This window comes from Sciurus vulgaris, assembly GCF_902686455.1.
Source record: "Sciurus vulgaris genome assembly, chromosome: 2".
Lineage (NCBI taxonomy): Eukaryota > Metazoa > Chordata > Mammalia > Rodentia > Sciuridae > Sciurus > Sciurus vulgaris.
This window is the reverse complement of record NC_136462.1, coordinates 48,542,988-48,615,076: the sequence shown is the minus strand read 5'-3', so window position 1 is coordinate 48,615,076 and position 72,089 is coordinate 48,542,988. Positions and strand designations below refer to the sequence as shown.

Sequence of the window (72,089 nt, the reverse complement as noted above, 5' to 3'; positions counted from 1 at the left end):
ATGTATGAGTGTACCTTTCTCCCCAATCCTCGCCAACAACTATTGTTGCTTGTGTTCTTGATAATCACTATTCTAATTGGGGTGAGATGGAATCTTAGGGTAGTTTTGATTTGCATAATCTTTATTATTTTTATGTGATGCTGAGTATCGAACCCACTGCCTCACACGTGCCAGGCAAGCGCTCTACCACTGAGCCACAACCCCAGGCCCGGACAGTCATGTTTATATTAATAGATACTTTTCTGTTCAAAATTCTCTTAAAAATTTGCATAGTTATGGACATCCAACCTGAACGCATTTTCATTGTAAATTGGAGGAAACAGAAACCCTTTCCTGAACCTCTCCTACCTTCTCACCCTCAAGTCATGCATCTCCTAGAGAAATCTAGAAAATTTCTCAGCATACTACAGAATAGACCCAGGCCATTTTCTTCTGCCTGACATTTTTTTTTTTTTTTTTTCTGCAACATTTCCCTCAATTTACTTTTCTTCAGGCCAGTATGACTTGAGCATGTAATATTAACGATCTTAGGGAGATATGGCTGGAAGAAGATTCTCCTGTGAATTCTCAAAAGGTCACAGTTTTCAAGCAATGCCATGAAAGTAGAAGGAAGAACATTAGGGTAAAGGAAGGGAATCGGGGCGGCCACAGTGGAGGTACTACGAGTAAAAATGATCAAATTCGGTTTTTATGTATAGTTGAATACACCACAACGAAACTCAGCTTTTGTTTAATTAATATGCACCAATAAAAAAAGTAACAGTTTACTTAAAGCACAGCTTATCTTCTAACAGTAAACCTTTTATATTTTTGCAATTACACTTCTTATCATACCAGTTCATTAAAGGTTTGGTTTCTCCCTTCAGATTCCTGTGACTAATCTCCCAACTTGGAAATAATAGATGATAAAAAGAGTACCAGTAGACCATGTGCTAATTAGAACCCCAGAGCGTTCAATCTTCTAGAATGCTGAAAAGTTCCCTTTATTTATGTTGTTGGGTCTCTAAGGTGGGGCACATTTGGTTAAAATAAATTATGAGCAAGTTCTGGAGAATGGCTAAGTGACAACCAAATAAACAATAACCTACACATGGCATAGGCCCCCAGAGACCCTGATTAAAGCGTATGGATGAGTTTGCATAGAAGAAAACAGTGGCAAACATAAAATCAAGATAAATTTGTATCATTGCCATAAAAAGTGTCACCAACGTTTTAAAAATCCTCGTCCCTGATTTATTTGGGTTATGTATTTAAAAAATAAAAAGCAATGTCTGAGAAGAGGAAGAGGGATGTTGGTGGCGTTTACTATCTCCTGCAGTTTTCACCTGTAAGTCTACACTAACCTGCCAAAACAAACAATGTTAGCAAAACTGTGCTTTCAGCAGCTATTTGCTAAATCCTACAGCTCTTCCATCCGGAAAAGCTAGTCAATCTCAAGATAGATAATGAGCAAAATAGCCTGAAGTTTTGGGGTTTCAGGGAGGGGAAAGATTGATCAAACCCACTTACCACACTGCTAAGTTTTGAAAGACTGTGGGAAAAGGGACTTTGCTTGTTAACAGTCTCCACTCCCTCCTTTCCAGCTAAATGGAATGCTTTGCTATGCAAATAACAAATCTGATCTCAAAGGAAGTAAAGGACTCAAGACAGTAAAAGGAACTCACCTTTTGGAGGTAAACTCTTTTAAGGTACCATTGAACAAATGACTTCTCCATGCTCTAAAAGTCCTTAGTGCCCTAAAACCCCCAAATCGCCTGAGATTAGTTTGCTTCTTCCAGGGTCAGAATGAGTCCCATTGGAAAACATCTTTTGTCTGCCCTCGTTAAGGTACACAAAAGAAGCTTGTGGAAATCACTCAGCAACTCCACATTTGTGTCTGACCCCAACCAACTGGAGTCTGAAGGTTGAAAGTGTCAAGGTCAGTCTGAGCCTAGTAACTGAACTGTTTGAACAGGTTTCAATTTGGTAATTATTGTGTTCAGATACTTCTGCTTCTCTTTCCCACCACCCTCAATTCCCAAGAAAACCAGGAGGAGAAATCAGAGCAAGAAAATAAGGGACACAAAATGAGGTCCAGGGCCTGCAGTGTTTGAGGCAGAGATCCTTTAGCATGTTTCTTTCTCTCTGGGTCAGTTGACTTTCTCCAGGGAAGGAACATATTGCCAAGATGACAAAATCATGTGGATACAAGCCGTCTGATATGCTCAGTTAACAAAAATGTCTGAGCATGGGATATTCAGGATACTGTAGGCACACAAAGAAGCATTCTGTTTAGTACAGGGGCCACTGCCCATAGCTAAACCATGAGAAGTCATTAGAATCTGAATAAGATTTGGACGTAATGCACACAGCCCTGATATGATAAGCAGGATGCTTAAAATTGCCTCAGGTTAGAAATTTAAATTTTATGTCCAATCTACTTTCTTACAAAAAAGTGGACATGATCCACCTTAACGTAAGCATAAACCAATACCTTTAGGATTCACAATATGTTAAGGTTATAATATTGATCTAAAATTAAGAAAAATAAAATATAAAATAAAAGCTATGAAGGAAACAGAAGGCCTAAATGTTTTAGGATGATGAGGCTATAAGTGAATTTAATTTCTCATAGAGTTTATTCTTTATAATATCATTTTGCTAAAGACTAGAAACAAAAGAAGGAAAGAGAGTTATGGGAACAAACTGGAAAGAAGAATTGCAAATGGACATTAGATACTCCGATCTGGGTTTTCTGGAAATGAAGTTAACACTTCAGGCTACATAACATGCTGATCAATTAAAGGAAATTTATAAGGTAGTTCTCAAAAGACAGTCATTCTTCTACTTTTGAATTATGTCTGGATTCAAAGAACTCTGATTATAGCTTTAACCATATCTGTTGTTATCCTTTAAAAAGAATATTTCATTATTTTTGCATAATAATCAATAGAAGATTAAAGTAAGTACACTTGGAAAGTCAGCCAGTCTGTCTATCTGTATTTCCAGACTTATCTGTGGGTTCTTCCCCCAGGTCCTACCTCAAAAACAAAGTGCTTTGAAAATTCAAAAACAAAGATTAAAAGATTAAATCAGCATGAAGCTTGAGTTGAACACAGTTGAGTATTTTCTTAACTATATCATGACTTAACTATATCTTAACTTTATCAACTATATGAGAGATTGAGTTGGCTGCTGGTATCATAGGGAGACAGAAATTACAAGAGTAAACAAGTTAAATTGTTTAAAATCAGTGTGCTTTGAATTTTAGAGAATTATCTGACCAGGGCTTCAATTAATAAAACTGGAAAAACTGTTAAATCTATAATAAAACTATGCAAAACTAGAGTCTACTTGCAGCTTGGCTATGGAGTTCAAGGATTTGGGGCAAAGGAGTTTTGTTGTAATTTTAAAATATTTTTGCTAGAAATTGAGTTACAAAAAATTGAGAGACTGAGATCTCTTCTTCAGAAAATGTAGCAAAACTGACCAAAAGCTGGACTTCAGAAATTCTCATTAGTAATACAACTCAGCAAATTATTGTTCCATCTTGCCTTCCTCTTCTTACAGAAAACATTTTTCACATTTTTAAAGTAAACATTTCTGAATCCTATAGAATTATATTTTCTGAATTATTTGATCTGAATAGCATACTGTACATTTATATTTTCATCCAGGATTTTTAAAGAATATTTTAGAGAGAAAAAGCAAAGACAATTGGAGCTTACTTCATCTAGTACCTTAAGTGACTTATGAATGGTAATTTCAAATAGCTTTCTCGGTTAAAAAAAAAAAAGAAAAAACTCTTTTTCAAGAATTGACTAAACACTGTACACCTTGAACTTTTGACTTCTTTTTTCAAAATTTGTGTGCCCTTGTGTCATGTTCTTTGTTTTAACATTAAAGCATTCCAAATATTCTCCTAACACCAGCGACTTTTCTCCACTGGAGAGTACTTCTGAGCTCTTTGAATGTATAGGGAAATGTGACCCTTGGAATCACAACTGGGTCACCCTTCTAACCATTTTGAATTTATTTTCACTTACAGTTTTCTGAATTGTGCTAGTTTGTATCACATGGTAAGCCTGCATAACTCTGGGTCAATTCTAACTTGGCAATCCACCAGTTATCCTAAATTCCTCTGGAGAATACTAATAGCCTTCTGATTCTCAGGTAATGTAAGGTCACCAGTGTTGCTTTAGTTGTTATTGTTTGGTTGGTTGATTTTTTTTGCCTTTTGTTTGTATTTTTAAAAGAAAATGTATGGGGCTGGTGGTGTAGCTCAGTGTCAGAGTACTTGCCTAGCATGCAGAGGTCCTGGGTTCAATACCCAGCACCATAATAATAATCATTTTTAAGTAAATAAAAAAAATAATGTGTGAATCATTTTGTAAAATTGCTCTTTGTGGAAGCAGAAGTATCACTGAACAGTTTGGAGACCGAGGCCTCGGTTAAGCTTTATTCTCCTTGCCTGTGCTCACTTTGGAGGCGGAAGGCATCTGGCACCAGTGGAGTGCCTGGACCAGAGGCTAGAAGAGGTCAGCAGAAGTGCTGTCGTTATGTGTTATGGGCCTGGCATTTTTTTTTTTTTTTTTTTTTTTTTTCTGCAAGAAAAGAAACTCCTCTCACACACCCTCAGCCTCTCCTGTTCCTGCAACGTTTGGGGAGAGGGGGTCAGGTAGCAGTTCGGCCAAGGCCTAAGGCGCTGCATGAACCCAGAGGAGGCTGACCAGTTCGGCCTTCAGAGCCTGTCTGCAGGTCAGACCCTCAACCAGTAGTTCTGTTCCCCACTCGCTTATGCCATTCGGTTCAATCACTCCAACAAGCGGGCCCACTTTGCACTCGGTGACAAGAGAGGCTGGCTCCCGAATTCCCGCTCTCTGTCCCAACAGAAGTCCCCTGAAGACCTCGACCCCTCCTACGCCTCTCCACCCCGAGAGCCTCCCTCTAGACTCTATGATTCTGCGCGGCCGTTTGACCCCATTTCACGTTAAATATGCCGAGCAACCGCCCTGAGGACCAGCGTACGCTAATCAGATCCGTCTGTCTTCGCAGAGCTTCACCTGGGCCCCCGGGTCCCGGTGGGCGGCTGAGCTGTACTGGTCGGCAGGTCCAGTGGGGGACTGAAACTGCAGTGGGCCTGGGGAGGGGGCCGCGGAGGACGGCGCGGGACCGCCGCACCGCCGCCAGGTGCACGGTCCCCGCTGGTCCCCGGAGGGGAGGACGCCCCCTGGTGCCCCCGCCGCCGCCCGACCCGCGAGCGCCCGGAGCCAGAGGGAGGCGGGGCCTCGGAGCCGGATCTTGACGTCGTTCCAGGGCCGGGCGTGATTTTTGGGGTCTGCCAGCGCCCGGGCCGCGCGGAGCATTCTCAGTGTGGCGCTGTCGGGCGGCAAGGGGGTGGTGGAATGAAGCACGGTCAAGACAGAAAACAAAGTCAGCAGGTCACCTGGCAGGTTCTGAGCAAATTATGCAACGAAAGCAAGGGAATGTTTGATGCGTTTCCCCCTCTCTTTTTTTTTTTTTTTTTTTTCGGTCTTAAGCTCCTAGGAAGCCGGTCCCAGTTTAAGGGTTGGGCAGGAATCGACCAAGCAGCGCCTCTGATGTGGTAACGTCTTTGCTGAACTCCTCAAGGACGATTCTTCCTCCCATCTTTCTTTGCGTAATGGGAACCTTACTCTGGGTGTTGGTGGGGGCCATCGTAAAGGGGGAAGATGGGAGACGGCAGATCCCAAAGCAACGCCAAGGATCACCCTACAACTTCCATAAGGTACTGGGCCCAACATAAGGTCTAAGTAGAAACTAATAAAACCTAACTCAAATAACCTCCACACACGTCCAGTTCCTTATCTCCCCAGGCCTCAGAACTGTGCTTTCCAACGGATTTTAAAGAGTTAAAACTGGCCACAGCTCGTTGTTCTCCAGGCTAACATTTGTGGCATTGGGACTATTTTGTTAACTAGGTATATGCAATTCACAGAATTTCACGGTAAATTCCCAGACCAAATATTTGGCTGAACAAATAAACAACATTATCCATTCCTGAAAATAAGCCAGTAGGAGTGAGAGGCCAACGGGGAGGTGGGGAGGGTTGCGGGTAGTGGTTGCTAGAAAGTGACCTGAGCTGGACAATCACCAGGCTCAGGACTCACTCCAGCATCATTGGTTCAAGTGTTGGAGATCTAGGGCTCCTTTTCAATGACAGGACATTTCAGAAAAATTGCTGGAAATCGGGCAAAAGAAAACGAGGCCGCCTGAGGGAACCTGTAATGGGCTTCCCCTAAATGATTTATTCAAGCTCCATACTATTAATCAAAGGGGCAGCGACCTGGGGGGCTGAAGGAGGGGGGTGGATCCCTCTTTGCGGGGAGTTTTGGAGGAACTGTGGAGTCTTGCTGCCTTTGCCTGGGGCTCTGATCTCCTCTCTCCACCTGCGCTCTCCGGGGAGCTGGGGCTTTGGCAACCGCCCCACTTCTATTTTTATTGGTTTCCACTAAGCTGCTCCTTTTGGAGGATTGTAGGACTTCAGTAATTAAAAACAAAAATGAATCCTGCTTCACCCACCCCACCCCCAAGACCATATGCAAGGCTGTGTGTACAAGAATGCAGGGGATGCACACACATCACACACAAAAATACAGATGCCAGGCACTTGTCTCACACATTCTCTTTGGGTGCACATACACCACCAGCAACAGCTGCACTACCACTGCCCCACCTACCTACACCTTTTCTTATGGAGAAGTGCACTCCTACCAGTCCCTCCCCAAAGGGCCAGACAGACGGAGACTCTGACCACTTCTGCCCCCAACCCATCCAAGCCTATGCAGAGAATAAGAAATAAGCCTATGCTCACAGAAGAAATGAGTCTGAGCAGGTTTCATTCCATTGTTGGTGGTAAGAAAAAACAAACACTTCTCATCTGGTTCTCTTAAGCCCTCTACTCATGTCCTTCCAGAAAGCCATTTTTCTGCCCTTGACTGAAGGAGCCCCCTACACAACCCCCCCACACCCCCACTCCACCCCCAGCACATTAGCATCATCCTTTTTTACTGTGGCCAAAAATCAAGGTTTCCTTGAAGAAACCCTGGATCGAACATCAAATCTATCAAGCATATCACATTCTGCCCAGTTCCAGAGAAGGGTGTGTGGGGGAGACAGCACAGAGAAAAGGAGGGCTGGCATTTGACTCAAGAGGTTCCATGTAATGGCAGAACACTTTCATAGGGCCTACTTAATAATTCAGACCCTTCAGTATCTGACCCCATTACCAACTCCCTCCTGTATCAGCCCACTCTTGGGATTTTGAACTCGATGAAAGCCTTCATGTGGCTTCAGGAAAAAAAAGTCAAGAAACGCTGGAGAATCCTACCATAGGATGTATTAAAACAGTGGTCACCAAACTTGTTGAAGGCAGAGGGCATTCTTTCATTGGGTAAGACCCTCCCTCCAAAACAAGAGCAAAAGCAAAGACAAAACCAAAAAGACAAAAAACAGAACTATCCCCCCCCCCTTTTTTTTGGCGGGGGGCGGGGGAGGCAAACATGTTAATATGTAAGTGTGATTGTGTGATTTAGTTTTGGTTTGAAAATACAACACTGGTGCTTGTCGTAACTGGAGACATCTGGAGTATCATAAAAGCAAAGGTGGGAATTGATTTCCTGGTTGAGTCTTCTCCATCACACTCAGATGTGACACACCTCCAACAGGTGACCAAAAACAGAAGATGTGCAAGAAGCCCAAAACTGAGTCTTTAATCTGACCTACTCCTTTCATCCCACTGTTTCTGTAAGGCATGTGTCATCCAGATGGGAGAGGATGCTGCGTCCTTGTTAACATTAAATAGAAATGGAAAACAATCCATCCCGGCAATTACCATCGCTCTCTGCCATCAGTTTACTTCCTGTTCTTATAACTTTAACCACCTCCAGTTATCACCTTCTGAATCCATCATGCTCCCAATGTCGCCTCAACAAAAACCAACCTCATTCAGAAGGTATGGGGCAGATAAAAAGAGAAAAAGGCCATAGTTTACTTTTAAAATAATGACTCATTTTATTTTTCTTTTAATACGTAGTTATAAATATATTTTGTCAAAATATATGATCAATATGGTCAAAACATTTGCACATAAAGTCATAAATAAGGTCAAGGTGAATGTTTAGGTTTTTTTTTTTTTCTTTTCTTTTTTAAGATAAAAGTCCAGCTATAAGGAAGCAGTCTGTGTGGTGTGTGAGTGAGTGGATGGGAACGTGTGTGTTTGTGTGAATGTGTGTATCTGTCTGTCTCTCCTCAAGGACTACCTGATCTCAGCGGCACCCACATCCCTCTACCACCATCTCCTGATAATTTTTCAGTACCACCTTGTCATACTCATCCAGGTACAACATGGAGATGGCACTCAGTTCAGTGGGTACACAACAGGCCTTGGGGATACTGGAATTGACAGAGTTGACCAGGGTCTGCACAATGGCGTGGTTGGTTGAGTTGAGGTGGTCCGCCAGTGGAAAGGGGCAGTCCCCATGGCAGTAGAAGGCCTGGTAGCCTGGTGGGGCCACAATCCAATCATTCCAGCCCACATCACTGAAGTCCACATAAAGTGAGTGGCGCCGGCAGTTCTTATTCTTCTTCCTAGACCGCTGTGGGTGATGTTTAGGGCTACGCTTGGCCCTCCGGCGTCGGGTCAAGGCATGGCCCCGGCCATCATGGCCAAAAGTGACCAGGAGGGGCCGGAGCTGGGCCCAATCCCCACTCCCTTGAGGTAACGATCGGCTAATCCTGACATGCTGGCCCTGGTGGGTCCGTGTATGATGGAGGTGAGTCACCTCAATGGCCAGCCCATAGTTGGGCTGCTTCTCCCGGGTCCAGCGAAGGACTGCAGGGCTCACATCAAACGTTTCCCACTGTGTCACATTGTGGTGGACCAGTCTCGTGTCCAGTAGTCGTGTGATGAGATGCCCAGGCACCACTTCTGCCGGGGACTTCATAACCTCATAAATGTTTATTCGGTGGAAGCCCTGCTCCCAGTCAGGGCCCTGGTCCACCTGCTCCCGAAAGAGCCTAAGCTCTGCAGAAGAGACCACCTCGTTCTCTGGGATGCTGCTGAGGTTAAAGAGGAAACGAAAAGCAGAGTTTTCACTGGTCCCTGGGATGTTCTCCAGATGTTCTAGGCATAGTTGGGAAAGAAAGGGAAAAGAAAAAGCTTGTGAACTTTTTTGAGAGATGGAAAAGTCAAGAAATAGCTGTGTTGGGTGATGAGTGGTGAATTCTGCTTATATTGTGGAAGACTATTAAAGGGAAATAAGTGTACTTTTCAATTTGAAGGAGCAGAAAAGTGGGGCAGCTAGCAAATCATCAGAACATAGCCAGCATTTGTCAAACACCAAAGACAGAAAGTGTCTCCCAACCTCCTTTATATGTCTAATAATTTCCATGTGTCAATTTCTTACTTCACCACCCTCAGACTCCCCTTTGAAGACCCTCTCTTGGCTTTTTGTACAGTTTTCTTTACCAGTGGCTGTAAAGAAAGAGGGGCCAACAGCAGAGGCAGGGAGGAAACATGCACATGGTCACCCTCTCCCTCTTCCACTTTCGAGTATGTTACTAAACATTTCCCCAGCGATCTTGGAAACACAGAGCATGCCTTGTTGATCATGTTACAGAGGGGAAAATAAATTCCAACACAGTAATGATGCTGGTGGATTAATAACTCAGATTTACTTTGGAAAAGAAACATCCGCTAGGAAACATTCAGATCAGATTACAAGGCCCCTATTGAATAAACCTGACAAACACACAGCTGTAATATTAAATTCAGTAGGTGCTTTGAAAAAAACGGGCAGAAAACTCGGCAGAAAGGCTTTGATATAGCAAAAACACACCGCTGGGGCTAGCCCTCGTCTGCGCGGTGTCATTCTCTTTCTCCCGACCCCTCCCCCTGTCTCCAGAAAATAAGTTCAGCGGCAGCAGCTCTGGAAATTCTTGGAGGTAAGGGGCTCTGTTCCTCAGCCTCCTGGATTGGGGCTTTGATGTAACCTGAACTCTTCTTCCCCAGGGCTTCCAAGGCCCCTCCAGCCTGCCCTACTAGCCCTCCCCCACCCCCCACCCGGACTGGGGGCAGGGACTGACCTTCGTGGTGGAAACTCCTCACGGTGTTGGCACGACTGGCTGGGCGCTCCGGGTACTCCAGATCCAAGCCATGGATCTGCTCTTCCTCCTCCTCCTCCCCAGACTGGAGCCGGTAAAGATCCCGCATGTAATCCGGGATGACTGCGCTCTTGCTTGGCTGCGGGCGGCGGCGCAGCCCGAACATCTGCAGAAGTGTCGCCTCGAAGTCCCGCAGGAGCTCATGGCTCTGCCCTGAGCGGCGTCCTCCCGCGTGGCCCTGAATCTCGGCGACTTTTTTCTTCCCCGTCTCAGGTATCAAACTAGCATGGCTCGCGCCTCCTAGCAGGACTTGGCATAATAAAACGACCATCAGCATTCGGTTACCAGGAATCATGGTGTCTCTGGGGAGGGGGAGGGGGTGGAAGGTTAAAGAATAAATAAACACCGATAAATAGAGAGAAATAGAGATGTCTCCGCATATGCATATAGGACCAGTAAAGGAGGGTCAGGATGTAAATCAGGTCAGAAAGATCAAGTTTGTGTTTTCCCTCCCCCCCCCACACCCCCCCACCACCAGCTGCAGCCATGCAAGGCCTGAAAGTAAGAATTGCCCTGTAATTACTTGGTCTAACTTGTTTACAGTCAAATAACCCCAAATCAGATAGCCTCCATCCTGTTAATCTTTTTTTGTCCCAACTGCTATCTGAGCCATGATCTCAGCGTGGCTTATTCAAGAATAAACAGTTAACATTGAGGGGATAAAAAAGGGTGGGGGAGGGAAAATTAAAATGCCATCGCTCTCCACTTCAGCCTACAGCATCTCCCCCTCTTCCTTCACCCCCGCCTTCCTCCTCCCTCTGAGCCCAACTTCCACAACTTCCAGCTGTTTGGGAGCCAGAGGAAGGGATAGCAGAGAAGCCGGGACAAGGCGAAGATCGGGCGGCAGGGTTCAGTGGCCCAGAAGAGTTTGGGGGCTGTCCGGAAGGCTTGATGGTTTATTTTATTGTGACCGATGAGCTTAAAATGCTCAGCAGAAAACATCTGATCGTGTCCGCTCACTCACTCCCAGGGAAGGGGTGGGGGATGATTCCGGAGCGAACTCAGTGAGTTTTGACAAGAGGCTAGGAACGCGTCATCGGGCTTTGAGCGCTCCGAAGGCAAGTGGGGCAGGAGAAGGGAGTGGTTAGCCCGCAAGGTACAACCCAGGGCTGCGGACCTTTCATCTATTTAGTCCTCTGGCGTCCCCCTTTATTGCAACGCACCGGATCTGAGAGGGCAAGTGGGAGTAAGCAGCACTTTAAAAGGAACCGGTACGCTTCGAGCGACCGGGCTGTGGGGCCAAGAAGAGAGCGACAGCACTGCCAGAGAGCAGAGTGTGGACGCTGGAAGGAAGGTCCGACGTGAGGGACCGACGGCGATCAGGGATGGGGAGGGCAGAGTGAGTTCCCGAGAGGAGGGAAGGAAGAGGTGTCTACTCACTGACAGAAAACAAGGCATATAATAACAGTCCATGATTCTTGACAGCCAATCTTGAACAAACTTGCTGGAAAGGCTCAGAGAAGCTGCGGCAGTGCGTTGCTCGGAATGGCACTACGGAATGGCTCCTAAAATGAATATTTGAATATAATGAGACTCCGGCGCAGACAGGCTCTGTTTTTCTTCCAGCCCCTCTGAATCACGTGAACTCAGAAGCCACGCCCCGTTCACCCAGGAGCCCGCCCTCCTCTTCTCCACCCTCCCGCCCCCGCTCGGTCCCGCCTCTCCAGGCAAAGCCAACCTCCGCGCCCGCCGCCGGAGCCGAAGCGGTCTGGGAGGAGCTCCCGGCAGCGCTCAGCGGAGAATCTGCCCGGTGTCCGGCTGCTGGCGCGCTCTTCGGGCACCGGGTGCGGTGGACCTGGTGCTCGCCTCTACCTGCGCTGCGCGGCGCATCTGCTTTCACTAGCAGCCTGAAGCCTAAGGATCTGGGGCGCTCTGTAGGGACTGAGCTTTGGAGTGTGAACATCGTTTTAGTGGGGCCGGGAGCTGGGGCGGCAGAGTCTTAGCTGCCCACAGTCTCACCACCGAGAGGCACTTGAAGAGGAAAAGCGCTGAGGGATCTTACACACACACACACACACACACACACGCACAGCCCGCCATCTCCTCCCCAGGGTCTTTGAGAAGCCAAATATCGCTCCCAGGGACAGGCAGCCAACCCCTGGAGAATGCCTGCGAGTGCTCAGACGAACTGGGTACCCGATTTAGCTCCCAGTCAAAACTTGCTGACCCTGTCACGCACGGGCCGGAAGGAGGAGGGTATCAGGGTGTGATCGTGTGGGAAAGTTAGTGGGAGCGGCTGCTAGAGTAATTTCTACTGTTCCATTACCTTGCCAAGAAGACCCACATCGGGTGGGCCGCGGAGTTCTCCCCCGCACGAGCGCGCGCGCGCGCGCACACACACACACACACACACACACACACACAGCAAAGCAGATTCCCAAGAAACCAGTCGGCAGGGCCATTCAAGGCAGAGGGACGGAAGCCTGGGCTGTCGCTCCAGGCAGACTCAGAAAGAGGAGTAGCCGAAAGGCGCATCACATTTTTCAGATCTTAATATCGCCAAGGTTTTTTTATAACTCCCGACCCGGCACAGAAAGGAAATCCCACCACGTTTCCAGGAGTGGAGAAAACCGTGAACAGCTTTCGGCCTGCACTCGACCTCTGCGTCTGCGTCTCTCTCCCAGGCTTGGCTTATTTTTTAAACCACCACACTCCACCCCCCGCCACTTCCTTCCCCCACCCCCTTCCTTCTTTGCACCAGCTGCAGAGTCGCAACAAATATTCCTTAAAGAATTTTACCAACCCACAACTCAGATTATTACTGGGATGACCTGACTGTAACCAAAGATGCCGCACGGGTGGCTTGCTTAGCGCAAGGGCCTGTTCGAAAACCTGAGCTGGCGTAACTCTGCGTTCAGCCATAGTGCGCGCGCCGGGTCACCCGCCCCGCGCCCGGGTCCCAAGTCCCACTACTCCCTCCCCAAAGCCTGCTCCACCCGGTCTCCTTTTCCTGAGGCTGTTCCCATTTTCTGTCTCGAGTCGCTGCGGAACTCAAGGACTCGGTATGGCTGCCACACTCTCCCCAAGAAACTTGGTGTTATTTGAGGGAAAGCCTTTGAGGAAGCGGCGTAAACGATAGCGCAGCTCTGTTCTTCCTTCAAGCCACTGCTGCCCGGCGCCACCCCACACTGAGGACCGGAATGCGGAGGCGCGGGCTCCCCTTCTAGACCATCTACGCCCCGCAAGAGCCGCACAGCTTTTTGAGCAGCTTTCGCCTTTCCCAGACCCGCGCCACAGCTGGGGAAAGATGGAAAAGGACTTGAAGTGGCAAAGATTATTTTTGAGAAGTCAGGAGTTTAAAAAAAAAAAAAATAATGTCCCGTGGCGGTGGGCTCTTAAGAAGTGGGAAATCAGAGAGAGCGGCCGGTACCCGCGGGACGCGGTACAGTATAAATAGAGGTAGCCGGGATCCCCGGACAATCCTTGGTCCCTTAGGAGTCTCCCAGGGTAGCGGCGGGAGCGCTCTCTGCGCTCAAACCATGCGTCTGGGGGAAGACGGGGACGTGTTTCAGTTTTGGATTCAGTAGGATTGTTCTCCAATTCCGTTTTCCCTCCCAATTTATTTTTTCATAAAAAATGATAAACGCCAAAGAGAGCTTTCATCTCCAGAACTTTTTCTTGGGGGTGGGGATGCAACTCGTGGCGGTTGTCCTTCAATTCAATACCCGAATCTTCTCCCAGTGCCTAAGTTTGTTTAGAGGTAGGCTCAGTTTACCAAGTGTGTGCCTTTAGGGGTTGTAAGATCTCAAAACCTTCAGCTCATAAACCACGATATGCACAAACCATCAACCAAAGCGGTGCTCGAGGAGGCGCCTGAGGCTCCAGGTTCCTGCGGGAAGGGGTCTGCTGGGACCCGGCAATTCCAGGGTACTTTCCAGTGGGTTCGGGGTGGGGAGGGCCTGAAAGAGCCTCGCGTCTGCCGTGTGTCGCGTCAGAGACTCCCCGTAAGACACTACAAGGCAGGAAGATGCGTCCCCGAAGCTCTTGGCGTTTTGGCTATAGTCCCTAGGAACCTTAAACCATAAAATGATAGAGGGAAGTCTACTAAAGTACCGCAAGTCTAAGAAAATAGCTCGTGGAGAAGGCGCGTCTCGCAGTTGCAATTCGCAAGCTCACAGAGCGCCCCGCCAACTGGGGGCAAGGATGGGTGACAGTCCCCTCGACGCAGCCCCTCCAGCGGTGCGCTCGCTCCAGAGGACCACGGGACTGCACTTCCTACCACGGAACCAGCTCCTGCCAGGTGTTCTCTCTCCCATGCTGCGGTTCCTCAGCCTCCACAGGATCTCTGAAGCTAACAGCCAACTCTCTCCTACCTCTCCCTGCCCTTCCCGTTCTGGGATCGCAACCGCCAGCCCACGGGCAACGAGTTCAGCCCAAGACCCCACAGTCTTTCCTAACGACCACCTACCATGGACTTCTCTACTTCCCGCCTATCCTGCCTTGCACCTCCAAAAAGTGGAGATTGCCCGGGGTCACCCGACGAAGAAGAAGGTGCCCTGGGTAGAGGCAGTAGCAGAAATGGAGGTGTCTTTGGGCTCCAGCATCCCCACTCCAGCACCCCCGTTGGGGGGGAGGTAAAAATAGGCCACCTTTTGCCTTAGTTAAGGTGCGAGTCCCCAGCTTCTCCCCTAAGGATGCACCCCGGATCCCTCTGACTGGCACCCCTCGCCAGATAGCCTTGCTCACCATAGGTCCCTGCAGTAGCGGGCTCGCCAGCAGCAGCTCCTGGGGACCTCTGAAGGGCTGAAGTGAACCTGGGCGAGGGCCGGGGACTGGGGCGCTGCAGGCTCGAGACAGCTCGGACGGGAATCCCATCAGGGACAGAGGCCAGATACTCAGGCCGGTCAGCAGCGATGTCTTAGGCGCGTTCTTGTCCCTTGTCTCGGATGCCCAACTCACCTAGCTTCCGCGCTCCTTCCCTCCCACCTTCCTCTTCTGCCTTCCCGCATCTACTCCTTCCTTCTCTTTCCCTCCCTCTCTTTCTTTCTTTCCTTCCTCCTCCTCTTCCCCAGCAGCCCCTCCCTTCTTTCCTCCTCCCTCACTCGCCTCCCTTTCTGGGGATAGGAGCCCCGCCCACATCCTCCCAACCAGCTGCCGGGCCTCGCCTCGCAGGCCCGGTCCCGGAAGCCCGCGCCGCGCGCCCCAGCCCTTTAGATGCGGCCAAGACTGGGACGTCGCTCTCTCCAGCTCCGGGAAGCCGCTGGGGCTCACCTGGGGACCACGTGCAGAGGTACTAGAAAGCATGCACCGACTAGTCGCGGTACCTTCCAAAAATACCCATGGGAGTCTGGGCTTCCCTGAGTTTAGAGTAACTGCTGCCCAAACTGATGATTAAAACTGGTGAGTAATCACCATTTACCCTGAGTAATTAGAGATAATGAAACACCTCTAAAATCAGGTTATGGAGAAAGGAGCTGTTGGATTGGTTTAAAGGGTGGCCTTCCATAAACTGTTAAAGAAGTTCCAAACGCTGAGAAACAGGCTGTGCACAGAGCTGTGTGCCTGAAAGATACCTCTTCAGCTCTTAAAAGGTGACTTTCCATCCAATTTTTTTTTTTTAAGTGCTACGCGAGGAAAGCCTTAGTGATGACCCTTAGAAACACAATCCCATTAAACCGGCCGTCTTCTTTCCTCTGCCCAGACCTTACCTTTTAGAGGACAGAAGTGTCTTTGCAGACAGATTGGGGCCATATTTTTACAGTTAGAAAAGTGTGTTTATAGCCCTCTTAAGCACTGCCACAGCAGTTATTTTTGTTGTTGTTGATTGTTTATTTGTGGCGTACCTAAGAATACTTAACTTCACCAGTCTGACCTTCCGAGAAGGTAACAACCACAGAAGCTACCACCTTTTAGGCCACAAGGGGACAAGAAAAGATACCCTTTGGTCTGTTTTTAAAGGAAGAAGGAGGATGAGGAATTGGCCCTTTCATACCGCCCCCCAAATGCTAGTAATCATATTAGCAGGGAGGTGGAATGTGGTGGCTTTTAAACCTTCCCAAACAGGAACTAATTTCACACACTGCCTCTGATGGAGCTGTGAGGGAGCTATCAGCCCCATCTCTGTTTTACAAACAAGGAAGGGGAAGGACAGCAAGGTTAAAGGGACTTGCCCAAAGCCCTGAAGTAAATCACAGCCTCTGCTCTGGAGTCTTGAGGTAATGCTTCAGGGCAGAGTTGAGGCTCACAGCTCTGAGTTCCAGGTAGCCAGGGAAGACTGACCATTTCCTGTCCTGGATTTCTATCATGGGATAGACTTTATACTCCCCTGTCTTAGCAAAGCGTTGAGCTTTTAAACAGATAATGGCCTAGGGTAGCTCATATATAAAACTTTACAGTCACACACCTTCAATATTTAGAAACTATTTCCTGAAATCTGGGAGCATAGATCACAAAAGATGGAAAGTGTGTGAGAGCAGAGAAACCAACTATCAGAGCAGGGTCAAAGCATTCTGCCATCTTTTCCAGACTTGGTGAGGCCTTTTGTCCAAACAACAGAAACAAAGATGTATACCTTTGGCCGAGTCCTTTCATTCTTGTGAATATCAGTTTTCTAATCTGCAAGGATGAAAGGATTAGGACTGATATTTTCCATACTCTCCTTCAATCTGAAAATGATTTGATTATTTTATTGTAGTTTAATGAACGGCCACCTTCTTTCATTGTAATCACTCCTGAACCTCACTCCTCTAAGAACCTCTGATTAAACACTACAGGGCTATAACACCAGCCTTGAAAGATGACTGAAAATATACCTGCAGCTTCCAACACAGTCAAAATTACAATTAATTATTAAAACTAACAACACAAAATTAAAAGTCCATTAAATAGTTACTAATGTCTCTCCTACGGCATCAGGCGGTATGCGCCTTTAGCACACTGTAGACAGATTAAATGTTCACTGAGTCCCCTAAATCAATCACTGTTGTTTTAATTGTTGTTTTAATAATTGTTAATTATTAACAATATGTGTTCTTTAATATTTAAACTCAGAAACAACAGTGATATGCTATCCTTAAGAGCAGGGCTTTATTTTATTTTAAAGCCCTATGTAGTTTGTTTTTCTAACCCTGAATGTTTTGGACTATTATCTCATTTTGCCCAGACAATAAAGTGGCAATGGCCCACCCATGAGTCTGTGAAACCCACTGTCTGGGAGTTCCCAATTAAGCCACCTGACATACCTTGTTTAGATACTGATATGGATCTTTAAGTGTGTGATGGGAGAATAAGGCTGTAGTTCTCTTGGGACAGCTTTATTTCCTTCTTCAAATTTTAGATGAATGCAAACCACCTATTGTCAACTATTTTAACCCACTCTTCCACCACCACCAAGAACAAATTACTTGTTGGTTGAAGAGCCAATCACACAGAGACCAGTGATCAGTTGGTGAGGGAAATCCATTCAATTCTTTCCCCCGTCTCAATCTCCTCTTGAATCTTGGTTGTTTTATAAAACATGATACAGATAGGCCAAATAAAACTCTAAAGCATATAAATTAAAAGGAGACACCTACCATAATTCAGGAGCAAGGACATCTCCTGTGCTGCTCCTGGATGAAGGGCATTTGTTTATTGAGTTTTTCTTAGAGAGCATCAAGAAAGAGTAGCTGGTCAACAACTCTTGGACCAGACTTTCTCAAGATATGTCTGGAGGGTTATAAGCTTCACAATACAGGTGGGAGTGATAATAAAATGCAGATTTCCTGGCCCTACCCCAGATCTGGATCTAGAAATTTGCATATTTCATAAGGTTCCCTCATGATTCTAAGTACACAGAAGCTTGAGAACTACTGTTTTAAAAGTTATTTCACTTAGTTTCAAGACTGATAGATACCATTAAAAAACAGATACCAAGACATTATTGAAAAAGCAAGGAAGGTGCTTGCTTAATACTTTATAAACTGTTAACTATGGCCCTTATAGTATTACTATGCCCAGAACACACCAAATAGGTCTACACAGATGAAAAATTGCTAGTCCTTGTAGACACAGTAGTACTTGCTTCTGGGTCCTCAACTAAAAATCGTATCAGGTCTTCAAACCTTCTTCATCAATGACATGTCGATTGAAGCTATAGGGGAATACCTTGAAGAAATTCCCAGTACCATAGCTAAATGTTGAGAAGCAGTAAGATAAAGCAATTAAAAGTGAAATTGGAAGGTGTTTTAGCCAACTTTTTTGCTGCTGTGACCCAAAGACCTGACAAGAGCAATTTTATAGTGCTCATGGTTTCAGAGGTCTGAGTCCGTAGATGGCCAATTCTATTGCTCTGTGCTCCAGGGGTGGCAGAACATCATGGCAAACGAGTGTGGTGGAAGAAAGTGGTTCGGGACATGGCCACGAGGAAGCAGAGAGGAAGAGACAGCTCTGCTCTCCAGGGAAAAAATATATATCCCAAGGCATGTCCCCAATGACCCACCACCTCCAGTCACCCTACCTGTCTACAGTTACCACTCCATTAATCCCTATTGGTGAATCAATGCACTGACCACATTAGAGCTCTCATAACCCAATCATTTCATCTCTAAACTTTCTTTCATTGTTTCACAAATGAGCTTTTGAGAGATACCTCATATCTAAACCATAGCAGAAGGAATCTCTGAAACTGGCCTGGACCATTTGTTTTTCTTTTATTAATATATACCATATGTTACATATCTGTTCTCTAGCTCTCACAACAACCCTTATAAAATCCCTCAAGATGAGAATCTGAAATTTACCGACTACATAAGTTGCTCAAGGTCACAGAGCTGTAAGTGATGGACCAAAACTCAGACCTTGTCAGTCCGTCTTCTCCTCCACAGCCTGAACTGTGCCTGCAGGGGTGATGGATGAATCTCATATGGAAATAGATCCTGTGGATCCCTGTGAATCCACCTCAAAAATGCCTGCCCTGAAGGCTTTCCCCAGGCCAAGGTACCCACTGCTGCATCTTGCAGCTAGTATAGGGAGATCGTCCCAAGTTCTTCAATGACAGAACAAAATCAAGACCTCACGTTTATTTCTTCTTGATATAGAGTCCACCTTAGGGCAAGACTTTCTGTGCCCTCCTATGAGAAAAGTTTGTGATCTTGAAAAAGAAGTTAATTACCTCTGCTGGGTCAAAGTTTCCTCATTGTAAAATGTGATGACTGAACAGGTTTCTTCACAGGTTTCTGAAGCCCCAGGATCTACAGACAGTAATCCTAATAGTTAAATCATAGTCAAATGGCTTATCCTTTAGTGTTTCAGTTTCTTCATTTATAACCTGAGAATCATATTTTTTTTATTTCATAATATTCCTATAAGCATTAAATGAGTTAATATACTTAAATGGCAGGCACAAAGGCAGTCAATAAATATTAGGAATTATTATTCCTTACAAAAGTAATGATTAATGAGCAAAGTAGAAAGTAAAGAGACACTTTGCTATTGAGTTTTATTTAAAGGTCGTGATAAAGTTTTTAAAGGAAGAGGTTGTGTCTCACCTCTATTGTGTACACCTCAGGTGTTTATTTAATAAGGGCTGCTGTTTACATGAATAGCATTCCCTGAATTACATTTATTATAGTTTTATTATGATAAAACTCTGCCAAGATAACTCATAACTGTCAATGTCATACCTACTGAGATCAAAGAAACGATGGACTCATTGACACCTCCAAGGCATTTTCCATTTCTGACTTTTCTGATTCCTAAGTCCTTTATTTTAGAATTTTCTCTATCTATCTTGTTAAAACCTAAACTTGCCAGGCCCAGTGGCACATGCCTGTAATCCCAGCAACTCAGGAGACTGAGGCAGAAGGATCCCAAGTTTGAGGCCAGTCTCAGCAACTTAGCAAGACCATCTCAAAATTAAAAAAATAAAATAAAAAGGGCAGGGGATGAAACCCAGTGGTAAAGCACCTCTGGGTTCATTCCCCATTGTGAAAAAGCAAAAACAAAAAACCCTAAACCACTTCCTTCTATCCTGGTCAATAAGTTTTTGTTTTGTTTATGGCAATCCTGGGGATTGAATCCATGGCCTTGCATGTGCTAGACAAGCATTTGACCACTGAGCTGTACCCCTAACCCTAAGAAGAATTTTTTAACCTAGTTGTACAAGTTGTCCCTTCTCTAAACATTCAAGACTGATGTCAACCCTTGATATACCTCACTCGAAGCTATTAGTACTGGATTCTAATATTTTCTCACAAGAAAAAAGAAAGATAATGCAATATTTCAGTTCTCTATGTCTTGAATTATTGTCTTCCTACTCTCTAGAATATAGTCCTTTAAAAAAAAAATCCTTCAAAGTATAACATTAAAAATGGGCAGATAATTCCAATTGAGATCCCAGTGATATCTGACAGATGAGAAGATTGCTTTTATAGCTTAACATGTTTAACATGTAGATGACAGACAGCGCACAGATGTGGACATTCTTTCTTTTCCAAGATAGGTTAAGATGGGAGCAGCACACAATGAAGGCTATTTAGCTTTGCCTATTTAAGGCTTCCTTTCCTAAAAAAATGGTCAACTTGTACCCACCTAATTCTATATAGCAGGTGTGCTATTTGGAAATAAATTCTTATAGAATGTGTGAAAACAGATAAAACTTTGGAATGTCTTTGTTCCCAGCTTCACATCCTTCCCATTTACTCTTTCTCTCCCTGGTGTGTGTGAACAGTGACCTGGACAAGACTGCAGTGTCAGTAGAGGATAGATCTTGGAAGCAGGGTGCAGTATTGGTCCAATGTCTGATTACCAAGTGAATTACTGTGGTTTCCCAAACAGATGTCAATTGGGTAATAACAACCAATATTCTCCCCTCAATTCATGCTAAAAGCTTTCTAGTCTTTTGCATGAAAACCTGTATCCAAAGGAATATGTGATTCAAGAATTTTTTACCATATAAGTAAAATGTGGGTGTTTTTACTGATCACCCAAGTATTTCATGGGCCTTTGTATGGAGGGAGCCCTTTCACTAATGTCCTGTTCAAGAATAATTACATATTGTTTGTAAGCCCCCCCAGGATTCGATACAGATGTAATAAAAAACTAAAAATGCTGGTTGATGTTCACTTTGTGGGAATTCATTAAGTTATGAACCTGAGATTTATGCACTTTCTATTTATGTTATATTTGAATAAAAAGTTATGGAAAATATGCCTTTGACCAACAATTGAAATACTTTCTTTGACCAACAGTTGAAATCCCCAGCAAGAGACCTTGCTGAGAGCCATGGGACTTACAGGACAAAACTAGAAGCAGCTAATCAATCTATGGACTTCTGGTGGCCACAGCCCCTGAAAAACAGACCTAAAGCCTCAGGAGATCCACTATGGGGCTCCCTCCTCCAGGGTTGGCCACACCAACCAAAACCTGGCTTCGGGGCATGAGAGCAACCCAGGGTAGAAGGCAGATGCCCAAAAGGTCCCTGTTACTTTTTTCAGCCCAGGGAGGGCCAGGAACCCCTGGGTCAGAACAAAGGTTCCCAGAGGTGTCTGTGACTAGTGCTGGGCTCTTCCCTTCTTTGATTTCACTGGCAGAGAGGTTTGGACTGAGTTTTTCAATGCATCGGTCTCTGTGGGTTAATGCCAGAGTCACCATTTTTCCCCCCAATGAAAGTGTGTGAAACCAAAACACAGGTAACAGCTTAAGAAAAGGAAATGGGCTCTATGTCCAGATTCTGGAAACTCGAGGCTTGGGAGATGATCTGGGGAGAGGATAGTAATAAAGATAATGGGACTCCAAAGAAACGACTTGATCCTTCAAAGCTGAGTCCCAGCTTGATGCAAAGAGATAAATCTAAGTTCATGTGGTCAACATTTGGTCCTCTTCAAGGTCTTGAGTCTCCAGGGCCAGGTTCACAGATCTGCAAATTCAATTTCAAGAAATAGAGAAAGTGTTGAGAGGATGAGCTGCGAGTAGAGAAAGCAAGGTGTTGGTTTAAGGCAGGGAAAGTCTTCCCCACGGGAGGCAGCTAAGTTGCACCCTGTGCTCACTTCCTGCAGGCAGATGAAGTAGGACCTGCCAGAGGCTCATGCACTGAAATTTTTGTGCTTCACCTGGCCTTCCCTGATTGCAGGGGAGCCAGCATGCTAAGCTAGGGACAACAGCTTCACCAGGTCCAGTGCCTCCCCACCCTCCTCAGACCAGCTCCTTATCCTCATGCCTTCTCTGGTCAGATGCATGGCTGGGCCTCCCCCATGTGCCCTCACCTAAAGAAACATCAGCGTTCATTCTAGATGTCCGAGGGCCACAGGTGGCCTGGCAGATCACGGCTGTTTCCAGAGGCTTAGGAGGAGGCAGCGCCCATTTCTTGGGCACTCCTTGAGTCCCTGGCGCGACGCCCTAGTAACCTGCGTGTCTGTTCACCACCGTAGGCAGAGGGTCGGCGGGACCACACAGCTCAGCCCAGCCTGGGCCCTCTCACTGCATCGCCGCCTGCAGAGCGCGGCCCCAGCCTCCACCGCGTGCCAGGCTCTCTCTTTCTCTTGCCCTCGCTATTTTTAGCTCGGCGGCTGCACCCTCCTACCTGCAAGAGCTCGCCCTGCTCTCAGACTCGTTTTGCAGGATTTGTGCCCCAGGTGGCTAACCTGACCCATACTTGAATAAACAGCAAGCACCCAACAACCCTGGTGAGCCACTGGCACGGAATTTGCATCCAGCCGTTCCAGAGGCTCTTGAAAAAGGAACTTTCCCACCTCCTTTTTCGTCTACCACAACTTGGAAACTCTGAGCCATTCTCCCAGTTATAAGTAAATAAATAAAATTTAGAAAACAAAAGAGATGGGAGGTCCTAACATGAGACTCCTCTGATAGGATGTGAGAGACTCCTGGGACAATTTTATCCCTGGCCCCTGGCATTCTCCCCCTTGAAGTTCTAAGGATGCTGGGACAGCCAGGTACAGAACCCTCGATTATATTTGGAGAAAATTGCATTTGGAGAGCATTGCAAGGTTGCTTCCCTAGCTAGCCACCCACTCCACTGCTATTTCCAAGGACAAGTTTTCCAGGGGCCATAGTGTGGCTTTTCCTATCAGTTAAAGACAAGGGTGTTCTTCCCTCTGTGTCTGCTCCTGCCAAGTGCAGCAGTGGTACCTGCAAGTTTATGCAACATTGGCAAAGTGGGATTTGTAAGGTCAGGTGCGGGTGAAGGGACCTGTGGTGGAGAAAACGAGCAGGAGGTGTGAGGTTCAAGCTTTGGGTGTTGCTTCATATGGGTCCTGGTGGCCTAGAGGGTCTTTGCAGAGCAATCTTGGAGCCTCAGCCTTTCCTTGAGCCTATTAAACAAAAGTTTAACCAAGAAGAGGAGTCTCTTTTATTCATCAGAAGGGAATGGCTGGTTAGATTTTGTAGCCTATGCTTCAGACTTCTGATTTTCAATCTGAAAATCTGAGTTTTAATCTTTGTTCATTTCCTGCATGTTAGGGAGTCAACTACAAGTGATAGGTAAACATGACTTCCGTTTGAGCCAAATGATCAGTGTGGCTCCTGGAATATGGGGAGTCTGGATGATCTGATTTTATTTCTACAGTATTGGATAGAATGACTTGACCAGTGTTAGATAATTGAAGGTCTAAGAGTCTTAAGGAGAAAATTGGGCATTGGTTGTCTGTTTTAGATTTAAATTAAAAGTTAATCTGTTTAAATTAGAGATTCTTAAACCTGCTATTAAAGCTTCACTGGATGGATGTTAGGGAGAGCTGAAAAAAATTGACATTTTTGCATACAGTTTTTGGTGCAGCATTAAAGTGCTTGGGGGCCATAACTCTATCAAATTCTCAAAGGGATTTGGGACCCAGAAAAGGCTAAAAACCTCTATCATACACTGTATAGATTCCTTTTGGGATCTATCTCTAAGTGACCTGCACAACAACTTTAATTCAGTGGTACATAGCTTTCACACTCAACAATGTTCTTAGGTTGTCACTGAATCAACAGAAAGTCACTCTGTTAAGAGACGGCATTAGCAGGCAAAAGGTCCCTAGCAGAATAATGACTTGGAGCCCAAATCCCTGCTCTGCCCATGTGAACTGGACCCACCATTTTCCTACCTGACTCTTGTGACTGTTAGTGTATGGATCAAATGTTAAAGTGTATATGAAACCAGTTTACATATCATAAAATATATGGCTGGTGGCATTTATGAAAATACTGATGGGTTTTCACATGCTAGTTATAATTAAATGAGCAATTATGTAAATAATTATAATTACATGAATATTGGCATATTTTCTTCAACCATATACTTATAAGGAAAGTCAACATACTTTGGATCCTTAAAGATTATTAGACATTTTCATGTTTCCTTATCTCACTTAATCCTTGAGACAACCTATGGCTTCTATGCTATAGTTATCACCCCCCACACACACACTTTAAAAAAAGAAAATAACTTTTGAGGAAAGAAGCATAGAGAGATTAAATTGCCTAAGGACACCCAGCTAACAACCACCAGGTTTCAACTCTAGACAAAATCCCTGCTTTAAAAAACAGGGATGTTAGTAAAAGTGCAAATTTTGTTCAGATTTAAGTAAATTAAATTCTTTGTGAGTTTGGTACAAAAGTGCAGGAGTTTAAAGTAGAGCAGCCACACTTGAGATGTGCAGTCTTCTCATGGACCTTTTACTAAAATATTGTCTTTAACTTCCTTTCTATTTCCTCCACAGTTTAGGTTTAAGAGCATCTTAACTGAAATTATTTATATTTACTCTTTAGTGGCACAGAGCTTCTTCAACTAATTAAGCAGCCGTAGGAAGGAAAGAGCACCTCTGTCCTCTCCTGCAATTCCTTCAGTAAGCCTTTGTAGTAGGAACCTCATCTTCAACAACTAGCAGAGGCCCAAACTGTCATCTGCCCAAATGGTTAAATATCTGACTCAAGGTTAAATAACCAAAATATTGTGTATGCACATGCACATACAGTGCCAAGTGATTGGCTAATGAAGATAAAACAGATTCATTTTGCTGTTCCCTGAGTTTGGGGCATATTAAAAGAACTACTACAGTTCTGGTCCACTTTCTTTTAAATCATTTCTTATGCCATTACCATGGTGGGTAGATTTGTTCAACAGATAGTTCTCCATTTGTGTTCCTCTTTAGCATAAAATATATAATAGCCAAATCTGTACTACACCGTTTGTGGAAGATCCAGAGGACAGGCAGACATCTATTTTTATCTTTAATAATTATGTTTTAATTATGTCTTGAGAACTAGTATCACAGAAAATGAATAACAAAGGCAAAAACAAGTATGGATCATAGCAGGTACTTTGCTCAAAACCTTTTGAAGAGTGATGTGTTTCTGTATAGGACACATCCTGGGCTAGAATAAGAGATGAAAACATTTTAATAACACTTGGTATTTATACAAGGAGGAATTGATGAAATAATTTTTAAAAATTCAGTAGTCAGTGTGGTATGATCTTTTTTTTTTTAAATAGATTGGAAGACAGCCTGTTTGGGGCATAGTTAAAACCAATCATACTGTGTCTTACTCTGTTCTGTGATGCTGTACCAGAATACCACAAACAGGGTAATTTATAAACAGTAGAAGTTCATTTGAGGCTGGGAAACCCAAGATGGAGGGGCCACATCTAGTAAGGACCTTCTTGCTGTGTCATAACCTGGAAGAAGGCATCACATGGATAAAGAGAGCATGTGAAAGGGAGGGGTCCAAACTCAACTTTCTAGAGTGCCATTTCTTCAGTAACCAACTTGCTTCCTTCATAATGGCATTAAGGGCAGAGATCTCACGGTCTAATCACCTATTATAGCCCCACCTCTAAATATTGCTGCTTTGGAAACTAAGTGTCCAACACACGAACTCCGGGGGACACAATCCAGCCAGAGCATTATTGTTTGAACTTGAAAATATGACTGTTTTTGAAGGTCTGTGTTTCTTCACAAGTTATATGAGCTATATGACCTCTAAGGTACTGGCAAGTTTGATCTGTAAAGGGCCAGATAGTAAATATTTCAGGCTTTGGGGGCCACTTACCATCTCTGTCATTATTTCTTCCTCCTTTCTCCTTTTCCTTTCCTCCTTTCCTTCTTCCTCTTCTTTTTCCTCTTTTCCTTCCCCTTCTTCTTCTACAATTACTTACAAATGTATAATCCATTTGTATTACTTTTTTTAGGGCTACCATAACAAAGTACCACAAACTGGGTGGCTTCAATTGAGACAGAAATTTACTGTCTCAATTCTGGAAAGTAGACATCTGAGTTCTAGATGTCAACAGGGTTGATTCTTTCTGAGCGCTATGAAGGAGAATCTGTTCTATGCCTCTTTCCTCCTCTTTAGTGGTTTTCTGGTCATCTTTGGAGTTCCTTGGTGGTATGGTTTGAAGGTGTCTCCCAAAGTTCCTGTGTTGGAAACTTAACCCACAATGCAACAGTGTTGAGAGATGGGACCTTTAAGAGGGTAAATAAGTCATGAGGGTTCCGCCCTCATGAATTGATTAATGTCATCATCCCAAGAATGGGTTTCTGATAAATGGATGAGTTTGGTTCCCTTCCCCTCTGGCTCAATCTCTCTTGCTCTCACCTTCTCTTGCCCTTCTGTCTTCTGCTCTGGAATGACATAACAAGAAGGAAAGCCCTCACCAGATTCCAGCACGTTGATATTGGGCTTCCTGTTGTTTGTGAATTACTCAGTCTGTAGTATTCTGTTTCAGGAGCACAAAATGGACTAAGACACTTGGCTTACAGAAGCCAAGTGATCTTTGCTCTTAGGTTCACATGGTGTTCTCCATGTGTATAAGTCTACATACAAATTTCCCCTTTTTAGATAAGGACACAGTCAGATTAGGGGCCTACCCTATTCTAGTATTATTTCAAGTTAACTAATTATATCTACAATGACCCTATTTCCAAACAGGTCACATTCTGAAGTTCTGGATATCATTTTGACAAATGAATTTTTGGGGAGACACAATTCATTCCATAAGACCATTCTTTGCTCATCCATCATACAAAAATTGGTCATGGAGTATGTTTTGTTGATCCCTTTAGTAAAATTCTTGTTTTTTCTAAAATCCTATAATTTTCTATTTTCATGACTTTATGGGACAAACTTTTTTTTTTTTTTTTTTTTAAGATGGGGGTCTCACTAAATTGCCAAGGCTGGCCTCAAACTTTTGATCATCCTGCCTCAGTGTCCCGCGTCGCTGGGAATAAGCAACCATGCCCTGTTGTATGGGACAAATTAATTGTTATTGTATTTATTCAATTAACAAATTTTATTGAGCACCTACATATACTGAGCACTGTTGTTGGTGCTAGGACACAGATTTGAAAGCCTGAAAAAATTCTTATCCTCCCAGGTCTTAAAGTCTAGTATGAAAAGCAGACCCTCAACAAAATAAATAAAAACAATCCAAAATACATAAGATGACAATAGGTCCTAAGAATAAAATTTAAGTGGGTAAGAGAGAGTGAACCATGCAGTTGAATTTTAATGGAATAATTTTTTCACAGAAAAAGTGACATTTGAGCAGAGAAGAGATCTGAATGAGGCGAAGAAGCCAGCACATGATATCAGGTGCGAGAGTTGGGATATGATTTGACTGTGTTCCCCAAGAATTCATGTATGAAAAATTTAGTCCTTGGTGAGAAGATTTTTGGGAGGTGGTGGAACTTTTAGAAGGTAGGTTAAGCGCAAGGTAAGTTACCAGGAACACTGCCCTCAGAGGGATTAACAGTTCTCAGGGTATCTGTTAGTTCTATGAAGTGGGTTGTTATAAAATATCACATGGGTTATTATAAAAGAGCCCTCCTCACTCTCTGGCTTCCTGTCTCACCATGTAATCCCTCTGACATATACCTCCACCAACAATACTGTATGCCAGGAGGCCTTCACCAGAAGCTGAACAAGTGGAATTGCCCAACCTTGGACTTTCATTCTTCAAAACTGAGAGTTAAATGAACCTCTTTTCTTTATACATTACCCAGTCTCAGGTTGTTTGTTATAGAAAGGGAAAAAGAGCAAGTACATTTAGGGAAGTCATGTTCCTGTCAAATGGAAGAGCAGTATGAAGTCTGAGGTAGAAATGAGGGCCAGAACAAGAGGGTACTGTACTTGAGTAGAAGGAGGCAAGAGAGAAGATGAAGAGATGAAATCAGAGAGATGAGGGGTATCAGATGTCCAATAGTAGATGGTCTTGAATCACCATCTTAGTTAAGGGTCAGTGTTAGGATGAGGGTAGGGCAAGAAAGCACACAATTTAAGAAAGCAGTCATTCTTAGAACTGTTCAAGTGCAGGGTGGGTGCCTAAGAGTGAGTGCCTCCTTAAATTATGCACCCCAGGAATCTCTCAGACCTCACCCTAGTTCTGGCCCTGATAAAGGCTTTGGATTCATTTAAGTGGGACAGGAAGCCTCTGGAGGATTTTTGGTAAAGAAGGGCATGGATGACATTAACTTTTATCAGAATTACTCTAGTTTCTGTATTTAGGACAAGGATAAGATAAATTAGACCAATTAAAAGACTACTGAACTAGCTTTCCAAGAAATAGTGAATAAAGGCTTTGTACCCAATAATCCACCCAGGGGTAAGCCACCCTAAAAAACTGTCCAGCATATAACCAATGCACCTTGTGTTTTCTTTTTATTTTTCACATGACTTTCTTTGGAGGTCATCTGAATACTAGACTCTATGTCATTTACTGGGATTCAATTTAAGAATCAGCAAGAAATGGTCCCTGTTTCAAAGAATTAATAATGTCCTTCCCTCCTTCCTTTCTTCCTTCATTCATTTTATATTTTGAAGTTTTGCACAAACAAAAGCAAGCAAACAAGCCAACAACATCATGCCCACCTCTTACCTTCTTAGGAGTTCACCATGCTTACTTTCTGATCCAGGTATTCTATACCCATTCCATTAAGAATAGTAAATGATGATAAGAATCAAGGGACAACTTAGGAAATTGGCCATGATTTATTATGATCTCTCCTGAAAATACTACACCTCCCTTTCACTCATAGGACCAGGAATTTGGGGGACCTGAATGTTAGAGGTCTTCACACTCAAGCCTCTCATTTGTCAGATGATGAGACTGAGACCCAGAAAGACAAATCTATAATTATCCACCTACTTAGTGGTCAAGTGTAGCAGATTGCATTTTTAAAAGCTGCCTACAACAGTCTGTTTTGTTCCATATGCTCTTGAATGGAACTTTGACACTTACCATTGTGAGATGGGAGTCTACATTCCCTGCTTTGAATTTGGATATATCAGTTTCCTGTAGCTGCTGTAACAAATTACCAAAACCTCTGTGGCATAAAACAACACAAATCTATTATTTTATAGTTCTAAGGATCAGAATTCCAAAATATGTCTTAGTAGGATAAACTCAAGATATTGGCAGGGTTGAAATCTTCTGGAAGCTCTAGGGAGAATCTGTTTCCATGCCTTTTCCAGCTTCTAGAGGCTGCTTACATTACTTGGCTCATGGCCAGTATCCCTCTGCCATCTGCTTCTGTATCGTATCTCCTTTTCTGATTCTGAACCTTCTGGATTGCAGTTATAGGACCTTTGGGATTATATTGTATCTATCTAGATTATCCAGGATAATCTTCCTATCTCTAGGTCCTTAACGTAATCACATCTGCAAAGCCCCTTTTGCCAGGTGAGCGAACAAATGTATGGGTTCGGGGGTTAAAATGTGAACGTTTTAGAGTGCTATTTGTTCTGCCTAATATACCAGGTAAATTTATGACTACAGAATTGAGGCTATGTGACATCCAAGGCAAGGTTATGAAAGTGATATTGCTTCCAACCAATTGTCTTGAAACCCTTGCTTTTAGGACCCAGTTGCCCTTGCCATGCTGTGTGGAGGCCCCACTGACACCACCAGAAAGGCTATAGGAGCAACCATGGGTCAGTGTCCTGATGAGCAGCCAGCTGTGGCCTCAGCTGATACGCATCAATCAGCACCCATGTGAATGAAGATACCTCCAGATGATTCCAGAACATAGCTGTCATTTCACCCAACTTTTAGTTCTTTCCGACAGAGGCTCTCGATAAAGATAAGTATTTCTACTATATTCAACTCTTGATCCATAGATAATATGAGAGATGCTGTTGTTCTAAGTCACAAATTTTGAGGTTATTTGTTGCAAAACAATAGGTAACTAATACAGAGAGCCACACGGCAGAACCTAGGTGTTTAGTTTCTCCACTTTAGTGCTTTTTCCACCTTATTATCTTTCAGTCAAGCAAGAAAATCAGTGATCAAGAATCATTTATTGAACAGCTATTAGGAACAATGCCCTCTGGAAAATGTAAGGAACTCTAAAACTTGCTGTTCACCTTCAAGAAACACTCCCTAATCCAGTGAGAAAGACATCCAGGAGCAGAGTTAAGAGGCTGGTACACAAGTCATGAAAAGAGATGGGAAGAAACCCAAGTGTGTCACGGAATAGGAGAGAAACCAGAGTCCAAGGAATATGCTGAGGGTTAGACGACAAGACTTCCAAGTAAGGAATGTGCAGAAAGAAGAGGTAAGCATTCTATTGTTTCTAGCCATTAATGTAGATAGAAAATCTAGGCGGAAACTCAGGCTTGAGAGAACTTTATGGTGTACAATTTGGTCTGGTTATCAATGGAGTTAATGTCTGTCTGTTCCCAAAAGCATTTTCATCACTAAACAATGCTTAGTTCCCAATGATGGAGCATGTAGAGAACTAACTAGGATCACCTTTAGAGGTATCTGTATTATTTATTTAAGGAATTAGACTTCTTAGCACCCATTTCCAGAGCATATCTGGTTTTTGGTACCATTTATGGCTGGTCTTACAGTTTCACATAAACTAGTAGCAGTTGTTCATCACTGTAAGTCACAGAAGAGTGAGTGCAATTGGTGATGTCATCACTATTTTACTTCTGAGAAAATATTCAGAACGTGGAGTGTTCCTTCCCCATGTGTGCTTCCTCTTAAGCAGAAAGCTTCTCTTATGCCAGAGAGGAAGCAATTTTCTCTCCATTGTCTGTTGAATTCCAAGGCATTTTCATGTGGACTTTAGGAATAGACATACACAAGAATCTACCACCATAAAAGTATGCTGTTTTATTTTTGCAATGAGCCACTTTCACAATGGGCTTGGAAGTTTGCTTCCACACATTTACCAACTTGCTATTTCTACCAACATGCTATATCTGCCTGCAGTTGGGGAAATGTTTCATTTTCATCAATGTCCATGATGCCTTGTACATTCAGTGCCTCAATGATCTGGTCTGCAGAAAATGTTATTAGAATTTACTTGAGCCACAGAGGAATTATTTCTACCTTTTATTTCATTATTCCTGTGGGAAGAGGTGCTATGGTTGACTCTATGGAAAGTTAGAAAAGCCCATGACTAGAATAATACACACAAAACATATAACTGATTGAGGAAAAACTTAAAAGACTTTAATTTTTGTGGTTTTTAGATAAGATGTGCATAAAAATAGGTATATCAGTGCTTCCAACTTTGTTTTATGAAATAATGCTTTCCTGATTATAAAACACATAAAACTTTACTTTTAAATTTCTAGAAAATATGCAAGAGGCACTAAGAAAAAAACCAAAAATCTCTTGTGAACCTTCACCCAGAGATACCTACTATCCATAGTTTGACAAAAATACTTTGGGTCTTGTGTTTTGCAGAAAAACACTTGGAAATTTTTAATGAAATTATGTAGCACTTGCTGATTTACAAACTGATTTTTTTAACCAGGTTTTTTTTTTTTAATTTTTTAAACATACCATATGATGAACACTTTTATGTCAAATTTTATTTAGGAAGTCAATGTGAGAGATTTTTATGGGCTGGATATATTTATGACATTAATGTTGGATTATACACTATTTATGTTACATTTATCTTCTTTCTCCTTAGTCAATAAATATTTACTGCAGACCCACTCTAAGCCAAGCACTGTTCTAGGCAGTATGAACACAGAGAAGAATGAAACAGACAAAATCATCATCATCTTTGAATTTGCATTCAAAAAAGGAAGACAGGTGACAGTCAAATAGACAAACATATAGTATGATAGGTGACATAGTAGTTCTCTTCCTATTATTTAATAAAAGCTTTGCATATGGACTTCCACGAATTCTGATTTGTATCTTTAGAATAAAATCTTATTTAATAAAAAATGAAAAAGTCTATGTGATAAAAATGTCAGATCATTTCTGAAAAGCCATAAAAAGTTTCAACATGTAGAAAAATACCCCTTGTTCTTGATATAACTTCAGCATCATAAATATATGCTTTCTACCTAAACTGAAGTATATATAAATATATTTTTATTTTGATTCATTGTACACAAAAGGGGCACAACTTTTCATTTCTATGGTTGTACACAATGTAGATTCACACCATTCATGTAATCATATATATACATAGGGTAATACTGTCTGTTTCATTCTACTCTCTTTCCTTCCCCCACCCCCTCCCACCCCATTTTCCTCTACACCATCCAAAGTTCCTTCATTCTTCTTTCCCCCCCACAATCCCCCGTTATATATAGTCATCCACTTATCAGAGAAAACATTCGGCCTTTGTATATTTCTTTCTAAATTTCCTTGTTTTTGTTGTTATCATAGCTTTTCCTTAAATCTGAAGGCTCATACATAAATGCTAGTGGTATTTGTATATTAATTATATATCTTTCTACCTTAGTGAATTTTTTACTGTTTCAATTTCATTTTCATTATAGTACTGTAACATAATTACATAAAGATATTTTACCTTGTTCTTTCAATCAATATGCTTCTTGTCTAATTGCTTAAAATAATATCTCCATCGCAGTGTTAAAGAAAAAAATAATGTCAAATTATATTTGCAATGTTAAATGGAAACAGATTATTAGAAGTACTTGTTTTCATTTTAATATTGGTAAGAATGCTTCTAATTTCTCATTAAGTGGTGATATTATGACTGATAGATATGCATATAATATATATAATATGAAGGTTAAAAAAAAAATGAAAAAGTCAGGCACGGTGGCACACGCCTGTAATCCAGCGACTTAAAAGGCTGAGGTAGGAGGATTCCAAGTTTAAACAGCCTCAGCAATTTAGCAAGACCCTGTCTCAAAATAAAAAATAAAAAGTGCTGGGGATGCAGCTCAGTGTTAGAACTCCCCTGGACTCAATCCCAAGTACCATTTAAAAAAAAAGAAAAGAAAAGAAAAAAGAAATGACTTACAATTCATATCTACAGTTTGGGTTTGAATGTATTATAACTGCACCAAAAACTCTGGAGAATCAGGAGTGCTCAATTGTCAGGTACTTAAAAATAAATAATCTCAAATAGGGTTAAAATAACAGTTACTGTCATCTCTTATGGCTGTATAGATTGACTGGGCTCAGCTGGGCATTTCTTACTTGGGGTATCCTGCACTTACAGTCAGATGATAGCGGGGGCCTCAGACATCTAAAGGTCTCATGGCATTTGAACTTTCATATAGTATGTGGCATCCCCTTGAGAGAGCTTTCCAAGTACCCAAGTCAGAGGTGACTGGACTTCTTTTAGCCTCAACCCAGAAATCACACAAAGTCCCTTGTACCATATTCTGTGGAGAGGACAAAGTCTCTAGATTCACTGTAGTAGAGGCCTTCACGAATGGTGTGCATACCAAGAGGAATAGTTCATCAGGGAACCTTTTAGGAGACTAGATACACAGCAGAAAATGTGGCTTAGACAAAATTAAATGACATTGTCGAAGATCACCCTACAAAGCTCAGCACAAACTTATAAAAAAAAAAATTGTTTCTAAAACAATTTCAAAGACACAAGCCTGCTAACTCTGGGTCAAGTAATGCTAGCAGTGGGAAGAAATGCTGATAGAGCCATTCTCTCCACAGGCATGACTCTGATGGGTGGGGTTGGTAGACCTAGGCATCTCTTTGTTGAAGAGAGAAGACTCCTACCACTGCAAGTCAGGAAGCAGTATTTGTTTCTTTTCTCCAGAAGGAGCAGAGCATACCTGAATACCCAATTCTGCTCTGTTCAGCACACCAGGTATGTTGTGCTATGGTAGCCCCTATCATACACATGAGTGGAGGTACAGTCCATCACTTCTAAATGCATTTTGCACTGAATGCTAGACTAGTCTGTGTAAGTGCATTTAGCTCCTATTGTTTCACAAGAACCTCATTTTTCAGATTAGGAAACTGAAGCACAGAAATGAAACAATTTGCACCCAGACACTGATAAGTGGTATCCCAGGATTCAAACGCAAACAATTCAATACCAGAGCCCATTCTCTTGATGACTGCACTGCTCTGCTTGGAGAAAATCATTTCACTTTTCTGGGTTGCAGGCACCTTATCTGTAAGAGAGCTAACACCCCTTCTCTTACACGCTTGTGCTAAGAAGTGAGTGTTTGCCCAATTTTGCCACCTATAAGCTATGTAACCTTGCACAAATTGTTCAACCTTTCTGAGACATGATTTCCTTATTTAATAAAGAGTACAGTATATTTTTATGAGGAGCTGATGGCATGATGCATATAGTGTAGTGTATGGCATAAGGGGCTTGATAAATGCTATTAATTGGCATTAATATTATTGCTTATATTGTAACACAGTTTTGAGGTTCTTACATCTAATACCCTTACAAGCCTCTTGCTGAAATTGCTGTTATTTTGTCTGATTTTTACTGTTCTCTTATTTTCCCACCCAGGAAACAGCTGCACATTTGGGCAGAGGGACATAGAAAGCATTGGTAGATAGTCACGTTGCCACCACAGATGTCCCTGCCTTGGCTGAGGACAGAAGACAGCAGCCAATATTCACAGAGGACTGCAGATGTTCTCCTTTAACTTGGATCAGAAGGGCCATTATAGACAACACAATGTGTGGGTATTGCAGACTTTTCTGTTCAAAATGGAATATTGCAGAATATGCACACATTCATCCAAAGCTTATTGAATACCTACTCTGTGATGATTGTCTTGGAAATACAAAGATGAATGGGACATACTCCCTGTCCCCTGGGACCTTAAAATACAGACAAGGAGACAAAACACACATAATTAACTATAGTGCAGTGTGAGGAGTTCTATGTATAGCAGAAATACAAGCAGTGGTTGATCTCAGAAGGAGACATTTTGTCAGATAGGCTTAGAAGGAGACAAGGGAGGCTTCTTGGAGGATGTAGTATTTTATCAGGACTGTAAATAATGAAAGGACTTTAATAAGCAATAAAGGAGGAGAAAGATCACTGAGGTGGAGGAAATGATGTGAAGGCAGATGGAAAGGAAGGAGAGAGTGCTACCTGATTGGAACAGGGAGTGTGACAAGTGCTGCTGTTGGCTGGGCCACCTCCATCCACAACTTTACCTTCCCCAGTCACCTTCAATAATGTGACACCCTTCTGGTCATTGAGTCATAAGCAGAAGATTGCTGGGTTAGGATTCTGGGAGAGTGTTTCCCTTACCATAAAAAACAAGACAGGCTCAAATTAGCACACACTTTCTTTCAACTTTTGCCCTTCACAGTCTCTCCTTTCTCCTCCTGGGAACTGTGGATGAGATTCCTGGAGGTGTATCTTGAGGTCTTGAGGTGATAAGCAGAACAGAACCATAGAGAGATAGGCAGTTGGGCCATCATCAGGTACCTCACCAGCCCTTGGGCAGTAGATCTCTTAATTTCTTATTATGATGAGAAAAATAGCTCTCCATTTGTTTAAGTCAGTGCACATTGAATGTTCTGTTACTTGTGGCTAAAGGAATTGGTAGAAGAGGGGACAATAGTGACTCAAGGAATATAAAGCCAAATAAATAAATAAATAAATAAGTAAATAAATAAATAGGGGGATCCACATTGTGCAGAATCTTAGAGTTCATGTATAGGATGACTATTCCTTATGTAGTAGAGAGAGGTGAGGTGTAGTCAAATGGTAGAGCAACTGCTCAGCCTGCATGAGGTCCTAGATTTGATCCCAGCACCTTTAAATAACAAAACCAAAAACCACTTGTCATTTACTAGGCAATTGGAAACCAGGGAAAGGTTGTGTATGATAATAATACTGAAACTGTGCTGTAGGAAAATTTATTTGACAACAAAAGATAAAGTGCTTGGAGTCAAAGAAACTGGATAAGAAGGAGTTCTAATGGTTGCTGTACAAAATAGTGTCCCTTATTATAATCTTTATCACTGACATATGTATACCTGTATCATCAGGTATATGCAGTTGATACCCTCTATATTTAGGTAAAGTGTACTTATAAAACTTGGCCACGTTACTAATTTGCAACAGTCTAAATAAGATATTTTGCTCTAAAAAGGCAGCTTCATAATCAGTTCCTTAAGCCTCCTTGGCAACCAGATTATGATTTCTTCGCCTCGTTCTTTCCTACTTCCAATTTAAAATTTTTCCTTTCCCACTACTCTTTAGTAGGAGAGTAGCAATAATGGAGAGGGACAGGTGAAGGCATTGCACAGGAAGAACTGATCAGTCTTGCCAACTGTCTGAATGTGGCAGGACCAAGAAGCAGAATGAATGAGGCATGACTCCAAGCTAAAGCCTATGTTGCCGGAAGTCAGGAAAGAGAATGAAAGACACACTGAAGGGGTGGGAACCAGTGGGTTCCTCAGGCCAGTGATTGTCAGAAATGGATACTTTTAAGACCTGTCTACATGAGGTGGGTCCCTTCAGAGAGACCTCCTGGGGCTGCAGCTTGCTTTAAGGTATATAAAGATCAGTAAGACCCTTGAGGATCTCACACTTCATCCATTTGTAAACATTCAGTGAGTGTCTACTACTAAACAGGCTTTGTGTAAGTGAACACAAATACAATATGGTAAGTTCCAGGGCTCATGGCATTTGATAATAGAGAAAGACAGATAAACTAACAATGGCAAAGCAAGACAGGCCACAGGTGTGTGGCGGAAATGTTGGGATAAGCAGAACGTTGGAGGGATGTCTGAGAAGCCTTCACAATGGAGAGGACCTGTCTGAATGCTAAGTAGGCAAGAGCATTCCAGACAGAAGAGACAGCATGTGACCAAGGTGTCACCACGCCTAATACATCCTGCCGTAGTGCTGCTGCAGCTGCAGTGGGGGAGGAGTGTGTGTAATTAAGTGGATGAATGAAGCCCAAAATGTAATCTGCAATTTACTTGCACAATTTTCTTAACCTCTCTGGGCCTCCTTTGCTTCTCTGTTAAATGGGAATAATTCCGTGGGACTTTTACAAGGATTAAATGGGATAATGAATGCTTAACACAGTGCCAAGCATAGTAAATGCTCAATAAATGTTAGCTCTTGTTATCCAGTAGGTCACAGCTGCATTAGATTGGCATTTTAGAAAGACAGCATAGTATGCATGAGTCAACTATGGACACAATAAGTCTACCTGGGAGCAGTAAGATGGAGCTCAGTGCGGTCAGTGGTGGTGAACAGACCCAGAAGAAGATCAGAATGTTAATTTCCAATCGGCCTAAGTAGGGTTTCTTAAATTAGTCTGGCATAATAAATCGTAAATTCAAATACTGCAAAATGAAAACAATAGCAAACTACTAGTAGGCTGGGAAAAAATATTTAATTTATGACATCAATCCTGAAGGTACTGGCATTTCCTTTAATTCTAAAGGGTCAGGTTGCTTCAATCAATGTAATATGTTTTGCACTTTTCCATCAGATTCTATCACACCATGGCCATTATTCAGGCCATGGAGCATTTAATCAGATATAAAAAGTATTTTTTGAATACTTACTGTGTGCAAAGTATTGATAAGAGTGTTACAATCTTTAGCACAAGATTCATGTTTATTCTAAACGGTTGTTCTTGTGTTAAAGAGCTCTAGGGGAAAAGAATGTATGATTTTTAAAATTAGATGATGTAGAAGCAAAAAAAATTAGTTCTAAACAACTCTGAAAATTCAATCACTGATTCTTTCTAAAATAGTATGATACCCAAAATAATAATAATAATAAAAATCTCAAATTTTTCTCCTAGAATTTGTACAGGTTCCAAACAATAAAATGATTCTGTGGTGCTGTACTGAGCTGCATCAGCAGTGGAACAAACACAAACTCCTCACCTGTCTGTTGACCTCAGAAGGGTTTGTTCTCATGAACACATGTGAATCTGAATGCTCACCATGGTTTCCCTCAGCTCTCTCAATCTGATGGTGGGTGGTGCAGTAAACAAAATCACCACAGACACTATGACCATTGATCCAGAACCTTCCATGTGCACATAACATATCACTAACCTCTATAGTAGCATCAGGTGACACAGGCATCCCCAACCTCATTCAACAGAAGAAAAGAATGAGTGCTCAGAGGTTCAGGAGGAGAGGAAAAGCTGAGGCTAAACTGGGACTTGCTGACTCTGTAGCTGAAGTTCTTTCCACCTCGCTGTGCCTTCTTAAACCACCTGACGGCTGATCTGACTCTTTACATAGACATGTTGTTCAAGTAGACACATTGTTTGATTTGCCTTCTGGATTTTTTTCTGAACATTTTCCCTTCTAGATTATAAAAACAATAAACACTCATTGCAGAAAATTTGGAGAAAACAGAAACATGTAGAGGCATTATACCTAACATTTTTAGGTTAGGTTGCCAAGGTGAAATTTCGTTGTCCTCACTTCAAAAGGAATGCTCTCTCTTATGAGTTGAATTTAAAAGGGAATACCTTCAATCTTTGTTCTGTCAAATTTCAGGTATATCCAACGAATAGGTTCTGTGGTGAGGAAAGGGTTTTCTTTTTTTTCTAAATGAGAGTCGGACGCGGAGGGTGGCACATATAAGCAGCTTCTTGGACATGGCAAGAAGGATGTCCTTTTATGGTCACCAGGGGCACAGGCTCACATGTTTTAGGAATCCATGTGTGTTACATATAAGTTACAACAAGTAGATCCCAATCCACTGCCACAGTTTCCTAGGCCTTAGGGAGGGTCTGTGTGTTGGTTGTAAGCCAGTGATGCAACAATGACAATCTTGTTTCTATGTTAAAAAAAAAAAAAAAACACTCAGAAAGCCAGATGTAATATGAAAAGCACAGAAAGAGCAGTTGCTCAGGGCCCAGTGCCCCGCTATACTTACGTGCTCAGCCCCTGCATTGATGCTACTAGACTCTGAGACTACCTACCAGCACTTGAGATAGCTGCTGCCTTTCTCTTTTTCACCAAGGCTTTAAGGACATGTATATTCTCACTAAGATTTTGAGGCAACTGCCCCATTTTTCATATTCTTCATTAATACTTGCAACTTTTCTGGCTCTCAGCTGGTGTAATTTCTCAGGCTTGACTTGTGCTTTTCTAAGTTTGACATCAATATATTTAAATGGGCAAATTTCACACAAAAAAAATCTTCTCTGGTCAAATCAGAAGATCTGGCAGCAGTGGCTAGAATTCGTAGATGGCAACAACGGGCTGAGATGGTGGTCCCCTTGAGAGGTGGTGGCCACTGCTCCTGGTTGCCCTACTGCTCTAGATACAGGAGTTGCAGGTCAGTCATTGGTTTCATCGCTTGGCACCTTGTGCCTCTTACAATAGGGGAGCATTTCTCAAGGCTCACAGCTCTATCAAAGACAGGATGATGAATAAAAAGGTGTTGGGGGCAGGTGTTGGGGTAGGGACAGCAGTACATTTCTAGAATAAACTCCAGCCAGCTTCAGGCATGAAATGCCTGCCTTGTGTCTTGAACACATCTGATGGTCTGCACTCCAGGACTCTTGGATCCATCACAGGTTCAAGTTGCGATTACCAGTCCTGGGTTCTAATCCCATTTTGTTGCAAGTTGGTGATCTGACCTTGAACAAGTCACCGTCTCACTTTCTTTCCCATGTCTGTATAATGGGTCTTCAGCCCTGACTTCCTGTGGCCTCTTATCCCTCAGAAGCTTCCCTGATGTAGCACCCTGTCTTCTTTCTCTCTTTCATCTCTTTGTTAGTTACCCTAGGCACTTAGTTTTAGGGCTGACTGAAGAAAGAAAAAGAACACCCAGGAAGGGGCATGAGAGGAGGAAGAAAGCAACCCAAGGAGAAACTCAACCCAAAGATAGGCAGTGAAGTGATGAAGATAGAGTCCCAAAGCTGGTGTTTAAAATATCCAAGAATGAGATAAGTATGATCCAGATCTTATAATTTTTACACAAAAGTGCATTAAATTTTAAGAGCAGTAAATATTTATTACAGAAAACAGGAAAACTGAGAAATCAAAAAAGTAAAGGAAAAAAATCAACTATAATTGTACCACTTAAAGTCAAGAACTACTTAACTTTGGAAATATGGTTTTCCTAAGCTTTTCTTTAAAAAAAAATTTTTTAAAGTGATATAGTATACAACTTTGATTTGAAAACAACAAAAAAATCAAGTAAAATATTCAGAACTGTCTTACAAAAGTTAAAACATGATATAGGTACACTGGTACACTTGTTTGCTCACTTGCATGATTTTTATGTGGGCAGCACTTCAAGCAAAATGCAAAACAAACAAACAAAAGGTTGAACAAAAATTTTCTTCATTACCCTTTCCATTTGCCAGTATAGTTTAAGGGTTTTTACATCATACTGAAATAAGAAGTATTGGTTTTATAATTACAGTTTTAAATAAGACCAATTTGTAAAGCTTTTAATGAAGGAATAATTGCATTCTGACTTTTAGGTCTTAAAAGCATGTTTCTACAGTCATTTTTCTTTTCTTTTCTCTTCTTTTTAAGAAAAGGCTTTCCTTTGGGAAGGCCTGAGGTGTCATTTCAAAGGTCAAGCATTCCTTATGTCTATTATTTCATGAGAAAGTCCCCTTAAAATTGATGATTGTACCAGTTTTCTCAGCATAGCCTAGAGACAGTTACATTGTGGTTTAGATAACCTGTTTGATGCACAAAGGTAAGAAGACGTGATTAAAAATGTCTGTAAAAGTGAAAGAACAACCTCGTTGCTCACATAAACTGAGAAAGAGCCTATCTATAACTTTTCTTCTCATTAAGTAAACTCAGACACAGGAAAGAGGAGAGGCCACCTCTGCCCAAGTAGGGGCACTTGTTTGCAGTTCAGCTTACCTGATTTGCAGGAGATCTCTAATCTTATCAGAATTGAACTACCTGCCTTATTCGTTTTCTGCTTTGCTGATGTCCAAGCTGACTTTTTTTTTTTTTTTTTTTAACTGAGAATGCTAAAGCCTGGGGCATGCTTCTGGGTGTTCTTAAGACTTAACTGCCACTGCTTAAAAAGTTAAAGATCTCTGAGGATGCGGTGAAAGGATGATAAGGCAAATCACTCACCCACTGGAGATGTTCCCCTTGTTCTTTACCAAAACAAAGTCCGAGAAACATGGAATGTATCCAACAATTTAGGGAAACTCTACCAGGCAGAGCCAAAGATTAGTATTCAATTTTTAAGGTAGGAGAAAGTTCTCATTATAATAATTTATCTTTGAAAACAAGAGTTTATTTTTCATTTATCAAGAGCTTAACATTTCCCTCTCAGGAAAAATGCTTTGGGGGATACATTATACCCAGGAAAACACTCACTAACAACATATTTTTGTTTATCAGTTTAAACTGAAAACCCCTCTTAAGAGATAAAAAACCATTTCCAGCATTAGGGGCATCCCACTGGAATTGGCTGTCCAAGGTGGGTGATTTGGCTTTGTTTACAGCTCCAGTAATTGTTTTAGCCTACAGCAAGGGGAAAGTTGCCCCCAAAAGGTATTTCTAAATAAAAGGAAAGACTCTCTATAGTATCTGTTCTGCTGCCAAGAGGAACTCAGTTCCGTACTTGAATGAAAGCTTAGTATTTGGAAAATTGGAGTAACTAGCACTGGAGATAAGGCAATTCAATTGAATTGTACAGGGGACGACTTTAAAATTTTGTATCAGTTACACTTACTAGAAAAAGGAAGAGGAAAAAAAAAGGAGAAGTAAAAGAGAAAAATACCCTTTTCAGTCAATATGGGTAGAAAACAAGATAAGAGATTTGCATCCTGATGAAATAAAATTTTAGCTCTTGAAGTCCTAAATTTCACTCCCTTATACCAAAGTCTCAAATTATGAGTAGGTTGACTCAAGGTTGGGATGATGGTGTTTTGGTAGAAGTTGATCTCTAAATTAAAGATGGTTCCTTTACTCAGAATTCTCTCTTTCAGAATTAGGCATGCTGAATCCTTCTAGATTTTATGGTGCTTATTCAAATTTTAAATGAAAACCTTTTCTTTCTAGTGAAGTTCACTATGTGTGATTGAAACGTAGGTGGGAGGCAAAAGCCCTCTGCAAAAACATTTGAAAATGAAACACTCCCAGTGCATAATCCCTTCCTCAGCTACGCAAGGTTTTCAAATATGTGAAAAAGAGAAAAATGCATGTGAGATTTTTGCTTACAAGAAGAGGGTATGTGCATATGAATCTCCTCACTGCGAAGTGCTGACATTTGACACCGCTTTGAACCTTGAATGCAGCCGGTCATGGGCCTCTGAATTTTCTCTCACCTTGTTCCTGTGGCCTCTCACTTATCCCCCTGGTCAAGTGCCCTGTGCCTTTCCAGATTCTCATACTGCAGAGACTGAAAGCAGGGCAGAGGCTCTGCCAGCAAGACTCCATTGGTGTTCAGCAACAGTCAGCAGAAGGTCCCTCATCAATGACTTCCAAAGAGACCTCAGACTGAGAGAGTGGAAATTTTCTGTTGGGGTACAACAGCTTCGGGGCGGGGCGGCGGGGGGGGGGTGTAAGTAGCCATAATTGATTAAGTACCAGGCACAGTGCTTTGAGAGAACTCCTTTCCTGAAGGAGCAGCTCTAGATATGTTGTTGGGGCTTCTGTGGTGCGGTCGCCATGGAAGCATTAGGGTGTGGTGAGAGATTAGGCGGCTGCAAAGTCATTGTGCCTTGCCAGATAGAATTATCCTTTGATGTATACTGGGGTCTAAATTGTTTTCTTTCCTTTGATACATTTAAAATTAAGATTCCGTGTTAATCCCTAATTAATTCTAAGATCAAGCTTCTATTTTAGCTACTTCAATGAGTGATGTTGGAATGCTTTTAGGGAAGTGAAGCCATAATAAAATAATTTCCAATTACCTTAAATACCTTACAGGCATGGTTATTAGGCATGGCTGTATTAAGTATGGGATTTTTACATCAGAGTGGCATGATTTTTAAATCAGAAGTATTTTAAGTCTTAAATGGAGTGCTTATGACCGGAGTACAAAAAAGAAAAATAGAGGGTTAGAAACTGTTATCATAAATGAAAGTTCACCTCAGTATGAAAATATCAAATGATGAGTTGTAAGACTTATATGGATTAAATATTAAGTCTAAAAACTCAGTTTAACAGAGCTGAGAAAGATGACGATGGGAGCCGGGGTCGGGGGGAAGAAGGAAACCTGGAGTTGATCAGAGTTTGTTTTCTAATCTGAAATCTGCCAAGTCCACCCCCACTCCTGCAGGGCATCCTACGGGCCCTGACAGGGTCAGGGACAGCTGACCTGGGCTGGATCCAGGCCCAACTGTGAGGGACTTAATGAGTCACCCTTTTAGACGTTCCCAGCATTCTCACCTCAGGTGTTTGCACCTGAGTCCTAGGAGGAGAGTAATTCTTTATAGTAAGGAAATTAAAGAGCATTTGGTGGTCACTACCGCCAAATTATGTCGACTTTTGGTACTGATTGGTCACTGGTTTGCAGAAGGGTCACAGTTTAAAACACTTAGATCCTTCATCTTCGTAAATACAGAACATTTGTCAGAGTATGTGTTTGAAATGTTAGTTGAGGGTAAGGTTGTCACAATTCCTATGGAAACCCATTTTCTAATTCCGCCCTCTACCCTGTCTCAAGAAGAAAGTGAACTTGCATTTTTTGGTCATCATTCTCTGTTTGCTCTCATTTGTTCTGGAAGCTGGGTGGAAGCAGGTGATTTCCTGCTTCTTTCTCTCATCCCTAATTAGGGGCTTGAGTCCCCAATGATAATATCTTGAAGGACACTATGCCATTATCAGTGGGTGGGGCAGGGGAGTGAGCAGGACACTCTCTTGCACTCAGGCAACAACCTCAGGGCCCACATAGCTGTATCAGTTCTGAAGGGGCCTGTACCTGCTCTACTGGTTGCTAAGTATTTTAATATCACCTGCTCTGGAAATTTCATTTGATGAGACTCCTGGTCAGCCAGTGAAGACATATGTTAGGTGTGGCATAATCAAGAAAATTGGTTTGCAAGGAGCAATGGTGCATGCTTGTAATTCCATCCTCAGCAATCTACTGAGACACTGTCTCGAAATAAAAAAATAAAAAGTGCTAAGGATGTAGCTCAGTGGTAAAACACCTCTGAATTCAATCCCTAGTACCAAAACAATAAATAAATAAATAGAAAGAAAGTTGCATTGAGTTTGAGTGCCTACTCTGCAGAGATAAAATGGGATACAGGTTGAGCATCTCTCATCTCAAAATCCAAAATGCTCCAAAATGCATTTCAAAGGCAGTATCCTCAATCTATATATGAACATCTACACAAGAGAATGAGCTGTCTGCTCTCATTTCAGACACAAATGTGTAGGATGATTCTTTTTTCCCCCTAAATTACTAAGGCAGGCCTCAAACTTGTGATCCTACTGCCTCAACTTGCAGAGTAGCTGGCTATCCCATTCTTAAACAAGTCCCTTCTCATGATGCAAATGTGGGAAGCACACTAGAACCATCCAGGTGAAGACAACCAGGCTGCAGGTAGACTTCAATGTTTGATGATTGAGGTCTCATTGGTTCAATGATAAAATGTAGGTAGATCTATTAGACCTCAAAACATAGCCATAAGTCTTTAGATCCAAAGTATTTTAAATCTTCTATTATCGATCTGGTTGCAAATGTGTATTTGGAGACTCTGATCACAGGCCTGCTGAGCCAAACTCTGAAGGTGTAGGGATAGGAATTTTCATTTCCAAGGAGATTTTGACTGACCAATATGAAGATGAGAACAAGTGTAGAGGTCAAACATAAAGCTCTGAGTACTGGTACTATTATATGCCAGACAGAAGTCAATTTCTAGATACTCATACTTGGGGTTACTGCTCAAAGGATTGATTCGTGCAATTTCTGTAGTCATTACTAGAAAAGTGTGTGTGTGCATGTGTTTATTGTGTGTACCTGTGAGTCAGTGTTTGAGGTGGTGTATCTTGGAGTGTGTTTCAGAGTGTGTGTGCCTGAGAATATATATATGTTAAAGACTTGTGTGTGTTTGAGTGTATATGAGTGTGCATGTGTGCACACATGTTTACCCTGCAGAACAAATGAAACTTTCCTAACTGACCCTGAGAATTTATGCCAGCACCACTGATTGCATTTGATTTCCATGGTCAGGCTTCCACAGACCAAAACTCCACCTATCTTTACCGAATTTAACCCCTATGAATCTTATGAACTGGGGAATCACAGTAGAGTCTCTTGAAAAGTTGCCTTTAGCTCACACTAATTTGCACAAGTAAAGCTCACAAACTACAGCTTTATCAAAAGTTTCTCTGAGATCCCAGTCTGACATAGACTATAATTGGGGCCAAAATTCAACAAGTCAGAAGGCCGGTCAGTTCATATTTCATAAAGGACTGTTTGCACCTCAATAGATTCAAATAAGCTTTTGTTTGTTGTCTTTCAACCGCAAACTCCACAGTGTCAAGAGCCTTTCATTCAAATGCATGTAAGTGGGATAACACTTTCTGAATGACAAATGCCAGCTCTAAGTTTTCCTCTTGCTCTCTCAGTCTCTTTTCTCCTGGATGGGCCCAGACTTTGCATGTCAATTCAATTCATTTCCATTTAACAAACATTTATTCCACACGCTAAGTTCCAAGCTCCTAGCCTAAGTGCCACTGTATTTGTGTTTGCAGGCCAGGGTGAAGTAGGGGAGGGTCAAGATAGAAAGATGAATTAAGACCCTATTCCTGCCCTCAAAAGAGTTTCCAAGATGTTTCTACACTCTATGGAACAATGTAATGGATGCTAAAATAGGAATTTACCCAAAACTTAGGAAGAGGGAAGGATTATTCTTTTGGAAGTTTTGGAAAGCACACTTGATCAGGGTATTAAAAAGATAAATATTTCACACATGCTTTTAATTCTATCATGGTACCGGACATAAATTTATAACAACTAAAAATGTATTGAACAATTATTATTATGTATGTATATTCACCATAATAATACTGTGTAATAATAAACACTGCTATTATCCATATTTCTCAGACATGGAAATTAAGGCAAAGAGCAATTGAAGTAACATACCCAAACTCATTCGAAATGCACATAAATTTTGTTTGTTCTAATGATAACTTCTGTGGTAACTGACATTTTAAAAAATTTGAATCTTTGAATCCATAAACATAAATCTCAATTTTAACTTTTTGTTACAATTATTAATGCATATTTATTGTACAAATCAATGCATTTCACTGTGACATTTTCATATATACATATGTATATATATGTGTGTGTATATATGTCCACCCTCCCTTCTACCATCTCTTACCACCCCTCTTTTTCCATCAAACCCCATAGTCTCCATCCCCTTCTTCATTGGTTCCTTTTCTACTTCTAGGTGAGGTCATTATTTCTTTTCCTTTTTTTTTTTTTTTTCCTTTTTAAGATTCCTTGTATGAGAGGAAACATGTGATACTTGCCTTTCTGTGTCTGGCTTATTTCACTTAACATGATGACCTCCAGTTCCGTCTATTTTCCTACATATGACATGGTTTCATTTTTCTTTACAGTTGAATAGTACTCCATTTTCTATGTATAAATTAGACCAAAAACTATGCAACAGCAAGAAAATGTAAAGCCAATACTCCAACATGTAGGCCCAGACAACAGCTTTCTCAATAAGACTAGAGTCTTATGCCAAGAGTTAATAAGTGGAATAGCATCAAATTAAAAAGCTTCTGCAGAGCAAAGAAAACAAAAATGCGAAGAGTGAGCCTACAGAGTGGGAGAAAATCTTTATTAGCTACTCTTCTGAGAGAGGATTAAGATCCAGAATATATGAAGAACTAAAAAAACTTAACACCAAAATACCTAACGACCCAATTAATAAATGGGCAAACAGATTGAAAAGACACTTCCCAAAAGAAGAAATTGAAATGGCCAACACATATATTTTAAAAAGTTCAACATCTTTAGCAATCAAATGCAAATCAAATTACACAGAGATTTCATCTTATTCCAGTTAGAATGATAGTCATCAAGAACACAAATATTTAATTTTTTAAATCCTCAATGACATGACTCTATTCATTCAAAAGTTCAATCTCCATGAATCTGTATAATATCTATAGTTTTGCTTATTACTGATTTCTTGTTTTATTCCATTGTGACTTAATAGGATGCAAGAATTTTTTCAATTTTTTGAATGTGTTAAGACTTGCTTTATGAACTATGAAATTCAATAATATGAGATCTATTTTGGAAAAGGTACCATGTGCTGATGAAAAGAATGTGTATTCTGAAGCTGATGAATGGAATATTCTGTAGATGTCTGTTAGATCCATTTGGTCTGTAGTGTAATTTGATTTTTGTCTGGATGATCTATCTATTGGTGAGAGTGGGATATTGAAGTCACACACTATTATTGTATTGGGGCCTATTCCTCTCTTTATGCCCTCTAGTGCTTACTTTATAAATTTGGTTGCTCTGATGTTAGATGCATATATATTTATAATAATAATAATAGTTATTATTAGGTACTGGAGAGTGAACCCAGGAGTGCTTTCCCAACCAAGATATATCCCTAGTACTTTTAAATTTTTATTTTGAGACAGACAGGGTTTCACTAAGCTGTTAAGGGCCTCACTAAGTGACCATGACTGGCCTGGAACTTGGTGAGCCCCCTGCCTCAGCCTCCCGAGTTGCTGATTGCAGGCATGCATCACCACACTCTGTTTGTTATATAATCTTTTGTTTTATTAGTTCTAATTAGTTCTGCAGGACAGCAGAATGCATTTCAATTCATTGTACACGAATGGAGCACAACTTTTCATTTCTCTGGTTATACACAATGCAAAGTCACACCATTTGTGTGACCTTTACATGTATATAGGGTAATAATGTCCATCTCATTCCACCATCTTTCCCATCTTCATACCCCCACCCTCCCCTCACTCCCCTCTACCCAATCTAAAGCTCCTTCATTCTTCCCTTGCCCCCACCTCATAATGAATCAGCATCCACATGTTTGTTATATATTCTTGATGAATTGTTTCCTTTATTCATTTGTAGTGACATTCTGTCCTTTTGAACTGATTTTGTCTTAAAGTCTGTTTTGTTGGATATGAATATAGCTTCTCCTGCTTGCTTTTGGCTTCCATTTGCTTAAAATATCAATTTCCATTCTTTCGGTTTCAGTCTGTGTATGTTTTTGCTGGTGAGATGAACTTTCTTTCAGGCAGCATATTGTTAGTTCTTATTTTTTAACCCAGTCAGTTAGCCTCCAGTTTTTAATTGGAGAATTAAGACATTTAGGGTTATTATAGAAAAATATGTACTCACTCTTGTCATTTTGTAGCTCTTCTTGTTGTTTTGAATATTGCATGCTTGTTTTTTCCTCTCATTCATCTCAGAGGTTTGATACTTTTCTGTAGTAATAATATTTGATTCTTGCCAATTTTAATCACTTTCCTATTCCATAATTGCTTATGTACTCTCCTAGTGAGATTTATTCTTTCCTGTACTTTCATATTATTTTATATTTCTTCCTCTTCTGGGCATATTCCCTTAAGTATCTTCTGTAATGCTTGTTTGGTAGTGATGAATTCCCTTGCCTAATGCTTATCTTGAAAGGTCTTCATTTCTTCTTCCATTCTGAAGTATAACTTTATTGGGTATCATAATCTAGGTCAGGAGTTAAATACATCATTCCATGCCTTCTGCCTTTTAGAATTTCTCTTGAGAAATATGTTGTTATTCTGATGGGTTTGCCATTAAATGTGACATTTCTCCTGCAGCATTTTAGTATTTATGTTTGTTCAGTAATTTTGGCAGTTTAATATGTTGTAGAGAGGTTCTTATCTGGTTGCATCTACTTGGGTTTCTAAATATATTCTGTATGTTCAAGTCTTTTCCATGATTTGAGGAACTTTCTATTATTTTTCTGAATAGCTTGTTCTGTGCCTTAGGTCTATAGCTCTTCTTCCCTGTCTAGTCCTCTTATACATGTATTTAGTGTGTTCCAGACTTTTAATGGTGTCCCACATATCATGTATGTTCTATTCATTCATTTTTTTCTCCCCTCATTACTGTCTGTGGCTATTCCTCAACCTTGTCTTCAAACCCTGCTATTCTTTTTCTTACTTGATCTTATCTCTTAGTTAGACTTCCAACTGAATTTCTAATCTGACTCATTGAACTTTTCAAGATTTCCATTTGTTTCTTTTGCAAAATTTCCATCTTTTTATTAATCATTCATTCATACTCTTCATTGCCTTCCTTCATTCTTTCAGCTGTTTATTTGTAGCCTCTTGGAAACCAGTGAATTTTTAAAATATCATTCTTTCAAATTTTTTGTCTAGCATTCCATTCACTTTGGTATCTTTGAAATAAGTTAATTAGCTATACACTTTGGAAAATGTCATATTGTCTTGTTTTTCCTATGTTTTTATGTTGAGATCTATTGGGACAGATGTCTCTCCCACTCTAATGTGAGGGTCTTAATATATGGCTTTCTCTTCATGATGAGCCCTGGGATACTGGTTTGTTGTATAGTGTTGAGTTTAATTCCAATTGGAAGTCATAACATAGTTTCCCTGTGGCTTCTTCAGCTTTAATTAGTGGGTTTTGACCCAGTGCATACTGTGTTGGAAGCTGGAAGACTTGCTTTCTCTGTAGGTCTTGCAAAAGCAGGTAGTTCAAGAAGGTATGGTGTAGATAACAGAATATGTGGGCACACCCTCTGTGTTTATTCCTACAGTGGGAATGGAAGCCCATCTCAGATATTGGTGGTTTCCTCAGGGTTTGTTGATATTGACTGTGTTACCTAAAATTTGTTCTGTTACTGGCTGTTTCAATCATGGTGATGAGTTTGGAGTCTTTATCCTCTATTTAGACACTGCTACAGCTCCGGTTATTTCAGAAGAAGACAGGGGTCAGGGTCATAATTTCCCCTCTGTGATACTTACCTCCAGTCTTATTAGGGATATACAGTCTGAATGAGTAGGGGAGCAACTGATGTGAAGATCCCTTATAGGTGTGGCAAACACAACATTTGTGCTATTTCTCTCTGCTATTGCTCTTGGGGTGAGTATACAGGAGCAGGACTTGAGACCTCCCATAGACACATACACTTGGGGATGAGTCATTGGTTGGGGACTTTTATCCCCTGCTATTCTTTAAGTTGAAACATCCACCACAGTTTGAGCAGGATTAGACTGTGGCTGGAGCAAGGTATGATGCCTTCTAGCTGGGCTTGGAGCGTAGCTAAGTGGCACGGCACCCACCCAACATAGCTGATGTGCCTGGCTCAATCTTCAGCACCACAAAGAAAAAAGGAAGAACAAAAGAAGAAGGAGAAAACAAAAAGATAAAAAAAGAAAGTAAAAGCCAATTAAAAATAACAACAAAACAGCAACACCATCAACTGAAAATAAAGGGAAAAATAACATAGAATTAAATTTTAAAATTTAAATAATAAAAATAAAATTAAAATAGCAGAAGAAATGTAAAAAAGAGGTAAAGGAAAAGAAAAGAAAAACTAAATATTTCAAAGAGAAGAAGAAAGAAACAAACATCAAATAGCAACAACAAAAGAAGTATTAATAAAAATAAAAATTTCCTCTCCACTGAGGTACTTGAATGAAGAGCAAGAGTGGAAACTCAGCCTATGCCCATGAGAGCTATTCTCCATGTCTTCTTAGGTTGTATACTCCTTGGACAGAGGAAAGGTTGGGGGTTATTCACCACTTTTTTCTTTGTGGTGCTCATCATATGACTAGTAGGAGTATTTGCGACTGGAGTCAGTTGGAATATCTCTCAGATGCTCTGCATGCTAGCACGAGCTCAATGAACAGTTACATTCCAATTATTTTAATTCTACCACTTTGAGACACACACGAGTGCTGGGTGCCTCTAATCCACCATCTTGAGAAGGTCCAAATTTCATATTATATACCATCAACCACTTGCTTTATATTTTACCTTGTCTGCTTACATAAACATTTTTCTGCAGTCTAGCATTCTTTTGATTTTCCTTCAGTGTTTCCACTGTGATGAAAAGAATATTTTAATTTTTTTCATTTTGTTTTTAATCTCCGTATTTTCTAGTAATCACAAAAGACCCAATTGAAGATTACGTGCCTAATGTGAATTTCTTCATCATGCTGCTTATTTTGGTTCAGAGGTCCACTGAAAAAGAGACAAACAGGAAGGCCCGCTGACAGTATATGGATTGTTCAACCTAGTGAAGTGTACCCTAGTGAAGATACCATAGATGTGTGTTTCAGTGGTTCTGCTTCAATATAATTGTAGCACCAACTCCTACTAAATCCCTCTAAACCATCTAGATTTCTCTAAACCATCTAGATTTCTGCCCAAGGAAAGCAAAACATCTCCAGCAGATCCTTTCAGACTTTTGTGGTTTTAGATTTTAAGAAGTACAAAATTGATAACCACCAATCAACCTCAGTGGGGAGCATTGCATCACGGGTACTGACAGTCTTAGGAGCAATAGGAGTCAAATCCTGGCTTTGTTACTTACCAGTTGTATTCCTGTTTAATCTTTTTGTATCTCAGTTTATATCCCAGTGAAATGGAGATAAGAATATCTCCCTGACAGGTGTTTTTTGATGAGAACTGAATAGAATGACATTTACAAAATGCTTAGCATAGAGTCTACCTCATAGTAAGCAAGCCATAGTTACGATTTTTACAATTTGTTTATAATGGGGAAAGCTTAGTATGGGGTACTTTGAGAGTTGGAAGGAACAGATCAAAAGCAAAGAGCTATAAATTGAGTACTCTGCTGAAAACTAGACTATATCCTTTGACTTTGTTTCCCTATTTGGTCCAAAGGAATGTGATTTACTGTGTTCATTAAAGCAGAATATTTAGAAGAAAACCTGGGCAGCTGTACTGGGAACCTACCACAGAGGCCCTGAATGTCCTCCATGCACTGCATCCCCACCTTAGCGCCCCAGCCCACACTCACAACTCCAACCTTGCTTAACCTCATCCCACATCTCATGTGTTTGTACTCCCTTCAGGGCCCTGAGGGCCTGGCTCCTGTTTCCATTTCACAGGTAGGCCATGCCAACTTCTCTTATACCACACCCTGTCCTGGCTTCACACCCATGTGCTTTAAATTTCTCTTGGGACTTCCTCTTTGACCTATGGGTTATATAGGAGTGTGTTGTTTAATTCCCAATCATTTGAGGATTTTCCAGATGTATTTCTGTTATATATTTGCTTTTAATTTCATTATGGTCTGGGAACATATTTTATGTGATTTCTTTTTTAATTTTGGTAAGATTTGCTTTATAACTCTGAATATGGTTTAAGTTAGTGAATGTTCCATGTGTGCTTGAGAAGAATATGTATTCTGCTGCCGCTAGGTGGGGTGGTTTATAAATGTCAATTAGTCAAGTTGCTGAATAATGCTGTTTAGGTGATCGATACTCTTTTTTTTTTTCCCCCTACTTGTTTTATCAGTCACTGAGGGAGAGTTGTTGAAATCTGCCATTTTAATTGTGTAGTTGTCTGTCTTTATTTGCTTCTGTTAGTTTTTGACTCACCTGTTTGAAGCTCTATTGTTAGGCGCATACGTATTTAGGATTGTTATGTGTTCTAGGAAAATGGACTCTGTAATTACTGTGTAAAGGCTCTCTTAATCTCTGATAAACTTGTTATTCTGAGGTCTGCTTTTTCTGAAATTAGTATACTTACTCCGATTTTCACTTAGTGTTTCATGTTATATCTTTCTCCATCCTTTTAGTTTTAATCTAAGTCCTTACATTTCAAGTGGGTTTGTTGTAGACAGTATGTAATTGGGTCTTGCTAGTTTATCCAGTCTAGCAATCTCTGTCTCTTAACTGGTGTGTTCAAATCATTCACACTTAGATGATTGGTATCACAGGATTAAATTCTACCTTCTTGCTATTTTCTATTTATTGCATTTGTTCTTGGTTTTCATTTTCCTTTTTTTCTGTCTTCACTGGGTTTAACTGGTCATTTTGAGTGTTCCCTTTTATCTTTTTTATTTACCCTACTTTAAATTTTTTTTAACTGGTTAACTAGAATTCTTGTGTACTTTTAAAAAATGAGAAAAAGATTTATCTATTATATTTCCTCAGGATAGACAGGGAGAGGCCTGTGGTTTTGTTTCTTTTGAGAAGGACTTTGAAATATTTTGGTTAAAATAACTAGAATTCAAATTGAATGTTGAAGTATGAAGTGGTATTTCCTTTTAAATAGGCATATCATTTGTAATGAATGAACCAACTCATACACTTCTTTTTTTTAACACGGAAGATTAAATCTGGGTGAACTAAAATACTTTTCTGTACTTTTATGCAACAAAAATTGCGCAAAAAGAAAAAATACAATGAAGTTTTAAATTATTCAACTTAATTCTTCTGAAGAAGAGGCTGGAAATTATAGAATTTTGCATATCAGCAAAATCCTAGAGAATTTTACCCCTCTAGAAAAGTAGTTCTCACTTTTGTTTTGAGATTATGACCCTTTGAAAATCTGATGAATGATACTCTAGAAAAACACATGCTCATCTACACAACAAATTTTGCTTGTAATTTCAGGGAATTCATTGATTTCCTCAAAAGTATTCAGATCTCGATTAGTAACACCTGACCCAGAAGAAGCAGTAAATGCTGTCAACAAGTGTTTTGATGTTAACATAGATCTTGGTATGTAGATCAGTGTCAGAAGTTTCAAGTCGGACCTGAGTTCCTTGGGTAGGGCAATGGAAACTCTTGTCCTTTCCTTGTTTAAGCAGCCCCAGTCCAGGCCACACCCAGGCCCAGTTCTGAGTTTTGTCACCTGCCCAGTCACTCTGCCTTAGTTTGGCAACATTGTAACCTCTTCAGCATCCCTAGGAAGCTCAGATGGTGAGAGCCAACTAGCTAGTCTAAACTGTCAACATGTAGAATGTATTTGTTACTTTTTTTTGGTATAAGATAAAGTTCTTCCAGACACAACAACCATTTAAATTATGATTACAAACACCAAGACAAATTTGCTCATGAGCACACTTTTACACTAATATAAAATCTATTTTAAGTATATATAGAAAGAGTCAAAACATGTTTGTAAATTTAAAAGTCTGGCCTCTCATTTTGCTTTATAAAGTTAGAACTACAAAGCATTTAACAGCCATGAATTCCAAAGGATCCACCATCTATTCTTCCCTAACTCCTCTGCTAAGTTCCAAAATCTCCTTCCAACTATGGTAACCTCCTTCATCAATTAAGGGAGTGTTATTTGACTCCTCTCAGTAAGTAAAATGTATATAGGCTAGTAACACCATCATCTCTACTCATTCCTAACTAATGTACTTCCCCTTGTGTTTCATTTTTTAATGATCGCTCCTTTTAATGATTCAGTTAATTACATATCTTTAAATATTCATCTCATTTTCTGAAGTACAAATTACAAACACTCTTCTGGATGTTGTGTGGCTGACTGACTTTTAGAGGAAAAGAAACCTCTTCTCATTTGTGCATCATTATTCCTGCTTTCCACCCAACTGACAGAATACCATTTTAAGGTATTTTTAAATAAAGATGATGGATCATCTTTGAAAATTTTATTAATATATTAATTTACCAAATTATAAAAACAATCGAATGTTTCCATTAACCAAATTGAATGGAACCCTCAATTCAAGGGGCTACTTAATCTGTGGCCAGGCACCTTGGCAGTGGAGAAACTGCCTTGAATTTAGTAGGGTCATTGTGGATTCTACTTGGGAATTGCTATAACTTATTATGCTTGTGTCTCTTTCTTCAGCAAATTGGAATTTTGTTATTTTTAAAGTTTCTACATCCTTGAAAAAAATGTATCATATACATACTGATTTTAATGTTGCTTGCAGGGGCATGGAAATAAAAAAATGTTTTTCCAAATTTCCTAAATAAAAATGGTTTGAGAAAACTTCACATCCCAGAATATACTGAAGGAGCCCCAAAGGAGAGCAAAGGTATCCATATTTGTTCATTGGTGTCTTTTCAGTGCTCTTTTAAATAGTTGGAATGTCAGGACTTGGGCATTTCTAAGGGAACATTCAGGTAGTCTAACCTGATAGTTTTAATTCCTTTTTATTCTTTGTAATAGTTTATAAAAGATAAGCTTCCCTCTATCAACTGTTCTTTCCTCTTGATAAACAATGATGCTTTTCAATGTGGTCCCAAAGAAACTAAAATTAACTTAGATCCAGTTCAATGACTGACTTATTTATACACCAAACTCACTAACAATATCCTCAAAAATACTCTCCAATAGAGCTCATGTATTTACATCTGTGTCCTCCTCCAGTTTGAGCGTCTTCTGTATACACAAAAATCCCTTTCAACTGCTTGGCAACATAGGAAGATGCGTTTTCTCCTAGTAATAAAAAAAAAAATGTCTTGGTTTGATTCTGTTATTCTGGAAAATAATCAGAATTAGAAAGCAAACAAACATTTAAAACTTGATACATGATTTTTCTGCTTCTTAAATACGCTTCAGTTTTCATCCTCAAATGAAGTCCTGCATGAAATTTCTGATGTTCCTAGTTTTCCAAGATTATATGCCATAACATTATAGTGAAACCCTTTCTCTATAATGCACCAAATACACTGAGCTACGGGCAAAACACGTCATTCAGGAAAGATTAGCCACCTAAGATTTAACCAATGATGTCATTAACCACTGACAGCCGCTGTAGATTGGATCTGGAGTGTTCTCCAAAGGTCCACGTGTTTAAGGCTCAGTTTTCAGCTTGGTGCTATTGGGAGGCGGCGGAAACACTGCTTATTATTATCAAAAAATTGTATTTACTTAGAAGTATTCAGAATGTCATCAAAAGAGTTCGAACTTTTTTTTTTTTTGCAATTACAGTTGGTATTCAATAGTTAACAGAACAACCCTTCATACACTTCAGGAGAAACAACTGGATGAAAAAACTACCATCCCTAAACATCCCTATATATGACTAATTTGTGCTGTGCACCAACAAAAAACCCAATTTAAATTGCCATACTAATTTACAACCTCCATACTGTACCAGGCAAGATTAGTAGCTACTGAAAGCAGCACCAGAAGGGCTATCTAAAGACACATTCAGTCGTGTGTCAACTATTAAAAAAAAAAAAAAGGGACACTGTATCGTTTTAAAACAAATGTCATACAACCTTACAGTCGGTTTTCATTTCCTTAAAAAGAATGAGTTGTAAAGTGGGGACAGGGGTGTTAAATGCTATAAAGCATTTAACAAGGAAAAAATTGCTCTGAAATCAACTTATTCATCGTCTTCTTCATCATCTTCCTCATTTCCCTCCTCTTCCTTCTTCCTCTTCTTGCTTTTTTCAGCCCTGACAACTCCTTTTTTGTTGCATCAGGTTTTCCATTAACTTGGAAGGCAGCAAGATTTTTGTATTTTCCCTTCAGCTAGCAGGCAGCTGCTTGTCATCTGCAGCAGTGTTATTCCATGTCACTCCCAGTGTCTTTGCAACATCACCAATGGATAGGCTGGGGCATTCTTTGGTTTTTAGGTGATGCTCAGAACAGAGCAAGAAGGCTGGTGGAGGCCTCTTGGGTGCATTAGGATCCTTGAACTTCTTTTAACTTCCCTTTTAGAAGGGATATAGGATTTTACTTCTCTCTTCTAACAGGCCTTATCTGCCTATGCCATGCCTTCAAATCTTCCTTGCTTGTTAACACGTGGCCTTCCGCCTGTCTGATCACTTCTCAGAAAATTCCTTGAAGTTGACTGAAGCATCTGAGTGCTGCTTCTTGTGCTTCTCCTGGCAAGTTTGCACAAATCGTGCATATGATGACATTTTGCCTCTCTGCTTCCTAGGATCTCCTTTTCTCACCTAGTTTTTCCTCAGTAAGGCACAGAGTCTCCCAGTGCCCATCTGGTTCTCAGCTGCCCTGGTGCTGACTGTGGAGCTAAGGTTCTGTAGCAGTGGTGGACATTGCAAGAGGTGGGGCTTAGTGGGAGGTTTTAAGCATGGGGTGCATGCCTTCAAAGGGGACTGTGGAACCTTTGTCTCCTGTTCTCTCTTTTGCATTCCACTAGGAAGCCGATCAACTTCACCACAACCCTACCGTCCATCCAAATTGTAAAAGTTGTAAAATATAGAAAACCTATCTTCTTTCATGTAATCTTGATTCACACCAAAATGTACTGCCCTGCCACAGGTCCAAGAGCAACAGGATCAACTGACCACAGACTAAAACCTCTCAACCTTGGAGCCCAAATAAACTTTCCCTTTTCAAGTTGGTTATCTCATGCATTTTGTCACAGTAACAGAAAGTTGACTCACACAACTTTGTAATATTTGGCTCAAATTGTGATATTCTGCTCACTCTGAAACATCCATGCCATTGGAGGTCAGTGTACCCACTAAGAGTCACTTGCAGCAAGTTCAAAGAAAGTCATTCCTTTCCCAAAATGCTACTACAAAGTCCCTTTACTTTCTGCATATTTAAAGAATCAGAGTATAAAGGACCACTGAGAGAGGTGGGAAAGAAGATGAAGATTTCCTTTGGAGACAGAATTTGAAGGGGAAAAAAGATTAAGATCCTCAGTAGAGGCAAAAGATTCTCTGTAGACGAGTGAAGAACAAAGGTCAGAAAGAAAAAATACAGTCAGTTTCTACCCTTTGCAATTTGGGTTGAGGGAAGGGTTGTTTATCATCTTCTTGACTTGTACAAGTTCCTCATAAATTTAAAAAAGACTTTGCCACAGAGAAGTTTAAATTTTTTTTATTATTGGATTTATCTACCTTTTCTTTCTTGTGTATTTCTGTGCTTGTATCCTGCTGGGAAAAGTTGGACTTATTTCATTTGCTCCATGGTTATAAATACATTTGCCTATATTTTGTTTTAGTAATTATTTGATTTCTAAATACTTTAATATTTGCTCCATTTTGGAATCTGTCTGTGAAAGTCATAAAGTTTGGAATACTTATCTCCCTTAATATAATTTTGTTTCAATGCATTATCGTCCAGTTTATACTTGTATCAATCAATTGATCTTTGACTTTTTACTAAAGACCTACAATGTGCCAAGCCAGTGAGCGATTCAAAAGAAATTTGATATGATGATGATTGATTTCAAAGAACTTACAGTATGGTTGGGGGAAACCACTAACATCTGAGACAATTCTAGAACCAACAGCATATAATTAAGTATTAAATGCTATGGCTCTACCTACAGTTGCTGTGGGAGCTCAGAGGAAGGAGAGATCCACGTGGGTCGGAGATGTCAGGGAATATTTTGTAAACAAGTTGGAACTTGAGATGGATATGTCCTTCCCCAAAGGCAAAAAGAAAAAAGAAAAAGTTATGACTGTGTGCATGAGAGTGTGTGTGTGTAGTTCAGGTGGACATCAGCTTTCAAAAAGCAACCCATCTATTGGGGAAACATACTCAACACTAACTATATGGAATTTAGACATTTACTTGCAAATTTGAGGTAGGATTTTAAGGCTGGAGTGTATGGCAGTCTGGCAAAAGTGAGGCTAAGAGAGGGATGGTCTGGAGAAGGGTATTTGCCTGAGAATCATCTTAACATTCTGCTTACTCCCCAGGCCCATGCTGAGGTCCTCCCACCCACTCCACAGAGGGTTTCACGACAAGCCTGGTTCTGCTGGAGAGTTCTGCCAAGCATCAGTGGGTATCCCTTGAATGCTGTCTGTGAGCATGGCTGCGGTCTCCCTTCTCTCACTACTTGAGACAGCCACCCCTCTCGCACCACACTGCCTCAGGCAACTGATGAGGTCTGAACACCTGAGGACTTCACCTGTTCAGGTCTATTGCTGCTGGTAGGAATAAAATTGGGCTCGACTTTTTTTGAGGGGTTGGAGAGACAGTAGTGAGTGTCATTAATCAATAAGCTTCGGAAGCCTGATGTTTTTATATACCTTTTGGTATAACCGTTTGACTGCCAAGAAAGTCCTATTTGTTTATGTAATAAAAACATGTTTTGTTTGTTATGTAGCAGGTACTGCTGTAAGCATTTTTTTTAAATGAATTCATTTAATCTTCATAACAATTCTGTGAGTCAAGTACTATTATTATCTTCATTTTACAGGTGAGGAAACTGAGGCTCAGAGTGATTAAGTAACTTGCCTATGGTCACCAACCAGTCTGTGGCAGAGCCAGCGTTTAAACCCACACTGTCTGACTCCAGAGTTACTGGAGTCTACTTCACACCAAGCACACTGCTTGAAGCGGGCATCTTGGATGTACATGATGACTTAACAACAGGCTTGCCGCTCGACACACAAATGTACTCATGCTCCCTTTGCCAAGCACACCCTATTCCCTAGGACCCTGACTTAGACCATGATTTTCAAAATAAGGGTAAAAGCTCCTTTGGGTGGAATACATTTAGTGGACTGTAACCAGAATTTCTTTTAAATGTGATGTGAAAAAGGACAAATAAGAAATTACAAAAGTGGATTTTGTTTTTCCCACTTACAGGTGTGTCATGTGGATGTCACATGCACAGGTCAGAGTTGAGTCACAGAATACTCTACTTTTTATTATGAACTGCAGTCAGAACAGAAAGGCTCAAAGACCTAAGTCCATCAGGACTTAAGTTAGCAATTATTAAGTTAGCAATTATACTTGTACCAAGTAGCTTTTAAAAATAATTGCCAAATTGTTTAAAGAGAGATTATTAAATATATTATGATATAGCAATATTATGGCATTCTACCCAGAAACTAAAATTATCTTATAGCTAAATATTCAGCAAAATAGAAACATGACTAAGATATATAGGTAAGGATAATATCAGATTATAAAACATTTGTAATATAGTATTTTTGTGTAAAATCCACACACATATTTGCATAAAAAAAGGACTAAAAAGGATAGCTATTAAAATGTTCCTAGAGCAATCCCAGTTATTCAGGAGGCTGAGGCAGGAGATTATGAGTCCAAGGCCAGCCTGGGCAATATTCTCAGACCCTGTCCTAAAAACAAAGCAAAACAAAACAAAAAATAGAAATGAATAAACAAAATGTTTCTAACTGTGTAAGATAAACCCAGCCTAGGTACTTATCAACAGATGAATGGATAAAGAAAATGTAGGACACACCCAAAAAGGAGTATAATTCAACCATAAAGAAGAATAAAATCCTGTCATTTGCAGCAAGATGGAACTGGAGCCATTAAGTGAAATAAGCCAGGCACAGAAAGACAAGTACCACATGTTCTCTCTCATATGTGGAAGCTGAAAAATGTTGACTTGAAAGTAGAAAGTGTCTACTAGAGATTGGGAAGAGTGTTGCTAGGAGATTAGAAAAAGAAAAGATGGATTTGGTCAATGAATGCTATATCCATGTATAGAAACATCATACTGAACTTCATTAATATATATAATTAATTTGTGTTAATAAAATTTTAAAAAATATATAGAACTAAAAAATACTTGTAGCTGTGGGAACTATATTCTTTTGTTTCTCTGCATAATTATTTTTATAAGATAGATTTTATACAAAATAAGACACATCCTTATAGATATGGTTATCTAATATGGATAAGTATCATACATATGTAAAGAATTCATGTAAATAATAATAGTAAAATAATATTACATAATTATTAATAATAAAATATTTAAAATTGCATAAACATAAAACTATAAAGTACATTAAAATAAAATGTGAATTAATACATTAAATTAAATCATTCCAAAAATTGAAAAGAACAAAATAGTCAATAAAAGAGAGAGAGAAGGATGGTATAACAGATCTTTCATGCAAGAGCAACCTTTCTTGCCATATAAAACAAATGATGCTCAATCATAATCAGATACAAATTGAAACAACATTGTGATAAAAATGCCAGTTTTGCAAACTACTAATCCTGTGCTTTAAAAAAATCACTTTAAGAAAATTCATCATATGATAATCTGGTGTTTCAGAATGGAAATAAATGTGTATTCATCTTAAAAGCAATAGGTTTGGGCTGGGGAGATAGCTCAGCTGGTAGAGTGCTTGCCTTGCAAACATCAAGGCCCTCAGTTCGATCCCCAGTACCCCCCCCCAAAAAAAAAAAGGCAATAGGTTTACTCTAAATACCAAAAATCAAATTGGCCTGGGGCACTTAATATGGATTTTTATTTCTGCCTCAGCTTCCAAGGGTCAAGAGATTGAAACACTGGCATTGATTAATAGTCCTACAATAACTCAAAATAAATCATCAAATGAGGTACAAAGGTTTCTCCAAAAAGTACAATGAAGCTTAAGGCAGGAAAATGGTGTATATAATCAATTACTGATACTTTTTTCAGTGTTCACTCTGCACACACACACACACACACACACACACACACACACACCCCACAGGTACTATGTTAACTTTTTAACACACATTATCTCATTTAATCCCCACAACAACTTTATGAGTTGCAGTTCTTCAATTAGCCGCATTTTTACTATAAGACAACTGAAGCCACAAGAGATAAAGTAACTTGCCCCACAGACAGGTATGACAGGATCTGAGCCCAGATCTCAACACCCCTACAGCTGACAATCCCAGTCTCTTGAAAATTCAACATATATTGAAAACTGACAGTTAGTTATGTATAACACTAATTAAAATGTAAATTTTTGAGATCAGAAAAGTTCAAAGATCGGCCAGGGAATCGTTGGGACTGAATATACATTCTCAGGAATTTCCACATGATGGATTCTTAGAGGACACATTCACAATATGGTTATGATTGGATTATTTCCTTGTGAAAAATTGAGTGTCATAAAAACCTAGCACATCATGTTCTGGAGAGAATGTTCTGTGAGTATATATGGTAACAAGAAAGACTATCATGATCTTTTTCTATGCTGATGTGATTCAAATAAGAAAAGACTGAAATCATTGTCTGAGGTTCCTTCTGTAGTATTATAAAACAAGGATTTTACAGTACACTTGGCCCATAGACTTTCTATTATCATAGTGTTCTACCACAGTCATTGGAGTTATGACAATAAAAATAATAATGAAAATTACATTAGTATAATAGCAGTAATGCACTAAGAGAAATGATAAATAATTAGCAAGTGTAAAGGCTGTCTTTTGTGAATGAAAAATGAACTGTAAAAGTTGTTTTCTTTTATAATTTCTGGGAGATAGGCCATATCTGCAGGATTTGGTAACTACAAGATATACATCACTTGGAATATGACACAAGCTATAATTGTCCATTCTTTTCTTTTCTTTTTCTTTTTTTGGTACTGGAGATTGAACCCAGGGGCACTTAACCACTGAGCTACATCATAGCCCATTTTTTATATTTTATTTATGGACTGGGTCTCTCTAAGTTGCTTCAGGAATTGCTAAGTTGCTGAGGCTGGTTTTGAACTCACAATCCCTCCTACCTCAGCCTCCTGAGTCACTGGGATTACAGGCGTGTGCCACCATGCCTGGCCCATTCTTGATGGTTTTTAATAGAAATAGCACTCACCAATTGTATTCTTTAAATATACTGTTTGGCTGGTACTGTTATGCAGTGGTGCATACCTGTCATCCCAGAGACTCAGGAGACTGAGGCAGGAGGATTGCAAGTTTGCAACTTCAGCAACTAAGCAAAGCCCTAAATAATTTAGTGAAACCCTATCCCCCCCCACAAAAAAAAGAGCTAGGGTTGTGTTTCAGTGGTTAGATGCCTCTGGGCTGAATCTCCAGTACCAAAAAATATTTTCTTTTTTTTTCTTAATTTAAATGATTTATATAAGGAATTCATTACTAGAATCCTGTTTAATATTTTTTTAATTTTTTTATTGTAAGCAAATGGGGTACATCTTGTTTCTTTGTTTGTACATGAAGTAGAGGTATACCATTTGTGTAATCATACATTTACATAGGGGAATGTTGTTTGATTCATTCTGTTATTTTTTCCTCACCCCGACCCCTCCCACCCATCTTTTCCCTCTATACAGCCCCTCCTTCCTCCATTCTTGCCTCCCTCCCGCCCCCCCAATATGTATCATCATCTGCTTATCAGCGAGATCATTCATCCTTTGGTTTTTTGAGATTGGCTTATCTCACTTAGCAAGATATTCTCCAATTTCATCCATTTGCCTGCAAATGCCATAATTTTATCATTCTTTATGACTGAGTAATATTCCATTGTGTGTGTATATATATATACCACAGTTTCTTTATCCATTCATCAATTGAAGGACATCTAGGTTGGTTCCACAATCTGGTTATTGTGAATTGAGCAGCTATGAACATTGATGTGGCTGTATCTCTGTAGTATGCTGATTTTAAGTCCTTTGGGTATAGGCTGAGGAGTGGGATAGCTGGGTCAAATGGTGGTTCCATTCCAAGCTTTCTGAGGAATTTCCATACTGCTTTCCAGAGTGGCTGCACTAATTTGCAACCCCACCAGTAATGTATGAGTGCACCTTTCTCCCCACATCCTCGCCAACAACTATTGTTGCTTGTGTTCTTGATAATCACCATTCTAATTGGGGTGAGATGGAATCTTAGGGTGGTTTTAATTTGCATTTCTCTTATTACTAGAGATGTTGAACATTTTTTCATATATCTGTTGATTGCTTGTAGATCTTCTTCTGTGAAGTGTCTGTTCATTTCCTTAGCCCATTTGTGGACTGGGTTATTTGTATTCTTGGTGTAGAGTTTTTTTGAGTTCTTTATATACTCTGGATATTAGTGCTCTATCTGAAGTATGAGTGGCAAAGATTTTCCATCAAGGAAAGAAAATTTCAGACCAATATCCTTAATGGACATCGACACAAAAATTCTCAACAAAATTTTAGCAAATGACATACAAAAATATATTAAAAAGATAGTGCACCATGATCAAGTGGGTTTTATCCCAGGGATGCAAGGTTGGTTCAATACCTGGAAATCAATAAATGTAATTCACCATACCAAAAGACTTAAAGTCAAGAATCACATGATTATTTCAATAGATGCAGAAAAACCATTTGATAAAATACAGCATCCCTTCATGCTCAAAACGCTAAAAAATATAGGGATAGTGGGAACATTCCTTAACATTGTAAAGGCCATCTACGCTAAGCCCATGGCCAATATCATTCTAAATGGTGAAAAACTGAAAGCATTCCCCCTAAAAACTGGAACAAGGCAGGGATGCCCTCTTTTACCACTTCTATTCAACATTGTCCTTGAAACTCTAGCCACAGCATTAGACCAAAGAAATTAAAACTGAAGTATGTAGTTTATAAAATAGATTAAATAAGGAAGAAATTGGGGCCAAAGGTAAAATGAGGGTAGTAGGAAACAAGACAACATCAGAGAAATGAACAGCTATGAAAGGAAAAGAAAAGCTCAAACTATCCCTATTTGCTCATGACATGATTCTATATTTAAAGGAACTGGGAAATTCCACCAGAAAACTTTTAGAACTCATAAGTGAATTCAGTAAAGTAGGAGGATATAAGATCAATGCTCATAAATCTAATGCATTTTTATACATAAGTGATGAATCCTCAGAAAGAGAAGTTAGGAAAACTATCCCATTCACAATAGCCTCAAAACAAAAAAAAAATACTTGGGAATCAAGCTCACAAAAGAGGTGAAAGACCTCTACAATGAGAACTACAGAACACTAAAGAAAGAAATTAAAGAAAACCTTAGAAGATGGAAAGATCTCCCATGTTCTTGGATAGGCAGAATTCATGTTGTCAAAATGCCCATACTACCTAAAGTGCTATACAGATTCAATGCAATTCCAATTAAAATCCCAATGATGTACCTTACAGAAATAGAGCAAGCAATTATGAAATTCATCTGGAAGAATAAGAAACCCAGAATAGCTAAAGCAATACTTAGCAGGAAGAGTGAAGCAGGGGGTATCTCAATACCAGAACTTCAACACTACTACAAAGCAATAGTAACAAAAATGGCATAGTATTGGTACCAAAATAGACAGGTAGATCAATGGTACAGAATAGAGGACATGGACACAAACCCAAATAAATACAATTTTCTCATACTAGACAAAGGTGCCAAAAACATGCAATGGAGAAAAGATAGCCTCTTCAACAAATGGTGCTGGTAAAACTGGAAATCCATATGCAAAAGAATGAAATTAAACCCCTATCTCTCACCCTGCACAAAACTCAAAATGGATCAAGGACCTCAGAATCAGACCAGAGACCCTGCATCTCATAGAAGAAAAAGTAGGTCCAAACCTTCAACATGTTGGCTTGGGACCAGACTTCCTTAACAGATTCCCGTAGCACAAGAAATAAAAGCAAGAATCAACAACTGGCATAGATTCAAACTAAATAGCTTTCTCTCAGCAAAGGAAACTATCAGCAATGCGAAGAGAGAGCCTACAGAGTGGGAGAAAAAAAATTTCTTTTTGAATACATGTATGCACCGTTTTAACAGTAGCTAGATGGCAGCAGTGGCAGTGACAGATGGCTCCTCACAGCTGGCTGATGTCTTTCATAGCTGTTCATTTCTCTGATGTTGTCTTGTTTCCTACTACCCTCGTTTTACCTTTGGCCCCAATTTCTTCCTTATTTAATCTATTTTATAAACTCCATATATTAGGAACTAAAATCAAGATAAATACAGTCCAAAAGAGTCCATCTTTATGATTTCATAAGTCCTTGTGAATTTTTTCCCCTGTAGACACAGAGTTCCAGCTTAAAGGACTTAGCTAATGGCTCTTCAGTGGCCTTAGAGCGGGAGTTGAGGATGAAGGTCTGCAGTGCTGATATGATCGAACTAGGTGGCATCTTTCTATTGGAAGAGGACTGAGCATAGTCGTCTTTACTTTCACTTCATTCTCTGCGTAGTATAAAGTTACCATCATTTACAATCAAGCCTCATATGGTCACTGGGGACAAAGAGAGAGGGTAAAAAAGGAGAGGAAGAGTGAAACAGAGCAGAGGATGAATTTATTTTGTGCTCTGCATCAACAATTGTTTATAACACACAGTCTCTTTTGTCTCTTACTTTTATATGGACTTCTGGAAGTAATAATGACTGCTTAACTTACTTGTCAGGTTATCACACAGGATATATTTATTTCTAGATTTTAAGCACATACACACAATCATAAGGAATATGTCATGTACCAACATTTATTTAAAGGTTCTCTGAATAATTATTCCACAACAGATGATTAGGCAGATGTTAAATATAATTTAAGTGAAACTACAAGGGCAAATGAAATATTTTAACCAATAATTACAACATAGCAACTAAATATGTAAATAAAACAAAATGAAATAAGGTAAATTACTAAGATGATATTTTTCCCCCCATGGCTTTGTCAAACCCAGTACTCCCAGGGTTCAGCTGGCTGAGGTGGAACTATGGTTTATGGGAACTGCTGGGTCCCCAGGGCCAGGGTGGTGGCTGGTAATACAAAATAGACCCCAGCTAGTCCAGGATGAGGTTCTGATTTGCCATTCAAACTACTGTGTGTGGACAGCAGCGAACAGAAGGTAGGGAAAGGGACATCTTTCTGTTCTGGACCAGTGTCTGGCTCCCCAGGGGTCCTAAGAAGGGCAAGAAGAGAGTATCTCCCTTCAAAATTTCTGCTGCTCCAACTCGTTTTTTATCTTTTCATCCTGCCCTCAAGAGTCAGTCCTTAGAGCTGGAGCTCAAATTCAGTTTTGAGCTAATAGAGAAAGGAAAGGCGGGAGGTTAAACCAAACTGTTAACTGTGTCTCTTCAAAACTGACATTTAATACAGGGTGTAAATCACTAGGGGGGCCTGTTATTCCTTCAGGAATGCAATTACATAGGGTCAAATAAAACATGAAAGAAACCAACAAGTTTTAAAATGTAGTATGTTCTCAAAAGTAGGCAAGAAGGAATGTGAAGCAGTTCAAAAATGCTAACACTCCCCGCTGTCCTATAGGAGAGGATTAGCAGAGGTTTCTGCTCTGTAATGGTTATGTGGTAAGCGTGGGAGCACATGGCCACTCCGCGCTTCCTCTGGGCTGGGGCTTGGTGGAGACCCCTGCATCCATTCATTCAGAGGGGGTGCAGGCCACCTGCCACTATGGTCCCATTACCAGCTCTGCCTCCTCTTAGCACTTTTCAAAAGTGTTTATGTGACTGTACAGAATAAACACTGGGGGAATTTTGTTTCTTTTTCTTTCATTCACACACACACACACACACACACACACATACACACACACACACACACACAAAGAAGAATTCTTATTCTGTGACTTTGAAGATAAAGAAAAAAATTAATTTTGGATTGCTGCTAAAGGCTTTTCAATATTTATAGCTACTTGTCAATTGTGTAGTGCTAATTTATCCCATGGGGCTGGGTGGAGGGTGGTCTTACATTTGCATCTTGAGAAGTGTCTGTTAATAGTTTAGTGTGTTTTAAACTTGATGCCTTTAAAGCCTGGGTTGGATCTCTTTTAGCTTAACATCCTCACTAACTAGGATGATCAGCTTGCCCTGGTTTGCTTGGGCCTTTCTGGAGGTTAGCATTGGAAATCCTGCATCCCAAAAGAGACCTCAGTCCCCAGCAAACAAGGATGGTTAGTCATCCTGCCATAAATAGAAGACTTACACACACAGGATACATATTCTCTCTTTGCTGCTGTGCTTCTAGCCCTGTGTCTACCCAATGTGTGTGCAAGGGTATGTACACACACACACCCACAAGTATATGAAATCTGAACTAAATCAAGAGAAACTATTTGTAATCAATTGTTCTTTTGCTTTTGAAATAACCAAACTATGTTGCTTCAAATTCCTGGACTCAAGCAATCCTGCCTCAGCCTCCCAAGTAGCTGGGACTACAGGCACACACCACCACACCCAACTTAACCAGTTCTTTAAAGTCTTGCTTTTAAGCATATGGCAACAACATGATAGGAACTGTGTGTAGATCATATAAAGAGAGGAGGTAGTTGGGAAACAGCACTAGGATTACAACTAAACTAATTATAAAAGAATTCCAACAAAACAGACAAGTCAGCTGGGTTCAGATTCTTGTATAAGCACTGATTTTTATAAGTCAGCCCTCACTTCTCCAAGAAAAACACGGTTCCAAGTAAGTTGTGATTAAAACTTGATTTTTCTTATCTTACTCACAAAATGAACCAAACTACAAAGCCAACTTCTCAGTCCAATTTCAAATGGTATAGATTCTATCTATTTTGGTTTCACTGGCTGAATCTTGGGGGCTCCTACCTGCACCCCTCCCTACACCTCCAGCCTATGGCTCCTTCTTGTGAATGAGCCTCCAGGGGCCACTGCAGAGGCTCAACCGGCCATCTCCTGTTCATCCAGTAGGCTGCCCCTGGTACATGTCTGAGGTGTACCATGTCCCAAGTTCTTCCCACCTCAGCAATTCCACATGCTCCCAGATCTTTCCAGTAATACTCTGGCAACTCCATAGATTGTATGGCTTCTCCCAGCCCATGAGATATACCACTCTGCCTGCAAGTCAAATTATGAAAGTTGGAGCTCAGCTCAGTTCCTGAAAGACTCTGAGGAATCTGAAGGCTAGAGGGAAAAATGAAACTCATCTTGCACTTCCAGTCCTTTGTATCTTCCTTTGACTCTTCTGACAGTGCAGCTGGAAATGTATCTATCCCAGGAGAATCCAAATTCTCTCTTTGTGGCTGTTTCTTTATTCTGTTTCAAGATGCCATGCTGGTACCTGCACCAGAAATAACATGAAGTAAAGAAAAATGATAATAATTAAAGTTTCTGCTCCTGACTTAACACCCGTACTTCTAAACTGAATGGTTCCCTTTTCTTACGCTTAGCACTTGTCTGTCCTGATCAGACATGCTGTATCAGTCCCTAAATTTTGTCAGAGGCAAAGAAATTGATGGTAGACAGTTAGGATAAATAAGGGCTCAAAGCCTAAAGGAAGAGATGTGAATGGGTAGAAAGGTTCCTCCCTGCAATTTACAAAGGAGAATGAGGTAGGAGCTGGTGAAAGGACATGGTCTTGGGAGGCAGACCGACCTGGGTTTGAATTCCAGCCCAGGCACTTATTAGTTATGTGATCTTGGACAGGATGCTACATCTCTGTAAATTTCAGTCTCCCCACTCCTGACGCCCCCATACCACAGGGATAATTCCAGTTTCAACATAAGGAAAGGAAATAATATATACTTGTAAAGCACCCAAGACATAATAGATAAGTTGTAGCAATTATTACCATGGTGATAGATCTAACAGGAAAAGGTGACCCTCAGCCTCAGCCCACTGTGCCACAGGCCTCAGCACCGTCTGTGTTGGACGGCTGGGTCTCTTCCTAATGCACACCTCTAGGAACACTGGCTCGGAGTCTCATCCCACCACCCACGCTCTCACTGGCTGCAGGCAAATCACTTATCTGACTCAATTGCTTCATCTGTAAAGGGGAGGATAATAATATTTACCTTCCTCAGAGGAATGTTGGGAGAATTAATGAATGCTTGCAAAGTACCCGGAGATCTACAGATGAAAGGCAGTGAGAATTGCAAAGTATTATTATAAATATTAGTGTTATTTTGATGCATTTGCATGTATGTGTGTGTGAGTGAATACACACCTGAGTGCATTGGATAAAAATATGTGGCTTTCAAGTATGATCCTACAAGTATCTCTGGCAGCCCATGCACCTGAATGTCTGTGCAATTTATACACAATAAAACAGTTGCCCAGACAGGGAAGCACTGCACTGGGTAGCTGGTATAAAATCAACCAGTCTATGGTTAAGTCCTTTCTAGAAGCCTCTTTGCCCAGTGCCAGGATACTTTCAGATGCCTTTAGAGGCTAGGACCTGACTATGTCATAACTCCTTCTAAAAAGCAGTGAAGCATAATTCTTCCTCAGCCTTCTCTATTTACCAAGTTGAAAAAAAATCACCTTAAGCCTTGAAAAGTTTATTCCTAAACTAACTGTATCCACTAGCAAAGCACAGACATAAAATCAGATTGCACCGAAATACTTTCTGTGAGTTTTCAACCGATCTCCCAGCCATGTCCCCCGACTTCTGCATCAGTGCCAAATTCTAACTCTTACTGCTCACCTCCTCTTCCCAAGAAGGCCCCTGGTCCTCCCTGCTCCCTGCCCCAACTCAATCCCCTCCCCACTAGGTAGTATGAGGTAATATTATTACAACACCATCCACGGTAATATCACATACTTAATTCTCAGGAGACACATTCTGTGGCCTGTGCTTCTAGGAATAAAAAACAAGAGCAAATGAAGTTACACAAGGAAGTAAAAATCCCTCCTGCTCAGGACTGACCCCTCGGCAGCTGTCCCTGCCTGTGTGAGAATGTGGCCTCCTCCTCTGATTCTGGAACAGAGTAGCACATGGGCGTGAATAAGACATGTCTGGTCTCCACTGTAAACCTTTGCAGGCTGGCAAGAAACAGAAAGGCTTATTCCAGACCTAAATTCTCATTCCTGCTACAGCTATCATAAACGCCTGCTGACACCAAAGAAGAACAAGCCTGTAATCCCCATAAAAGAACATTCTTTAGCCCTGGAAACCAGAATGAATGCCAGCTTTCAAGTTGCTGTCCTCATTGCTTTTGAGCTAGATGGGACATTGAGGAAGCAGGTGACCACTTCTCTGCACACTGGCCTCCTGTTCCTAATGTCTCCTCCCCTGGCTGGGCAGAGGGCCTGAAGTTCCCACAACTTGTGGTTAAGACATTGTCTCCAGAAGGCCCTGTTCAGGAATGGAAATATGCTACATGAAAATCAACGTTTTAAATCATTCCAGTGGAGTGCTGGAAGCAGCTCACAGCCGCTCGTGAGAGCCAGCTGTGCACATCTCTTCCCAACTCCATGGTCACATCACAGTGGTGACTTGAAACCACCAAACACTACAAATCAGAAAGATGGTTGTTAAACCTTTACTGCAGGGGTCAGGGACGTAGCTCAGTGGTAGAGCGCTTGCCTAGCACGTACAAGGCCCTGGGCTGGATCCCCAGCACTACGAAAAAATGAAATAGAAAAACCTCTACTGCACAATGCCAGTTAGCACCCACTTTTACCTGTTACCATCTGATCACAGATGAGTTTATGCCACTGAGAAGGAATGAGGCCCAGGCTGGGATTGAGTATAGGATGCAAATGGAAAAGTTGGAGGCATGGTGACCTGACTGGGAAGGCAGGGAGGAAAAGGAGTGTCACTGGTCGGTGTCTGGGGCAGTCACAGCACCCAGGATGCTGGGGAGGAATGAGCAGACCTGCCTGGACCTGTCACCTGCCGGGGGCCCACTTTGTAGATTTCTGGAGGAAGTGGAGGGTGTAACGAACTTCACATTTCCTCAGATTTCCTAACCAACTGTGTAAACTCTCTGAGCCTCAGTTTTCTTCATTATGAAATGGAGACAACAGTACTCATGGGATGGCATTTTTGGGAAAAAACAGATATTTCTAAAATGATTGCTCTTGACCGTGTTTCTAATACTGAAAGACTGTGGACCTCGCTGCTTTCTTCTTCATTCTATTTCTCAATATTTGTCAGGATTAATCAGTCTCGACTGGGAACCCTCGACTTCCCTGGCTTTTGAAACCCCACACCCCCTTGGTTTTCTTTCTGCTCCTCTGACCCTGCTCTACTTGGCCTCTCGTCTCTCCCTCTCCCCTTTCTCATTTCTCTGAACAGCCTCATTAGGCAATCTCATCTAGTCCCACGGATTTAAGCATTATCTTTATGTTGATGACTCCTAGAATTATCCTCTGTCTAGACCAGTGGTTCTTCAAGTGGGAAACCTGGGCCAGCGGCATCAGCGTCAGCTGGGAACTTGTTAGAAATGCAAATTCCCAGGCTCCACCCAGAACCTCTTAATCTGAAACTTTGGAGGTGGA

The 72,089-nt window shown here is 40.8% G+C and overlaps 1 protein-coding gene and 1 long non-coding RNA gene across 3 annotated transcripts; one reads left to right on the top strand and one right to left on the bottom strand.

Annotated features, from left to right (window-relative positions):
- Positions 1-8,006: 8,006 nt before the first annotated feature.
- Positions 8,007-15,163, bottom strand: BMP4 (bone morphogenetic protein 4). The gene is made up of 4 exons (XM_079128546.1): positions 14,869-15,163; positions 11,563-11,687; positions 10,105-10,484; positions 8,007-9,142 (listed from the first exon to the last, which is right to left on the bottom strand). The coding sequence occupies exons 3-4, from the start codon at positions 10,475-10,477 to the stop codon at positions 8,286-8,288; spliced, it is 1,230 nt and encodes a 409-aa protein (XP_078984672.1). The 5' UTR covers positions 10,478-10,484; positions 11,563-11,687; positions 14,869-15,163; the 3' UTR covers positions 8,007-8,285.
- A 17,490-nt stretch (positions 15,164-32,653) lies between these two features.
- On the top strand, positions 32,654-60,615 carry LOC306650033. Of its 2 annotated transcripts, XR_013760785.1 has the most exons (4): positions 32,654-34,160; positions 34,824-34,998; positions 58,859-59,078; positions 59,362-60,615. It is a non-coding gene; the product is annotated as an uncharacterized lncRNA (long non-coding RNA). The 2 variants fall into 2 exon arrangements; XR_013760786.1 differs by lacking the exon at positions 59,362-60,615 and having other exon boundaries at positions 58,859-59,220.
- Positions 60,616-72,089: the final 11,474 nt, after the last annotated feature.

Excerpts from the sequence above, each read along its gene's own strand:
- BMP4 (XM_079128546.1), bottom strand. The coding sequence starts at position 10,477 with ATGATTCCTGGTAACCGAATGCTGATGGTCGTTTTATTATGCCAAGTC. Across the intron at positions 9,143-10,104 it reads GAGGAGTTTCCACCACGAAG|AACATCTGGAGAACATCCCA; the intron begins GTCAGTCCCTGC and ends AACTATGCCTAG.